Source organism: Zosterops lateralis (assembly GCF_965231275.1).
Source record: "Zosterops lateralis genome assembly, chromosome: 26".
NCBI classification, from domain to species: domain Eukaryota; kingdom Metazoa; phylum Chordata; class Aves; order Passeriformes; family Zosteropidae; genus Zosterops; species Zosterops lateralis.
Genome location: NC_139786.1, coordinates 2,313,969 through 2,372,657, shown reverse-complemented (window position 1 = coordinate 2,372,657; position 58,689 = coordinate 2,313,969). Strand labels below are relative to the sequence as shown.

Below are 58,689 nucleotides of genomic sequence, written 5' to 3'. Positions count from 1 at the left end.
TTCCAAGGATGGAAGTTCTAGTCTGTTTTCCCCATCAGCTGTAAAATATTTTGAAGGAATCCTTCAGGCAGATGCTGACACCCAAACAGGTGTTACTGCCTTGAACTGCAGGACTTCCAGAGAAAAACCATCCACGTGCTTCAGGTCAGCTCTTCCAGCCACCATTCCCCACATCCCATGGCTTTTGCCAAAAGAGAGGACACAGAGATCACATCTGACTCCAGCAGACTGTAGGAGTCAAGTTAATGATTCACCTCTCTCACTGTGTAACATTTTAAAAACCCCATAAGCAAAGGGGAGGCTGTTTCCAGGTGGGAAGAGGAGGCAGAGAGCACAGTTCTGGAAGGCCATCCATCTTCTCCACATGAAGTGGAGAAAACTCAAAAAAACTAAGCTAAAACCAACCATTTTCAACCAAAACCACTCCCCAATAGATGTGAGGATCACATCTTCCATATTTCCAATATCTCATGGGTTGCACAAAGGCTTCAGACTCATTGAACCAAGTTTGATTCTCTCCCTGACTGTAACTGGGACCATTCAATGCGTCCCCTTTTGTGTTTTCTTGCAGGTGGGGTACAGAGCAGCCCCAGGACTCCTGTATTCAGTAGCTAAAAGGCCAAGGGATGCTAATCACTCTTAGTTTAAAATATCAAATGCTAATTTTGCAGAAATAAGCCTTGGAGTCACCTGAGAGGAAGAGGGACCTTTAGAATAACTAATGGAAACATTTTAAAACAAATACCTGCTGAGTCTGCAGCACCAAGCACTGACCTGAAGGCCTTGAGAAAGAGTGAAGCTCACTTTTATGGCTAAATTTAGGATAAAGTCAAGAAGAAAAAAACAATTGATGACAGCAAACTTTACTATTTTTGTTTGTAGTGATGGAGAACCTCTTTTACACATTACTTGTGTCAGGTTCTGATTGCAGGGTCTGGAAGAAGCACAACAGCTTTTCTCCAGTTACACCAGTGAAAAGCCCAAGTTCTGCTCTGGAAAGCAGCACAGTCCTTTCTCTCAATTGTCCAAGTTCTCCTGAAAACACACCAAACCCTCCTGTGAATGTGTTTTTGTGAAACAATCCAAGGCAGGTTTAAAGGCAGGAAGAGAAGGATGCAGAGAGCAGGATGAGTGACCCAAGAGCCACTGCAACCTTCTCCCAGGCTGACTGCATCCCTTCCCCTGGGGAAACACCAACTGGGGGCTGTAAAACTGCTTTTTTATGGCCCATCAGTCATTATCATGATTCTCACTCACGGGGCAAGCTGAGCTCCTGAGTTGAGGAATTAAACCCTGAGACAGGGAAGCAGAAGTTTGGTGCTGACTCCAGTAGGACTTTGTTGAGCAAAGCCATGCGCTCCTGGGCAAGGTTTAGTTCCAAATTAAATAATTTCTGTTAAGATCAGCTGAAATAAATATTTAGAAGGTATTGGAGTCTGCTGACCTGCTCATTGTTCAAGAAAAGGGTCTGGATAAAAGAAAACTCTTAAGTCCCTTCCCAGACAGAGCCCAATCTTGGTGTGGCACAGCAGAGTGAACAATGGATTCCCAACAAGCTCTCTGCTATTTTTCCCTGAAAACTGCACAACGCCAAAGCTCCAGAGCAGCTCTCCCCGAGGACAGGAACACAACACAATGTGGGAACTGTTAACAGGAGCCCTGCTACAGCTGACTGACCATCTGCCTGTGAGTTCACCTGCAGGTTCAACCTTCACAGTAATTTGGCTTTTGAGACTGAGATTAATTATTGCCCAGTTGCTCCTTAAAGCTTTGCTTCAAGGAAGGTCAGGGAGAAAAGCCCTGCTGGACACAGAGGCAGGAGCTGGGCTGCAGAGCTGCCCTGATCAGGTCACTCCATCCACAGCCCTGAGGGTTGAAGGAACAAGAAACTCCAGAAATCAGCCAAGAATGATTCATGTTTTTATTAGGAAAAGCAGAAGTCTGTTTAACAGTGACAGGATTTCAGTCAAGTGCATGGAAGACACAGTGCCATTTGAGGGTACAATCAAGTCATTCAAAGAAATCAAAAATGACAAAGAATCTGGCAGAATAGGGTTAAAAGAAGCTTGTGCTCCTCAGAGAGTACCCTAAAGCCCTGTTAGGTCAACCTCAGTGTGTATCTCACCCTCCATCAAAGAGCTTGGTAACACCACAGGGAGCTGGGGGGACTTTAGAGAGGGCAATTCTCACCTCAGGAACACATTTCAATTAAAACCCCCTGTCTGTCTCTTGGAACAAGCTGGTTCCAGTGAGCAGGATGTACCTGCCCACTCTCCTCTGGCACAGCAGGGCTCTGTTCATCCCCCAGTGAAGCTACTACTGAAATCACACAGTAAATTAAAACAAATGTAAAGGGGGCCAAGAATGAAATATTCTCTCCTCACTGCATTGTTCCTCTTAATGTGAGATAAGTGGCAGAGTCCTGGTGCCTCTGTGCGTTTGCTTTTTTTGTGCGTGTGTTTTTGTTTAAATTACTTATAATTCTCAGGAAAAAAACCCTCTCCAAATCACAGCCCTGAATTCTGCTCAGTTCTGGTTTTATCAGTGATGTTTGTGCCTCATTACAACCACCACGGATGTGCCACCAGCCCTGTGAGTCACACCAGAGTGACCCTGTCCTTCCCCCAGCCCAGGGGGAGGGCAGACCCTTCACCCTGCCCTGTTCCCCACACCACCCAGGCTCTCCAGGTAAACTGGAAACTGCAGTTTAAAACTACCAAACCAGCACTGAGTATGGCAAAAGAAGCCAGAGAAATCAACTTTTCCTGTGGCCTGAGCATGCATCCTGCTGGGAGCAAGGACCAGTCAAGACTCCAGCCCAGCCACTGCCTCCAGGACTGTCCTCAAGGCTGAGATGAAACACTGCAGTGCCTCTGGCTTTGCTTCATTTTGCTTCACTGAAACCTGCAGCTCTGAATCTGCTGCCTCAAGCAGGAGCTCTGTGAGGAAGAGGCAGCCTGAGTCATCCTGGGCACTGAGATAAGCTTTCCAGGGCTGGGCTCCAGCCTTGCTCATGGCAATGGTCTGGATGTGCACGACACGAAGGGCTGTCTGGATGGTGTCTGCATGGACAGGCCCACCCCAGGGCAGGGAGAGCTGGCAGCTCGTGTCCAGGCTCAGCCAGGTCTTCTCAAACTCTTCTGCAGTCAGGGAAACATCAGGAATCAAGCTCAGGCTGCCTGCATCAGGATCAGCCTTGAGGAGTTCTTTATTCCCTTCAGACAGGGGAGTATCAGGATGAACCTCGAGGACTTCCTTATTCCCTTCAGACACCAGAGACTCTGAAATGAAAGCACGAACACCTGAGATGCAGCTCCAGCTCCACAAAGCCCATCTGATGGAGCAGAGGAAGGCTGGAACCTCAGTGCCACCAGCAGCATTCCCTGGGCTGGTGAATGACCAGCCACAGACTGACCACAAGGTGACCAGAACACCGAATTCCCAAAGCACTCTGACCTTCTTGCAAACACACCCACAGGAGACCATCCTGGCTGCCCAGAGAGGCTGTGGCTGCCCCTGGATCCCTGGAAGTGTCCCAGGCCAGGCTAGACAGGGCTTGGAGCAGTGGGACAGTGGAATATCCCTGCCCACAGCAGGGTGTGGAACGAGAGGAATTTCAAGGCTCCTTCCAACCCAAACCATTCTGGCATTCTGTGATCTGCTGGCAAGGGGAGAGTGGCTCTCAAAGGAAGGTGAGGCAGGTTTGTTTACCTGTGTCTCTGTTCCTGGAGTCAGCACAAGGAGAGCAGGAGTAAGAGGCTTCCACAGGCTGCTGGGCAGTGGCGAGTGCCCAGCGCTCTCTGCCATAAACTGTGGCCAGAGTGTTGAAGTCCGAAGCCCAGGCATTGACAGGCTGCTTGCTCTGGTCCCCCAGGAGCCCCAGGGAGGGGTCAGACTTGGGGCTGCACAGGACCCTCTTCACCTCCTCCACCCCAGACTGCAGGAGGCGATAGTAGAAGAGTCCCCGGTCCCGCACGGCCATGTCCTGCTCCTCCTCTGGGAACCACAGAGATGGAATTCATGGAGAGTTCTATCTGCCACAATTCCCCAGAGAACTAACACTTCGTTGTTAAAAATAGACTTTCAGGGATACCATGCAGGCCTGCTACAGGCAGAGAGCAAAAGGATAAGGGGGAATGGTTTTAAACTAACAGAAGGCAGGGTCAGATGGGATATTGGGAAGGAATTGTTCCCTGGGAGGGTGAGCAGGCCCTGGCACAGGCTGCTCAGAGAAGCTGAGGCTGCCCCTGGATCCCTGGAAGTGTCCAAGGCCAGGCTGGACAGGGAAGGTGTCCCTGCTCAGGACAGAGGGTGCAACAGGATGATCTTTAAGATCCCTTCCCACCCAAACCATTCTGATTCCACCACTCTGTAACTCACCAGCCAGCCAGGGGCCAGGCAGCAGGAACATGGAACTGCCTGACCCTGGCAGAGCAGACCCCTCAGAGCCTGTGAGGACCCAGGGCACCCACCTATGCAGAAGTAGAGCAGCCTGCCCAGCATGTCCTGGCACTCGGCGGGCCGGGCCAGGAACAGCCGCACCAGCGCCGTCAGCAGCTCCATCTTCACCGCCGGGAACGTCTCCGACTTCACACTGTCCACAAAGTCCTCCAAGACATAGGGAGCGTTTGGGATCTTCTCCCCATGCATGCCCAGGAGCCAGACCAGTGCTTGTTTGCCCTGAAGGAACCACAGGAACACCAGCAAACAGCTGCTGTGAGTTGGTGTGAAATAAGCGTGTCGAGAGAACAAATCTGAGCTTTTCTGATTTTTGCTCTCAAGGCAAAGGGGAGCTGAAAGGTCCTTGTCCAGCTGTCCCCAAGCACTGCCCCCTCACCTCGCTGTCCTGGATGATGTCCTCACAGCCAGGCAGTGCCTGGCACACGGCATCTGTGCACTGGGGACACAGCCAGGCCAGGTCCCGGAAAGCACGGACCACAGCTGCAAGGAAAACAAGTTATCAGTGTCCCCCAAGAGTTATAAAAACCACTAGGGGGAAAAAAAATATAATTTCAAACCCCCTCATTCAATGGGCTTTGCAAATCTCAGCCAGGAGGGTCAGTGCCCTGCCTGTGACTGTGATTTGAGGCACCCTCCTTCCCAATCCCATGACGCTGCATTTGTCAGAGCAAAGCTGCACCAGGTCTAAAATAAAGCAGTGAGACTTCAGATTGTTCCTCTGCTGGAGAACAGCCTCTCTTGTGGCCACTGCCAGCCTCTAAAAAGCCTCTGACTCACAATGCTTCAGACACACGAGGTTAGAATGACAAATTAAAAGCTGACCCCGATTCAAAACGAGGCTTGTGAACTTTAGGTCAAAACTTTAAAGGTTTTGCTGCCCACTCAGAAACACCAACAGCTCCTGAGATGAAATTCAGCAGCTGAGTGCAAGTGTGTAGTTTTCAAATCTGAGAGCAAGATCAGTTAAAAGAGAACAGCAGGAGTGATGTGAAGGTGGATCTGAAGGCAGAAGAGAATAAAGGAAGCTTGGGTACAACTGAATCAGACTATTACGTGAGGAACAGAAATCACAGAGATTTAAAAGATCTATTAATCATCTTGGCTCTCAAACAGACAGTGAAATGTCTCTGCTGAGCCCCTCACTCCCTGAGTCAGCGTGTGGCAGCCAGAAAGAAGCATGAACACAGCCACAACCATCTTCCCCTTTCCCACAGAGAGCAGTTCCTGCAGAAGAAACACACTTTATATCCCTCAATCCACCTGGAAAACTTCCAGCTGAAGGTGCCAATTAAACTGGAAGCCAAGTGCCTTTGAGGGGGTTGAGTTTGGGATCAGAGCCCCAGCAAGGGCAGCTCCTGAGAGCACAAACCAGGCAGCAGCCTGCAATGGTTACCTGAGGTGATGTGTTCCTGCTGGAGCCCCAGAAGCTCTGTCAGAATCCCCACACACTGCTCTGTGTATGTCCTGGCAATATTGGCTGCAAGGATGCCAAAAAGACATAAAAATCAACCTTCTGTCAGAGTGAAACAGGAATTGTGAGCGCAGCTACTCATCACAAACTCATTTTAAAGAAACAGTCTCCCTCCTTGCCTTTCTGACTACCATTTCTGAAAGTGTGGCCAAATTAGCTTGTTCTCCACACCAGGGACATGTTCCTTTTTTTGAGGCCGTGCCTCAGAAGATTTCTGAACTTTCCCTAAATGTAATACATTAAAAAAAAGCACTTTGTCATCCCCAACTTTCTCCTTATGAATACTGTAGTAACTCAACTATTTTTAGAGCTCACAAAACCAAAACTATCACCTTAACTCTGCCCCCATCACAACTCAAAGAACAAGTAGGTATTAGAGCTCCTCCACCCCCTGCACAGCTTCACTGAACACTTTAAGGCTCATTAGGAAGATGAAATTACACATTTTCTTTAGAACATCTCCTCACAGCATGAGATTCAAGGACTTTCTGCACAGCCTGAAGCAGCTCCATGCCAGGACTTCTGAAATAATCAGTGCTGCAGAAACACTCTGACACAAACCACTCCTGGGCAGGCTGGTGGTGTCTGCACTGCTGCAGCACAGAGCAGTGATTTGGTGCACTCTTTAGAAGAGAAAAGCCCCCCTGAAAGCTCCAGGGCTGCCCCAAGCCAAGGCACATCTCTCACCTATAGCAAAGATCGCTCCCTGCGCCAGCTCCACTGACACGTCAGTGCAGTAACCCTTCAGCTCCTCCAGCACCTGCTGCACGTTCTCATCGTTCACCAGCTCACACAGCACCTCCATCTTCTGGCATTTGATGTAGTGAGGCTCCGAGTAGGAGCAGAAAAACTTTTTGTAGTGGCTGCTGAAGTGGCCGGGCAGGCTCCGGAGGATCTGGCGCACGTGGCAGAGCGCGGTGAAGCAGAGCTCCCGGCTCTCTGAGGTGCAGGCAGACAGCAGTGGGCCCTTCACCCGTACCAGCACATCTGCCTGCACATCTGGGTAGTCCCTGGCCAGCACCAGGAACAGCTTGGTGGCTGCCATCACCACGCTGGGGCTGCTGCTCTTGAGGTAGGCGTCGAGCAGGTTGAGGATGTCGAAGAGCTCGTCCTCGCTGCGCGGTTTGTAGCGCAGCAGGAAGGTGAGCACCTCGCTCTGCCCCCACTGATCCAGGTCAGGCATCCTGCCAGGAGCACAGGGGACACAGTCAGGGAGGGCAGGAACAGCTGTGTAGAGCAGAGGGCTCAGCCTCCAACCCTCTGTTGGCCTCTGTCCCACCCAAGTGGGTGCCACGGTTTTATCACAAGAGAACTGCCCAGTTATTAACTCAGTGTCAGTCATTTGCTGGTGTTTACACCAGGCAGCAACACTGACCAGAGCCCTGGGCAGAGCAATACCCCTCTTGTCCTAGATCATGTAGAATTACCTGCAGAAAAACTGATTTCTTCAAGCATCACAGTTATATATCTTTCAGTGGATCTTAAAGAACAGATCCTGAACGTACCTGAACACTAGAACATACCTGTCCCACAGATATATCATGTGTATTATCACTAAAAAAACCCCAGAAGTCTCATCACATTAACCTATAATTACAAACCAAACCACCAGCTGAGGCAAAGACTCCCTGGAAGAGCAGGGCATCCCAGATTTCTCTTAAGATCTTAGCCTGAAGTGGTTTAGTTTATCTTAGGATGGCCACCTCCATCTCTGGGTACCTGACAAGAGGTCAGAGAAGGTTATATCCCCCCAGAAACTGCCTTTCTGCATAGAAAACATGAGAACAAGGCAAGCTTCCAGCATCATCATAACACCAAAGAAAACAAACCTGTTGAGGAGATGATGGGCAATGGGTTTGTTGATGACAACACCTCCCTCCTTCTTCAAGATTTCTTCCAAGGCCCTCAGGCAGTTGACAACCACAATGGGGTCCTGGTCACGAAGCAAACTGTAGAGCTCGTTCACCAGAGCACCATCTGCAAAGCACAGAGGCATCAAGATCTGTTGGCAAACTGCAGTTTAATCACTGTATGTGACATAAAAAAAAGACATGTCTTGAACTGGGAGCAGGGATTGACAAAACCTCAAGCTCTACAGGAACACCTGCCCTTGGTACAGCTTTCCCCTGAGGGTCTGTGTGGGTCACAGTGGCTGATCAGAGACTGAGGATGGAACAGAATCATTGAATCACTGAGTCATAGAATGTTAGGGTGTGGAACGGACTTTAAAGCTCATCCAGTGCCACCCCTGCCATGGCAGGGACACCTCCCACATCCCAGGCTGCTCCAAGCCCCAATGTCCAGCCTGGCCTTGGACAATTCCAGGGATCCAGGGGCAGCCACAGCTGCTCTGGGCACCCTGTGCCAGGGCCTGCCCACCCTCCCAGGAAAGAATTCCTTCCTAATATCCTAAATCTGCTCTCTTTCAGTTTGAAGCCATTCCCCCTTGTCCTGTCACTCCATGCCCTTCTCCAAAATCCCTCTCCAGCTCTTGCAGGCTCCCTCCAGGTACTGGAAAGCCACAATCAGATCTCTGGTGAGCCTTCTCTTCTCCAGGCTCAACAATCCAAATTTTCTCAGTCTTTCATTAATTACCCTCTGCTTTCTCGCTCTTTCTGCCCTGCAGCCACAACAACACTGGGGCAGGGCAGGGACCCTGGGACAGCCCTAAAGCCTGAACGGGCACCACCAACACAGCCCCAGGGCCACCAGTCCCAGCCCCTGGGCCATCACCCAGAGCCACCAGTCCCATCTCCAGGGCCACCAGTCCCATCTCCAGGGCCACCAGCCCCAGTCCCAGGGCCAGCAGTCCCAACCCCAGGGGTCACCACCCCCAGCCTCAGGGCCACCAGCCCCAAGGCCATCACCCCCAGTCCCAGCCCCAGGGCCACCAGTTCCAGCCCCAGGGCCACCAGTCCCAGCCCCAGGACCACCAGTCCCAGCCCCAGGGCCACCAGCCCCAGCTCCACCAGGCACTCACCCACTTCGCAGTCCCCCTGCAGCTTCACCATCTTGGCACAGCCCAGCACGGCCGCCCTGCGCACGTAGGACGCTTTATCCCGCAGCCCGTTGACCAGGGGCTGCTGCAGGTACTCCTGTATCCCGGGCATCCTGCGGGAGGGTAGCGGGCCGTCAGCGGGGCCCGGCGGGCACGGACAGCTCCTGGCCCGGCCCCGGCCCCGGTCCCGGCGCACCTGAGGCCGCACATGGTGCGCAGGGCGAGCCCCCGCACGGCCGGGCTGGGGTGGGCGCAGTCCTTGCGCAGGGAATTGACGGCGAGCAGCGCCAGCTGCGGCTGCCGCGGGGCCTGGGCGCGCACGTAGAACGACACCAGCTTCTTCTGCACCACGTCCGGCACCGCGCCCGCCTTCACCATCTCCGGGAACAGCCCCGACACGTCGGCGCCCTGCGCCATCAGCCTGAGGGGCGGCCACGGGGCTCAGCGGGGCCTGGCGAGGCCTCACAGCCCCTCACAGCCCCTCACGGCCCCTCATGGCCCCTCACGGCCCGCCCGGCGTACCGGATCACCCGCAGCACGGCCCCGCGGTACCGCGCCGGGTCCGCCTGGATGTGAGGGTTGGACAGAGCCCGGCGGAGCTCCCGCTGCGCCTCCTCGCCGCCCAGGTACGGCATGGTGACCCCGCGCCGCTCCCGATCCTCAGCGCCGCTCCCGGTGCCACTGCGAGTCCTGGGGCCCGGTGCCGGCCGCAGGCCCCAGTGCCCGTCCCGGATCCCAGGATGCAATCCCGGTCCTAGACCCCAATCCCAGGTGCCAGCCCTTATCCCAGATCCCAATCTCAGGGCCCGATCCCAGTCCCCAGCCCCTATCCCAGACCCCAATCCCAAATCCCGCCCCTAATCCAGACCTGGCCCCACCGCCCCCCTCATGTGACCCCGCCCATGTGATGTGGCCCCGCCCCTGGCACTGCCCCGGCCCCGCCCCCGCGCCCCCCCTGCGCGTGCGCGGCGCTTCCCGCCAAAACCGGCGTGAGGGGAGCGCGGGGTCTCCGCCCGCCATGAGCGGGACGGTGCTGCCCGGGACCCCCATCGCCGTGGATTTCTGGAGCCTGCGGAAAGCGGCCGGCGCTCGCCTCTTCTTCCTGTCACACATGCACTCGGACCACACGGTGGGGCTGTCCAGCACCTGGAGCCGCCCGCTGTATTGCTCCCCGCTCACCGCCCGCCTCCTGCATCACCGCCTGCAGGTAGGTGTGTCCCGCCCGCCCCGGCCCTCATCGACTGGGCATCCCTAGCTGCCACACCCTGCCGTGCCCAGCCCTCACACCTCGGCCCCTGCAGGTGCCGATGTGCTGGATCCGGCCGCTGGAGGTGGGGCAGAGCCATGTCGTGGATGAGGTGACGGTGACGCTGATCGACTCCAACCACTGCCCTGGCTCCGTTATGTTCCTCTTTGAGGGCGCCTTCGGCACCATCCTCTACACAGGTACAGATTCCCACAATCACAGAATCACAATATGGGTCAGGCTGGAAGGGACAGCACTGGGTCACCCTGTCCCAACTCCTTGCTCGAGCAGGGTTGTCCCAGAGCACATGACACAGAATTGTGTCCAGATGGTTCTGACTCAGTAAGGGCAACACCACACACTCCCTGGGCACTGCCCTCCCTGTCCTTGCAGGAGATTTCCGCTACACCAGCGCCATGCAGGGCGAGCCGGCGCTGCGGGGCCGCCGCATCGACCGCCTGTACCTGGACAACACCCACTGCCAGCCCCATCGAGCCCTGCCCTCGCGGGCTCTGGCCACCCGCCAGGCCGCCCGCCTCATCCATGCCCACCCTCAGCACCACGTGGTCATTGGTGAGTGCAGTGCCACCCTCCCTCCTGCTCTGTGTCCCCCCTGCCTGTCCCTGAGCCGCTGCTCTCCCTTTGACAGGTGTGTACACCCTGGGCAAGGAGACGCTGCTGGTGGAGCTGGCGCTGGAGTTCAGCACGTGGGTGGTGGTGAGCCCCCGGCGCCTGGAGCAGATGCGGCTGCTGGAGCTGCCGGACGTGTTCACGGCCGAGGAGGGCGCGGGCTGGATCCGCGCCGTGGACGTCGCCGAGATCCGCCGGGACACGCTGGTGGCCTGGAACGAGCTGCACCCCACCATCGCCATCATCCCCACGGGCAGGCCCATGAAGGTCACTCACCCCAGCATCCACCTCGTCCCCTACTCGGATCACTCGTCCTTTGCAGAGCTGCGTGAGTTTGTGAAGTGGTTGAGACCCTGCTCCATCATTCCCATTGTGAAGGGTGGCATGTGCCAGGTTTACTTCCAGGAATACCTGAGCTCTGCTCCCCAGGTAATTCCTGACCTCAAAGGCTCAAAGCCCGTGCAAGAGTCTGGACAGCAGCAAAGGCAAAGGAGGGGGCAGAAACACACAAGTCTCTGGAAAAGAGTCCTGCGGTGTTCTGTGCCCCAAGGGGTCGTTTATGAGTCTCCAGAGAAAAATACTAAGAAACTTGAAACACTTACAGATGTCAATGTTCCTCAGCACTACTGTGAGCCAGCTCTCTGCTCTAAAGAAGGCTGCACTTGTCACAGGAATGAGAAGGAAGAGCTGAGTGGGGAACAGGTGGGAACAATACCTGTTTCCAGTGAGCACCTTGCAACTGGGTTTGCACAGCAGTATTTACTCACTCCCTTAAATGTCCTGAAGCAGAATTCCTCACAGACGTTTGATCAGGCAGTTGAAGACTTTTTTCGGAAGGGAAACACGCCCTGAAAAATTGTGTGACATTGGTGGTGCTAATGCAGCAGGTAGCAGTGTTTCCTTCTGCTCCATGCTCAGGTTTCCCATTAGGAGAGAGGAGCTGTGCTCTGGGGCTCTCCTTTACCTCTTTATAGAGGACAAAGAGGAAACTGGAACCAGTTTGTAGATTGTATTTCTTAAAAACTTATTTATTTTTTATCTCTACATCTGCTGTGTCCCCACACTATGCTGGGCACTGTGGTCCCACTGTCCTGTGTGCCTTGTGTCCACCTTTTGCAGTGACTTTCCTGTCCCCTGTTGGAAAAGTCACTGAGAGGTTGATTCAAGCAGAGCTGCAGAGGGTGTGAGCTGTCTGCAGCTGAGTAATTGATGGCTGGAATGTGATGGAAGGAGCAAGGGGGGGAATCTGAGAGCTTCAAAGATTCTCCTTTCTGTAAGTCTGTGATACCTCACTGACTATGAGCAGTTCATTCCAAAGTGAATTACAAGTGTTCTGCATTAAGGTGCTTTTTAAAAAATGCTGCTGAAAGAAATCTAGAAAATGAAGTGCCTTAAAGTCCAATAATCTGTTTTCTATCTGTTAATCTACTAATAATTCCAGCTTTTGCATCCAGCCAGCCAACTGCAGCTGGATGTAGTCCTGCTCTCCTGAAAGTGCCATCTCAGTGCTAATTGTCAGTGCTTTTTCAGGTTTGTGGCTAGGAAAAGTAGGAATTGTCTGGGTTCTGGAGTTGCAGGCTTTGCAAAGTGGGTCACTAAATCCTCTGCAGTCTCTTCACTCAGCCTTGCACCTCTGAGTTCTGTTTGATTGCAAAACACTCCTGCTAAGTGCCAGTGCTCTGCCTTCCCATTCTGCTTGCTCTTGTCCTGCAGAGGCAAATGGAATGGGAGATAATGAAACATCTGCTTGGGGGTGTGAAGTGATCAGCCTGAGCAGCATTGTTTGGAAAGATCGTGACTGAACAGCAGAACTGGCTCTGTTAGTTAGAGGTTGGGCACTTTCCCACTCTGGCACAGCTGGGAAATGTCTGTGTGTGACAAACCATTGGGTGCCACTGCAGCTGACTGTGCCAAACAGCCCTGCCAGCATTTCAGATTGGCCCCTCATATGGTCAGGGGAGCTGGAGTGGAAATGGTCACTGGACACTGTCCTGGAACAACAAACCAGTTTGTTCCTCAGCTCTCTTGATCCTCCTTTTGTTACTGTCCAGGCAAAATGTTTCAGAATTTTCTGAACATAGTGTCCTACAGGGCCTTTCCAAGCAGCAGTGAGATGGGTTGGATTCTCTGAATTGAGCCAGAGAAGGAAGTTTGCTCTTGGAGTAGAGCCAGGCCTTGTGAAAAGCAAAGGTGCCCCTGGATGCAGCAGTCACAAACAGGGCTGTCCAGAACAGGGAGGGTGTTGACAGCCAGAGTGGGGATATTTGGAAAGATGTTTGTTTGGCAAACGTGAATCCTGACTGCCAAGGCTGTGCTTTCCCAGGCATGGCAATATTTATCCCTGTTACATAAGGAGTGCCTGTCCCTGGCTCTGCCTGCCAGCTGCCTTGGGGACACTGGAAGTGACAGAGCAGTGTCCTGTGAGCTGCACACAGGGCAGCTTGAGCCTCCTGCTGCTTGGAGTTTTCTGTGTGGGTTATTTCCTAATCAAAACTCAGCTTGCAGAGCTCTGTCAGGTGGGTGTGAGTGAGGCACCTGCACGTTTTGTAACATGGAAATGACAGTGCTGTACTCGTAGTGTGCTGGCTGCTGCTGCTGCTGCCTGGGAGATGCAGGCTGTTATTTCAATATTGTTGAAATTCAAGTGACTCATTTGACAGGCAGGGGAGTGAAGCACTGCCTGAACTCCCAATTCCACGTCCTGCTTTGAGCATTTGAGCAGCCTCTCCACTGCTGGGGAGGGAATGCTCACCTTCTGAGTCACTGCTCCACTTGGGCTTGTTGCAAATGACCTGGGAGATCTGATGTTCTTGTGGCATCCAGCCTTCCCTCTTTTATTCTTATCAAGTATTAATTAAAGTAAATGGAGAACCTCCTGGTCAGGCTCTGGGCAAAAAGGAGTTGTAAATGGTAATTTTTTGATTCTTTACAGAGGTAAATCTGAGCTTTAATCATATACAAACAAGTGAACATTGCAGACTTCAGAGTCTGGGGATCTGCATCCTGTTTCTGTGTGCTCAGTTAAAGCTGCAGAATAAAATGCTGGCTTCACTTTCTGGAGCTGAAAAGGTAATTCCTGCTACTTGAGGGGGGAATTATCCACCATGCAGAGCCAAGGAAACCTAAAATCTCTCTGTGCCTTTAAAAGGCAATGGGAGCAGGAGAGACTTGACCAACAGGTGGTTTGTTGGAGACCTTTGCCTCAGCACAGCAGGTGCACGAGGCATTTTAATGCCAAACATTTCTTCCCTGTTAGGTGTTTAAACACCTTTTGTGTGCTATCCTAAAATGCTGGAAAATAAAACGTGGCCTTGTGGGGAAAACTGGAATTGCTGCCTGTTGGGGCTTCTGGGCCTCCTTCAACTTCCCCTGAAGATGGGTTTAGTGGTGGACCTGGCAGTGCTGGCCTAATGGTTGGACTCTGTGATCTTAAATGAATTTTCCAACCTAAAAGATTCCATGAAATCTCCTGGCAGGAAATATTTGGCCTCTTACAGGCCTCGTTCTCCCTCACACTTTTCTCCATAATTTCCCTATTTTCTTGCTCCCCCAGCCTGGCTCAGCTGAGAGCTGGAGTGTCAGGGAGAGCAGCTCTGAGCCTGTTGCTCCCAGCTCACCTGCACTGCTGCCCACAGGTGTGTTTTGCTCACAACAGTGACAGGGAGAAGCTGCAGCCCAGTACTGGCCTCACTGTAAGGGATCTGGGGGCCACACACTTGGAAACTTCAGTTATCCTGGCAGGGAACAGAACGTGCTTCGAGCAAAGTCCTCCCAAATCTACACACACAGAGCATGCTCCAGCTGCTTATCTCTGCTCCACAGTTGGGAACCAGCCCCAGTGGAGTGAAACAGCTCAGCCAAGGCCTTGCAGAGGAACAAGGAACGAGCTGAGTTCCCTTTGGCAAGTTTTCAGTGCTGTTTAACCAAGCTGTGATCAAATGGTGGCTTGTTGTGAGGGCAGGTTCTGGAGCAGAGCTGCCCAGGGAGGGTCAGTCACTGCTCTATGAACAGCTCAGTTGGCTCAAACTTCTCAAAAGAGTAGGAAAGCATGAAGGAGTGCCCTGTTTATGCTGTGGAGAGGGGAAAATTCTTCTCTAGGTTGTTGTCAAGAGGCTGAGGTAAAACTTGCCTGGCTCCTGTGCTCCACATGAACAAGTGTGTAATGTCACCTTGCAGGGAACACCCCAAAGTGCTGCTGGGTTGGGTTTCTGACTCTGCTTCCCCAATTACAAGGCCAAAGCACTTCCAACAACTCCTCTCTTCTCTGCTGCAGAGTTGTTCCTGCAGCACAGGGGCTTCTTTCCTAGATTAAATAAAGTGCAATGATGAAAGCTTTCCTTCACCAGGAAATTAATGAGTTTACATATTACCTCTACAGTGTGTTGTCACTTTTGGGGTTATTCCAAAGACTAAAATATCTGTGCTTTTTTATGGAGTCCTAAAAGGTACTAGAAGGTGTTGAAAATGTAGAGTCACCTTGATAATCATGTGAGGTGCTGCCTTCAGGTGAGCTCCTGTGGATGTTTGGTGTGTGTTTGTGATTCCTTCTGCTGAATTTGAGCTCTTTTGCCACAGCCACTGCTGTGCTGGAGTTTTTCTGGCCGTGGCTTTGCCCTTGGCCAAAGCCCAGCCTGAGGCACAAGCAGCCATGGGTTGTGCAACAAAACCTTTGGGCCAGACCTTGACCAGGAGCCTCTTGGCTCTGGCTGGGGGAGGCTGGGACTTCCTCAGCAGGTGCTGGGGAAGGTGAGAATCACGTTCCACTCTGTCTTAGAGGTCACTGAGCCTGCAGAGAATCGTGCCAAGAGCACTGGGTCCTCCATGCAGGACTGGGACCTCCCTGTCTCAGAGGGGGCAGAGCTCCTGAACAGTGTTTTGCTGGAGGGGGTTCAGGCTTGTTGTGCTGCTGTTTGTGTAAACGGGAAGCTGTGAGAGTTTCTGAGGTTTGCATAGAATCACGGAATGGTTTAGGTTGGAAGGGACCTTAAAGATCAGCAAGTTCCAGATCCTGCCATGGACAGGGACAACTTCCACTACAGCAGGTTGCTCCAAGCTCTGCCCAACCTGGCCTTAAACACTTCCAGGAATGGGGCAGCCACAGCTTCTCCATGGATCTGTGCAAAGGCCTTACCACCCTCTGAATAAAGAATTTTTTCCCAATATTTAATCTAAACCTACTCTCAAGTCTGAATTTTGCTAAGAGTATTTGTAACTGTTATTTTTAAATGTTGTAAACTTTTGCAAGAAAGCCAATAAACGTTTCTGTAACATTGACTTTGAAAAAGGCAGAACTGAAACACTGTGGAGTTCTTGAGTGGGTTATGGTGACCTGACTGGACTAAATCCCTTCTTGGACACGTTTGACCTTGTCCCACCTCCCTGTGCCAGCAGGGCCATCGCACATGGCACGGGATTGTGTCCAGATGGGTCTGGAATATCTCCAATTAGGGAGACTCCACACCTTTTCTGGGCACTTTATTCTCTCACAGGAAAGAAACTTCCTCATGTTCAGGTGGAACTTCCTGAGCATCAGTTCCTGCCTGTTCCTCTGGTGTTATTGCTGGACCCCCAGAGCTGGGCCTTGCTCTGACACCCCAAGTGTGGCTCTGCTGAGCTGCCCGGCCCCGCTATCGGTGCTGTCCTGTTACCCCTGCCCTTAGAGGAGCAACACCTTGTGACGTGGTGTGGGCCCTCACAGAGGACAGCAGCAGCAGCAGGGTCAAACATGGAAGGCTCTTTATTATCTGACTCCAATCTACTTATATACATTTTGTACAGAGGGCCAAGATTGGCCCAAGGAGGTCACAACCTCCTGACTCCATTGGTCACTGTGACCATCAGTCAAGTTCTCTCTCAGAGAACAAGAACGCAAAACATACAGATAAATTCTACGAATACAATATTGTTTACATGAAGCAGCGCGAGAAAGCTGCTGCAAAGACTCAAACACTTGAAAGCAAGAAATGCAGAGGTGACACTATCCCGTTGAGTTCCTGGGGTCGGTGGTCAGTGCTGCCCCTTTGGGTTCCCTGGCCCGGCCCCACTATCGGTGCTGCCCTGTTGGGTTCCCCGGCCCGGTCCGGCCCGGTGGCCGGTTCTGCTCCGTTGGGTTGCCCGGCCCGGCCCCGGTATCGGTGCTGCCCCATCGGGCTCTTTGGCCCCGCCCCTCTGTGTCCCGGCCCCGCCCCCGGTCCCGGCCCCGCCCCGGCTCTTCCTGCGGCGGCCCCGCCCCGCGGTCACGTGCGCGCTCGGCCGCTCGGGGCTCGGCTGGCTGGGCCTGTGCGGGGCTCGGGGCCCGGAGCGGCGGCGGGAGCGCGGCGGGGCCGGGGGCGCTCGGGCCCGGGGCGGCGGCGGCGGCGGGACGGGGCGGGGGGAGCCCGGCCGGGCCGTGAGGGCGCGGCGGAGCCTGGCGGCAGCGGCGGAGCGGCCTGGGGGCTCCCCCCGGCGAGCGCGGGCCGAGCGGGCCGGGCCGGCGGCCGTGGCGGGGCTATGATGAGCCCGCTGCGGGGCTCCGCACCCCCGCGTGTCCCCCAGGCAGGTCCGGCCCGCGGCTGAGAACCCCCCACCGGCGGTGAGTGCGGGCGGCGGGGCCCGGCGGGGCGGGCAGGCCCGGGCCCGCCCTTTCCCCCGCGCTGGGGCCGGGGAGGGCCGGGGAGGGCCCGGGGCGGCGGCGGGGAGGGCCCGGGCTCCGGTAACGGCCCGGCGGGGTCTGGGCCCGGCGTTCCGGGCCGCGCGGCGGGCGCTGCCCCGCGGGGAGGTCGGGCCTGCCGGGCTTGGCTTTCCCACCGACTCTTGTTTTTACAGAGCTCAGGAAACAGGCCTGGGGACGGGATCGTAATTTTAGCAGGTCTCCCTGCGCTCCCCCGATCCTCAGTATTGTTTTCTTCGGTACTGGGTTGTTTTTTTTTATTATTAGCCTGGAGACAAGGCGGCTCGGGAGTGACCTTATCGCTCTCTGCAAGTCCCCGGGAGGAGGGTGTAGCCAGGTGGGGGTCGGGCTCCTCTCCCGGGTGACGAACGGCAGGACGAGGGCACAGAGCGATTCCCTGCGCCAGGGGGGGTCAGGTTGGACAATGGGAGGAATTTCTTCACTGGTTACACATCGCAACGGGCTGCTCGGGGAGGTGCTGGAGTCACCGTCGCTGGAGGTGTTTGAGCAACTGGACGTGGCACTGAGTGCTCCGGTCTGGGTGAAATGTGGTGTTTGGTCACAGGGTTGGACTCGATGATCTCAGAGGTCCTTTCCAACCTAATTGACTCTGATTTCTGCCATATTCTGGGACTCCTCTAGCCCTCAGAGAGCTGGATAAAGAGCCCTGTGCTTCTCAAATGCAGTAACCCCCCTGCACAGCCTCGCTTGGTGATGCCCTTATGAGCAGCAGTTACAGAGGTTCCCTTCCTCGGTGCTGGGGCACCATAGAAAAACACTCTTCATCCTGAGTTTTGTGCAGATACAGGATCTTATCCATCAGAACCTGCTGGCCCTGATGAGTTCTCTTCTCCCTCCCCAGGTATGGCCTCACAGCTGCAGGTGTTCTCCCCTCCGTCAGTATCCTCGAGTGCCTTCTGCAGTGCCAAGAAACTGAAAGTGGAGCCGTCTGTCTGGGATGTTTCAGGACAGAGCAGTAGTGACAAGTATTATACCCACAGCAAAAACCTCCCAGCAGCAGCAGCAGCAGCAGCTCAAGGGCAAGCCAGCTCCTCTCATCAGGTAGCCAATTTCAGCATCCCTGCCTACGACCAGAACCTCCTTCTCCCCGCTCCCTCCGTCGAGCACATCGTGGTGACCGCGGCCGACAGCACCGGCAGCAGCGCCACCGCCTCCTTCCAGAGCAGCCAGACCCTCACCCACAGGAGCAACGTTTCTTTGCTGGAACCATACCAAAAATGTGGATTAAAAAGGAAAAGTGAAGAGGTCGACAGCAACGGTAGCGTGCAGATCATTGAGGAACATCCACCTCTCATGCTGCAAAACAGACCTGCGGTGGGTGCGGCGGCCACGACCACCACGGTCACCACAAAGAGCAGCAGCTCCAGTGGGGAGGGGGATTATCAGCTGGTCCAGCATGAGATCCTGTGCTCTATGACCAACAGCTACGAGGTCTTGGAATTCCTGGGGCGGGGGACGTTCGGGCAGGTGGCCAAGTGTTGGAAACGTAGCACGAAGGAGATTGTAGCCATCAAAATCCTGAAGAACCACCCTTCCTACGCCAGGCAGGGCCAGATCGAGGTGAGCATCCTGTCTCGCCTGAGCAGTGAGAATGCTGATGAGTACAACTTCGTCCGCTCCTACGAGTGCTTTCAACACAAGAATCATACATGCCTTGTCTTTGAGATGCTGGAACAGAACTTATATGATTTCCTAAAGCAAAACAAGTTCAGTCCGTTGCCCCTGAAGTACATCCGGCCCATCCTGCAGCAGGTGGCTACTGCCTTGATGAAGCTGAAGAGTTTGGGTCTGATCCACGCAGATTTGAAGCCAGAGAACATCATGTTGGTGGATCCTGCACGGCAGCCCTACAGGGTGAAGGTGATAGACTTTGGGTCAGCCAGCCACGTGTCCAAGGCCGTGTGCTCCACGTACCTGCAGTCACGGTATTACAGGTAAGCACTGCCCCTGCTCACTGCTCAGGCTGATCCTGCTGCAGGCACTGAGCTCTTCTGTCCAACCCCAGCTGAGAGGCAGCAGGAAACCATCAGCTCTGCGTGTTTCCTGGAGATTTCTTCTGAAAATTGGATGTAAATAAATAAGAGTGTTTGCCTTGCAAGGGTGGCTTAATCTGCAGCCCAGCACCTTCCTTCCCGTCCCCAGATCAGTGCACTGAGTTGGTTTTGCCCTGTCCACTGGCTTGTGACACTGTGTGAAGTGGCAAATTGGAGAAGCAGTGTGGGAGTGTTCAGTAGTGCATTTGGGGTTGTCTGCCATGATCTGAAACCTTGGGCATTTAGAAGAGAGGGAAATCAAATCTCTATTTGCTTTTGTTTCTTCTGATTCTTCATCTTTGTCTGAGGAGCATATGACTTCCTGTGTCAACCCTGGCTAAGTCATGCTTTCATGAGACCTGCAGCTCTTTTAGAGCAGTGATGAGAAAGACCTTCCCTTAGAGATGTCTTTTACCCTACTCCTGCCCCAGAATTAAAAATAAATTATGGGCAGAAAACGTTAAAACTCAGAGACTCTGCATAAAGCAAGCTGTGCTGTTTCTTTCAACTATTCCTCCAGCTTGGCACACTCTGTTAAGTGTGTATTTGAATTTAAGTAGCAGCAGACTTCAATAAATGGATGCAGAAAGAAGTTGTGGCTTCAAAGGGCTGTGAAGAGTCTGTGCTGTGTTGTCAGGGTTGCTTTGGGTGGAATGTGAGCTCACTTGACGCAAAAGTCAGAACTAGTATCTAGTCCTTCCAGCTGGGACCAGACAGCACTGAGACACTCCACCCCACCCTGTGTCTCTGCCCTGTTTGATGTCTTCCCTGGCTGCTCACTTCAGTTTTAAAGCCTGGCTTATTGTAGGTTTGCTCTGTTCATCCCTCATGCTCCCTGTGTGCTTGCTCCCTTTGTTTTTGTGTTGTTTTTCTTTTTAACTCTGAAACCCAGTACCAGCTTTCCATGACATTCCTTTCATGTGATACAGACTTTTCTTAATCCATTGCTCATGATCTTTGCTCAGCTTGTTGGCACCAATCTTTCCAATTCTAAACTATTGATTGGTATTTTTTTTTTTTTTGTAGCCTCGTTGTCGCCTGTGCCCCACGGCTCTGTAAAAATCCTCACTCTTTAAAATGCATCATCAGTTTTGTTATTATTGCATGGAAAGAGGTGACCACTGGTCAAGAATTTGCTCTATCTGGCTTGCCACACATGTCAGCAAAGGAGTTTGGGGAGGCCCACGGTGCTCTCCAGTTTCTGGTATCTTAGAAAACAGATTTAGCTGAGGAAAAGCAGGGAGGGGTGATAAGAATCTTCCAGGGGCTGCAGGGAGGGAAATTCCTGCTCCATCTGTGTGTGGGGCACTGCCCTCCCAGCCCCTTCCAGCCCCCTGGGGTGACTGACTCTGCCAGAAAGGCAAATAACCTGGGATTAGGTGGCGTTGGACTGTCTGCTTGGCTGGAGTGAAGAATGCTGTGATGTGGAAATCTAGTATTTAGTGATGTGTAATTAGTCTAATGGTGATGATTACTAAAATCCATAATCTAGGAATTTACAGAGATGGCGCAGCAACCAGCTTGTTGTGGGAGAACTGGATTGCTCTGCCCATATTGACATTAAATTAGTGCTCAGATGAGTTCCAAGTTAAATTTTTTTTCAATGCTGTGTTTAATGAAAGAGCGTAGACCAATTCTTCATGTGGTTCTCTGTCAGCCATTAAAAATAAACTTCCCTGTGCTCACATTTTAGCTTTTAATCCCTGTTACTGACACCTAGGCTGCTAGAGACCTCTAAACCAGCCACACTTGGATGCTGTAAGATGGATTTCTGATTTATATACCCTTAAGGAAAAAAAAATAATCTTCTTTTATTAATTGCTGGAGGTCATCCTGTCCAGCAGCTCAACTTGCCCAGGGTTTGGGTGTCCTGCTGGCAGTGACACCTTGCTCCTTGTACATTTTGGGATGTCACACTGGGTTTGTCAGGGCTGAGGTGGGATCCCTTTTTCACACACTGCTGCTGCCTCTGCTGCCTGACTGCCCTCAGGAGGGGAAATTCTACTGCTCACACTTTAAAGAGTGAGTAAAAGTGCCCATGAAGAATTGTTTGGCTCTGAAGCCCATCATGGAGTAGGAGCAGATCAGCTCTTTGCAGTGAACAGTTTTTGTGGCAGTTCTAGGGATGTTTTTGCAGTAATTCCTCACCTGAAAACAAGAGTACCATCCTCAGGTGAGGTCGCTTTTGTTCTTGGGGAGGATGAACAATGGAAGGAAACAGCATAAATAAAAAATCCCTGGAATACTGATCTCCCTGCTGTGCAGAGTGGGGTTTACTCATGCCCTGTGTTTTATGTGAGTGCAGCCATCCTGGGAGTCTTGCTCAGCTCCCTGCCCTCTGGTGCTGCCTGGGGCCCAGTGTGGAGCCCAGACTGTAGGACTGGACAATTTGGGCCATGAGAAGGTGGCCCTGAGCACTGGGGGAGCTGCAGAGTGCAGGAGTATCCATTTCTCACCTCTGCTTTGGGCTCCATGACCTACTTCTGTCCCAGCCCTGCTGGCCTGGGGAGCAGCAGCTCCTGCTGCCAAATCCAGCTCTGCTAATCCTGCTCTGAGCTGGCCCTGCTGCTCCCTGCATTGCTGCACTTGCACAGGCTCTGTGTTCCCACCATCCCAAAGCACAGGTGTAAACAGGGGGTGTTTGGAAATGCTGGGAGGGAAATCTTGCAGTTTTCTCTTCTGAGAGTGCCTGAGTGTGTTTGTCAGCTTTGGGAGGCAGTGCTTGGCAAGCATCTGTGCAAAGAGTGTTGTTGATTTTATTTCAAAGAGCTTAAGATGGTAAAATCACTTTAATCTCTGGCAGAGCAGCTATGGAAGTGACCTCTGCCTGCTGTCCTGGTTCAGCTCACATCTCATAAGGCTGCTAATTGCACTGGTGTAAAAGGAGATGAGAGAAATTCTGATTTCCCAGTCCTGTCCTGAAATCAGAATGAAATCAGGTGGCTCATGAGAAGTTTATTTGTTTTTGTCACAGGGAATAAAATACAAGACTTCAACTTGCTGTCATCATGATATTGATATTTAGGAATATGTCAGTTTATTCCATCCTGGAGTGAAAAACCAACAAACTGCCACAAATCTCTATTTCCACTGGAATTGGTGGGGAGGGTTTAACACACTAGAGGAGGATTAGCATGCTCTGCATATTCCACAAACCATCTATATTTTAGTTTGTTTGCCAGTCCAAATGCAGCATTCCTTATATGACAGGTCTGGGTCCTTTCTGAATTGGAAATTCCTGCATCAGGAAAATCAGAAGGGGCAGCACAGTTTGCTGATGGTGTCTCATAAAGTAATGGCAAGGGGAGTTCCTGTGTAAATGTATAAATTGTATTTTTTTCTACTTGTGAAGAGAGAGATTCCTCTGGTTTGCACCTCTTAGCCTGTAGAAAGTTGTATCCATTCTGTATATTTCCTTAAAATATAAATGTTAGCAAGACAGTCAGCATTCAAATATCAGCTACTGCTCGTATTTGCATAATCATTTTATTTTTTCACGTCTGAGAAACCTTTCCAAAGTCAACAACAGCCAGGGACAGCCAAACAGGAGGGTAGGAACAGATCAGTGTTGAGTAGAGAGTGTCATTATGTCTTAGCTTGAACCATCTATTATCCTGATTACTGAAGGTGTATCATGGCTCTGCTTTTGGGGGCTCAGACTTATTAAAATCTGGATAATAAAGAGTAAGGGTGACCCTCACTGCAACAGGATTCAGCTGTTTATCTTTTTTTATAGAACCCCAGACTGGTTTGGATTGGAAGAGAGCTTGAAACTCCTATCCCAGGTTGCTCCAAGCTCAATCCAACCTGGCCTTTCCTGATTTTGTGCTTTCTCAGGTGCTCAGTGCCTTTATTTTGGGGAGGGACACCTGTGTGGACACCTAAAACAAAAGGTGTATCTGTGTCTCTGCAGCACAAAGGGTGATTAATTGTGGAGTCACTTCTTGCCACAGTCAAACAGTTGGGAGGTTGAGCAGTCCAGGAGGATGAGTGTCAAATTTACTGACACCTGTACATTATATAAGCCCTGCTTTTTAGAGTTCTGTAGAGGGATCAGAGCTGGTTTCAGAGCCTTTTTTAACACCTGAAATATCCACAGTGTAACACCAGAAATGCCACCCAAGCCCTGGGGCATGACCAGGAAATGGGTACCTGCAGTTCAGGGCTTTTCTGTCTTCCTTTGCCCTCGTTGTTAGTTATGCATGATGAAGGTCAAGGCTTTCTTATTTCCTGTACTTTCCAGAGTAAATTCTCACAGCAGCTCACGTGGGGTTTGCAGCACCTGGGCCTTTTCGGCTCTATGCAAATGTAGGACCAGAATTTCTCCTGCCAGAACAGCCTGAGTTTGTTTCAGAACTCTGTGTAGGTGAAAAGCTGTACTAAAACATCCTTCTGTGTTATGAGTCAGCTCCAGACACAAATCTCCCTGAAATTCCAACCTGTTAGAGAACCAAACCCTGCTTGGAGTGTGAGTTTTTTTATCACCTCCCCATAAAGGCTGGGCCAGACAGGTACATTTTGCATTAGGTGTGGTTGAGTGCACAGAAACCTGAAACACAACCTCCAGCTGGGCTCTCTGCGTCCATTTTAGACTCGAAACTCTCTGAGCAAACCCTGCATGAAAACCTGCTGATAGAAACCCAGCACAGCTCTCTGAGGAGCTCCTTTTCCTGGCTCTGCAGGTGCTCTTCTTTACCTCCTGCAGCTTCTTACCTGGGCTCTCAAAGACCTTCTCCTAGGAAAGTCTCTATTTGCCAGAGCTTTTCTTCCCAGTTTTTTTAGGATAGGCTGGACTAGATGATCCTGAAGGTTCTCTCCACAATTCTGTGATGCTGTGTGCTGTCTCAGGGACACCTCACACACTGTCAAGTGTAATTAAACTGATTACTCAAGAAGTAATTTTATGCAGCTGTGATAAAAAGGCCTCCTAGGAGCTGGGGGGGCACCGTGGCGATAAAAGAATCCACTTAAGTGGATAAAAAGGTCGGGATCCATTAGGCCACCCAAGGAAACAACTTCTGCTTTAAAGTGAATAATTTATATTCACACAGATTTACTTATGCATGGAGGGCTTTACCCTTTACAGGAAAGAAATGCAACTTCCAGAGTAAAAAGCTTTGACTTTGGCCTTTTCTTTCCCTTTTTTCCTCACCAGAGCTCCTGAGATCATCCTGGGTTTGCCGTTCTGTGAAGCCATTGACATGTGGTCCCTGGGCTGTGTCATTGCTGAGCTGTTTCTGGGCTGGCCTCTGTATCCAGGAGCATCTGAGTACGACCAGGTGAGAGCACGGGGGGGGATGTGAGATCCTCACATGAAACCACAATTTTCTATGTTTAAACCCCCTGTATCCTGCATCAGCTTTCATCAGTGCACATTGCTGCTGTCTGAGCTCATTTTCTCTCTGTGATATTCCCATTGTCTCTGGGCAGGGAGCACGGAGTTCTGTGTGTTTTCACTCGAGCTGAGTCTATCCTGTCCAAAAAAAAAGTGGCCAATTTGTAGTTAACCCCTGATTTCCAAACCCAAAAGCTGTTGAAACACCTTCCTGCCAAAGCAGAAGTGAGGGGTGTGTGTGTCCTGGTGTGAAACACCCTCTGTAATTTCACCATGAGGGCAGTTTTTCCATGTGGGGACAGAGCAAACCTATCATTCCTGCCCTCTTAATACCTACAGCAACCTTCAGTTTTTATGCAAAGTGTGTCTTTGGAATCCAAGGGCAAAACTCTGAGAGGCATCTTGAACTAATTAGTCCTTTCTGTGGATACTTGGCATTATTACCTGGCCTAGTCAGTGCCTATAAAAGGACAAAAAGTCTATGAGAGGGGATTTTTTTTTTCAGAGTAGCTTTTCCACTGGGGTTTTTGTGGTGGGATCTTGTTACAGTGCTCGGTATGGTTTTCCTTATGTGATAAAATACATGAAAATTACTAAGTTTGAAAACTTGTCATGTATCTTCCCAGCACTGTAAATTTTCCAAAGGAAACACGGTGGTACCTTAACGAGAATAATGAGTTAAAGTAGCTGAGGTAGGGCCTGGTGGTTTCCTTGTACTCTGAGTTTTGTGTCATTCTGAGAACCTTATCTGCTCATGTAGGTGGCTGGGGAGGAGCTGCTTTTTCCATTGCTTAATGACAGGATTTTGCAGCTCTCTGTGAGGTGTAACTTCACAGGGTTCATTTTGATGTCTGAATTTCCCTTGAAGACTGGGGAATGACTTGGCTTTCATGTTTTCTGAGATTCTGCAGCAGCAAGTGAAAGTTGAGGTGGAACTTGTGAGAGGACACCTCTCCAGGAATGAGTTCATGGGCTGGGATGGGATTTACAGCGAGTTTTTTTTTAGACACCCTTTGGCTATAAAACAAAAGTTATTTCCTGTAAAAATAGGAGTGTTACCTGAACTATTGTGTAGATACAAGAAATGTTCACATGCAGGACTTGGATCCACCTTGGATTATTTGAAAAGGGAGCTCAGAAATTCATGTTGTCACAAGCTGTAACAGGGCCCTGTTTTGGCACAGTGACATAGCAGGAGTTTGGCAAATAAGAAATCTTTAATTGATGGTTTGATCAAGGCATAGTTAGCTTAACACTGTGGAGTTTTTAATAAATTCGTTATTTTCTTTTTATTTGTTACCTCTTTACCAGTGTCTTATCAAGACCATCACAAGGATTCAGGTGCATCTTCCAAAATTCTCAGCCAAATTTTTTTTAACATGTAAAAATAAGTATATTAAATGTATTTGGGGATATTTGGTCTTGGTTTCTTGGTCAGTGAGAGTTTTGCCATGGCATTATTCTGAAATTGAGTGGCTGGTGTATTGTGTAGGCAGGCACAGCAATGGTGTTGGATAATTATGCCTTTAATTATTTATACATACATGGTAAATTCTGCAGTATTTTCGCCTCAAAATATGTGTTTCTTACACTGTTTAATGTTTTAAAAGCCTACAGTCTGCTTACATATACAATAGCAAAGAATATTTCCATAAAATAACAAAGATGCATTTCAAACCTAAAATTTTTGCTTGATTGCAAAAGTAGCTTTATAAATACTTGAGATGGTCCCTTTAATTTTGCATTTTTCTTTACAGGTAATTTCCCATTAGCTGTGAACAAACCTGGCTGTTAATTACCCCACTAGCTGTGAATTCTTTATGGTGGGAGTTCTCACTCTTGTCATTTTCTTTCCTAGATTCGTTACATTTCCCAAACTCAAGGCCTTCCAGCGGAGTATCTTCTCAGTGCAGGAACGAAAACAAGCAGGTTTTTTAACAGAGATCCAAATCTGGGATACCCACTGTGGAGGCTCAAGGTTTGTCTGTCTCTTCCATCCCCAATTCTCTTTTTTTTTGTTGATAGAAATTCCCCACCCAGTTTTGGCAGTGCTGTGAAAAAACACTGTGAGTGAGGATTGGCTTTGAAACGTGGCTGGTTTGGGGTCTGGGATTGCAGGAGCTGCGCAGAGCTGCTCTGCCAAAAAAAAAAAAATAAAAATAAAGCAGCAGTTCATGATAGCACCAGCAAAGAGTGGGTGTTCCATCATTGAGAATGATGGGTGCTTATTATGGGCTGCTCATTCTCAGGGAAGTGTGTCATCTTGTTGTCATCTCCTGACAATCCAACCAGTAAAATAGGGAGGATTTCATGATGGGTTTGTTAGTTTTACAGGAATCTGGTTATGAGTTGGCAGAGGACAGGAAAGAATGGGATTGAGGCCTGATTTGCCTTTAAAGCTGAGCAGCAGAAAGAAGGGAATTTTGCCTTTCTTCTTTCTAGAAGAGGGATTTAAAATATTTATAGCCTTTCCTAAATCAGAAACCTTCAGTTCTTTTGGCTAATGCACCACCCAAGGGAGCCTTGAAATGAAATCACCCTGTTGTTAATTCAGCTTTGCAATGAATGATCTTTCCAGCTGAGGGAATGGGCTCCCAGGGCTCTTTGGGTTTGACCTGCTGGTGTTTGGTGTGTCTGAAAGCAGCAAATGATCATCTACCTCTGCAAATTTCTTGCTGCTTTTTCCTTATCAATACACAGTATTTCAATTTATACTAATGTTTTCTTTTATAGACCCCAGAAGAACACGAGTTGGAAACAGGAATAAAATCAAAAGAAGCTCGGAAATATATATTCAACTGTTTGGATGATATGGCGCAGGTGTGTGGGGATCCTGGGACACAGATAACTCATTAATTTTTCACATTTAATTTAGTAACTTTAAGTTTTGGGAGGAATCTCTAAAAATGAGGAGCAGCCAGTCCTTTTCTACTGGCAGTTCAGAGCACTGATGGAGGTTTACCATATTTGACTTTGGAAATAGTGACAAGAACTACAGATCATTTTTATTTGCATTCTCTCTTTAGAGGTAAAATGAAGGAATATCTGAGTGGTTTTAATATCACGAGGCCTTAAATCTTAAATGTCTTAAAAATCTTAAATATCTTAATATCTTAAAAATCTTAAATATCTTAATATCTTAAAAATCTTAAATATGTTAATATCTTAAAAATCTTAAATATCTTAATATCTTTAAAAATCTTAAATTTTCTATTGCTTTTGTAGCTATAATCCGGTTATCATAATGTTACCATCAGGTTACATTTGTGCAGAGAAGGTGGAATCACTCTGGCTTGCCAGCCCTTTATAGATTCCCCCAAAATTTGGGGGCATTTTGCCTTTGAGTAGAGAATGAAACCTGGTTGGTCCCTTTGAATAAACCCAACTCCCTGTTGAGAAGAGAATTCCTCATGGAAGTTTGAATGAGCAGGGGAGAGGCAGTTTGTTAGCACTGTGATACCTGAAATTAGCCTGGCTAAGAGACAGAAATGCTTAATAAATATTTCTGTGTGATGGGAAGTTAATTGAATTGTTAGGCAGCAATTAATTTGCTGCTTGTGTGAACTGCTCCCACTTGATTTTCCAGGTGAATATGTCTACAGACTTAGAAGGGACCGACATGTTGGCAGAGAAGGCTGACCGAAGGGAATACATTGATTTGTTGAAGAAAATGTTGACAATTGATGCAGATAAGAGAATTACTCCACTGAAGACTTTGAACCATTCGTTTGTTACAATGGCACATCTGCTGGACTTCCCCCACAGTAACCAGTAAGCTCCTTTGGATGGGTTGTTTTGTTTCAGGATTTGCTGGAATCACAGGGGCAGCACTTCCCCAGCTTTCTGTCAGTGCTGTTTTCTGCAGTTCCTGGCTGATCTGAAAATAGCAATGGTATGTGTAAGGAATGGAATGTTCATAAGCTTCCTTTTCATGTTTTAGGACGTTCTTTGTTGATTTAAAAGAACCTAAAGCTAAAGGACGTGAACAAAGTTGGGAATCTGTCACATCCGTGTCCTGTTTTCACAAATCTGATGTTTTCCTTCTGTCATTCTGTTCCAGTGTGAAATCTTGCTTTCAGAACATGGAGATCTGCAAGAGAAGAGTGAACATGTATGATACAGTGAATCAGATCAAGAGCCCTTTCACCACTCACGTTGCTCCTAACACAAGCACAAACCTGACAATGAGCTTTAACAACCAGCTCAACACAGTACACAACCAGGTACAGCATCTTTCACCTATTTTATCCTAATAAAAAACACGGAGTAGGCTGATTTGGTGCCTTCAGGCCAAAATTCAAACTACTCTCCAAAATTCATAGTCTTGTCTCAAAGTCTAATTTTCCAAAACTCAGGCCAAGGAGCCTCTTTACTTCATGTATTGAAAATTTGTCAGTTTAACAACATAAGTAAATTGGGTACAATTCACATTTTTCATTCTGTGTTGTCTTAAACCTTTTACCTCAAAACATTCTCCAGGTGCTTTCCTCCTGGTTTAATATTGATGGTTCCTGTTGTTTGCTTTATAACAAAGAGAGATAAGATTACAAGAGATAAATTTTTTTTTTTTTTTTTTTTTTTTTTCTAGGCCAGTGTGTTGGCTTCCAATTCCACAGCTGCTGCTACTCTTTCCCTGGCCAACTCTGATGTCTCCCTGCTCAACTACCAGTCTGCCCTGTACCCATCCTCTGCAGCCCCAGTGGCAGGAGTGGCTCAGCAGAGCGTTTCCTTGCAGCCTGGAACCACCCAGATCTGCACACAGACAGACCCCTTCCAGCAAACCTTCATTGTTTGTCCCCCTGCTTTCCAAAGTAAGCCCAGAACCTTTGGTGTGATGCTGTGGTTTCAGTCAGTTAAGGCTGTAGAAGTTGCGATTCACACTAAAGTGAGAAAACCTTGACTTTGAGCAGAGCTCTCTGTGGGTGTCACACAAGGCTCTTGCATCAGATGGAAGTGCAGAACCAGGTCAGACATGTGCAGGCAGCTTGATTCCCTTCCAGGCCCTGCTGGAACAAGGTGACAGGATCTTGCCTGCCTGGCTTGCAGCCTCCAGCTGGTTGCTCGACCAGTTTTTCCCCCCAAACTGAACACAGCAGCATTCCACAGAAAGCAGGGACCAGAGGAGCCAGACCTGCCTGAAAATCAGTGTGTTTGTTATCTCAAGAGCAAATATCTGGTGTTTGAGCCTCAGTTCACAGCCCTGATGCAGGTTTTTGCTGCCAGCAGATTGTCACAGGCTGTGGGTCAGTGAGCTTAGCACAGACAGCTCTGTTCATGCCTCTGCTCGTCCTCAGGGTTCTGTAGTTATGCTGATACCTGGATTGTTTTAGTCTGGAGGGTTATTTGTGATATGGGAACTGATGGTGTAAGGCTTGGACTTTAAACTTGTCTCAGGCAGCTTGGAATTAGGTGTCTGTGTTACTGTTCCTGCAAACCAGATTCCACAGAGCCAGGCTGTCCATCATGGCCCTGCAGGATCCCAGGGTGCAGAAATATTTACTTCAGCTGGTGTTTTACTAGGATTTTGTCAAAGCTTTTCTATCCCTTAATCCGACCCTATCCTCTGCCCTTACCTAGCAGGAATTTGATTTTTGGAAACAAATGAAAGGATAATAAAGCAGCTTAGTGATCTGTGTCTTGTCCTCCACAGCTGGACTTCAGGCAACTACAAAGCATTCTGGGTTCCCAGTCAGGATGGAAAATGCTGTCCCAATTGTGCCACAAGCACCTGCAGCACAACCACTGCAGATCCAGTCTGGAGTTCTCACACAGGTAAAAAAAACATCCCAAGCCCCTCATAGGCTCAACTGCAAATTCACCATCCAGGAGATCCTGCCTGAATGCAGGGGTTTCTCAGGACACTCTGAAAGATGAAATGCAGCTCACTTCTAAGACAATATTTTCGTGTTTTGTTTTGTTTTTTTTTTTCTGAAATATTTAAGTCTGAGCTATTTTATGTCGTGTGCCTCCCTGGTTTTAGGAGTTTGATTTAATAATGGGAATAAATATGTGGTTTTCAGCTGCTGAAAACAGACTGTATTTTTCAGGCATGGACACTGCCTTACAGGCAGTGCTGGTCATTTTTGCCTACACTGTAAAACCTGGCAGGAGAAATCATTGCTGTGAGAAGTGAGATCCCAGTTAAACAGAGGTGACAACACAGATAACTCATGCTAAAATTTCATGTTTAAATCAACAAAATTATTTCTGAATCTTTTCAGCTAGTTACATTCTTAGTGTGAATTAATGTGTAGCAATGACATATCTGTTTCTGCAGTTTGCAGTTTAAGCAACATGCAATACCAAAATTCACAAATCATTCTAAAAATGCTGGTTTAAATATTAGTAATGTGTCATAAATTAAAACCATTTTAATTTCCAAAAAGTAATCCTTTAGTATACAGTAAGTGCTTGGTGATTCATGAGTTCTTCACTGAAAATTTGTAGTTGCCTTTATAGTTAAGTGCATTTTAATTTATTTGCATAGTTTTAGTTTCTGCTGACATTAACACAAACTCTGTTAGTTTTACTCTTCAGGCAGTATATTGCACTTACTGACCTTCCTGTAGGGGAGTAATTTTTAGATTGTTCAGTCCAAATATTTAGGTGGCATTCTGTGATTGCTGGTTTCTTTAGCATTAATGACAGAGGTCACAGTATACAAAAAGCAGAATCCCCTTGAAGGCAATTAGTGACAGAGGTTACAATATACAGAAAGCAGAATCCACTGAATCCAAGAGTGCAAATTGTACACCAAGAATTTTAATTAGACATTTGATGGATTAATACATGTCTGGGTGGTTTAATCACAGATAACTTTGCTCTTCCACGACACCAAAGACCTGCTGTGCCTTCCATGAAATCCCATAGTTTACCTTTCCTCACGAGTTCCATGTGTGGATTTGGAGGTTCTCAGGGAGCTGCCTGGGGTGCACTCTGTACCATGGCTAGTGCAGCGTGGCTGTCACTTACCCTCTGGGACCCAGTAAAGTGCCAGTAGCCGAACTCACTTTGATTTTTGAACCGTGTCATCAGAGAGAAATCCCATCCCCAAATTTTTCCCCAGCTCATTTTGACTTTCGAACTGTGTCATCGGAGAGCTCCTCCCGTCCCCAGATTTTTTTCCCCAATTTGTTTTGACTTTCGAACTGTGTCACTGGACTGGAGATTCCCAGTTCCTGGTGCTCTCCTCAGGGCCATGAAGGTTCCTGTGGAGGAGCTGCAGGGTCTGGGTGTTGGTGTCGGTGTCGGTGCGTCCCTTCCCGCGCGCCTGGCCCTGCCCGCCCAACGCACTGACCTGCACTGACCTGCCTCAGCTCGTGTGTTTCACTCACTGCCTGATCTACATTTCAGGGAAGCTGTACACCACTAATGGTAGCAACTCTTCATCCTCAAGTAGCCACCATCACGCCGCAGTATGCGGTGCCCTTTACCCTGAACTGCGCAGCCGGCCGGCCGGCGCTGGTCGAACAGACGGCTGCAGTACTGGTAATTGCCTCCCTTGATTGTGTTCACTAACTGAGTTTTTTGTTTTAACTTAGACTTGCAGAGGGCATGGAAGCATGTGCCATCTTGTGGCTGTGTTCTTGCTACATCTTAATGTCTTGTTGTTTTCCTCCCCAACATTGCTGAAGCACTGTCTGACTCTGACGTTTAGTGTGGCTCTGTAAAGAATCCAGATCCATTGACTATTACCTTTGCTAGCCTAGTATTGAAAGCTCTTCTAAACTAGACCCTAGAAGAGTTATAATCATTCTTGTTCTTTGCTTACTCTCCTATCTTTGCCTTTTGATTGTGGAATACAAAGGAATCAGTCTTTAGCTTGACTCTGCTACAGGTACCTGGATGGCCAGAATTTGACCTACTTGGCAAGTTAGCTCCATATTTTGTTTGCAACACGTGTAAAGCTGCTTTGTATGGAGAAATGTTTCAGATCATTAAGCACAGGCTAAAATCCCTAATGACAGCAAATCCTTTAATGTATTGCTCTAGCAGTTGATTTCTCTTAACCTCTGTTGAACATTGACAATAATTTTCTGGCCTTTTGTTATTTATAGCCAATCGCACGTAGCTTGCTTCATCCAGATAAAGATTGTGTTCCTCACAGATACTTTCAGTTGATATGTATTTCTTGGTTGAAATTAAAGGTGAGCTCTAGTATCCAAAATGGCAATAGCTAGCTTTTAGGTCATTTGGAACAATTTTTAAAAAAGGATTGGGGAAGGGAATGAACACACCTTTAAAGAAGTGTATGTTTGCAAAATTGTCCTCTTCTGTATTCTGGCACCTGCATCAGAACAACTGTGCAAGTGCCACAAAGAAGTCATTGTAAAACTCCAGAATCAGATCAGTGAAGCTTATGAAAACATTGCAGTGCACTGAAGTGCTGGTATCCTCACATGTCCTTCAAAGCACATTCCATTGTGTGAACCATGTTGTTTCTTGTGGCTTTAAAGTGGTAGTTTGAATGTCGTTTTCTTCCGAGAGGGAGGCCTCTGCTGAAGTGGAATTTGCTCAAGTCATACCTGTCCTGAAATTTAAACCCACTCATTTGAGTTCTTGGAGAACCAAGTGAGCTGCTCCCTGGTTCTGGGGATGGGAAGGCAGGAGAGTGGGGTTCTCCTGGTCACAGCTCTGAGCTAAACAGACCCAGGGGTGCTTCTTCTTTCCTCCTGTCGAATTTCGATTGCTGAAAGGCTGCAATCTGGGCTCTAAAAACAGCAAGGGGTGACTGTAGCAGAGCTTGGGACACAAGTGAGTTGTTAGCAGCGTTCTCCAAAGCCTAATTGGCCTTTGATTCAACAGGCAAATTCTGTTCTGCTGTGTGTGTGCAGTGGACTTGAGGTTCAACTCCCCTGTACAGCAGTGGAGATCAGAGCCGGCTGTCTCCAGACTCCAAGCCTGCGTTCTGAGTTTCTCTGGAGGACCTGACTAGTTCTGTTTGGATTCTGGGAGCCTTTGGCGTGAATTTGCTCACCTTTAGTGCTTCCAACACTTCTCCCTTGCTGCTTCCCCTGAGTTTGCATTAGCCATTTGCTAAGCTTTGCATATTTTTGTCCTTCCTCTGTCAAAACAGTTCGTCGCTTGGAAGGCCCGATTTCTGCCTCTCATTGGGAATTTATATCTTGCTGTATTAAACTCTCTGCTTTGTCTTGTGCAGGTGTTGGCTTTTGGAAAGACGCATGGTGTGACTTTTAACATATTTCTCTTTTTATTTTTTTTATTTTTTTTCAATGTTATTGTTATTTATTATTATTATTATTATTCCGCTTATGTTGGCAGAGGTTTTAGCAGCTCTCTGCTTTGAAGGCTTCTTGTTCGGAACTGGTGTTTGTACTAAGTGGATCTGTTACTTGCAGAGATATTGAATTTAAACCAGCAGGTTTTGCAGTTTAAGCTGCAGGAGAGAAAGCTATATATTATCAAAATCATGGAAATATTGCGCTGTCAAATTTATTTGGACAGGAGCAGTGATAATATTAACGAATTGAACCTGCCTTCATGTAACTAAATTATCTCTCAGTGTGGCTTTTCTTAAATGCTTCAGTTGAGGTGGCTGAATTTCCACAATAATGACACCATCTCAGCTCTCTCAGTGTGAGCCCTGAAAGGCAGGAAAGGAGAAAGGATCAGATTGGTTTAATACTTTGGGACTCCTCAGCCCAACAGTGGTGTAAGTTTACATTCAAAAATGGTCCCAAGCAGTGCTGCTGCACCTGGCAGTGCAATACCTGGCTGCATGTGCAGCGTGATATAAACACTGTTTTCTCCAGGTGACAGCAGTGATAAAAGAGATGAGCAAAATGTTGGGGAAGCTCATTCCTCTGGTTTTCACGTTGATGAGCCGTATCTCTGCAAGCTAACAACCCACCCCAGTGCATTTATTGCTTGGACAAATCTCTGCCTGCCCCTGCAGGAACTGAAGCCTAGTGAGCCTGGTGTCTGTGTTTGTTGTTTTGCAGCAGGCCTGGCCGGGGGGAACCCAGCAGATCCTGCTCCCTTCCACCTGGCAGCAGCTCCCAGGGGTTGCTTTGCACAACTCTGTCCAGCCAGCAGCCGTGATCCCAGAGACCATCGGCAGCAGCCAGCAGTTGGCTGACTGGAGGTAAGGATCGCAGGGGCTCCATCTCCCTGCCAAGTGGGAATACATCCATCCCACTGCCCACAATGTCTCCCTGCCCTTCAGGGGCTCGCTGCAGCTCTTGGTTTTTGCACTGTAGTCACAGGATTTGGGTTTTCTGCTTTTTTCTCTGCTCCAGGAATGCACATTCCCATGGAAATCAGTACAGCACTCTCATGCAACAGCCATCTCTGCTGACCAACCACGTGACATTGGCCACAGCACAGCCTCTGAATGTTGGGGTTGCTCATGTTGTGAGGCAGCAGCAGAGCAGCAATGTGCCAGCAAAGAAGAACAAGCAGCCAGCACCGAGCACAGCCAAGTAAGGATTGCATTGCTTCCTTTCCCAGTCCTAGAAAAGCCATGAGTTTGTTTGTGGAGATTGCCTTTATGGTGTGAAAAACTCATCTTCTGATCACAGAGGCACTGAGGGTGTAACTTTATTGTGCTACAACTGCAATTTAAAGATGTCTTGGAAAAAGCCTTTGTGCTGTAGAGGGTGTAACTTTATTGTGCTACAACTGCAATTTAAAGATGTCTTGGAAAAAGCCTTTGTGCTGTAGTCACTGATTTAAATTTCAGTGAGTGCAAGGACATGGTTTACCAAGTACTTTACTCTCCTGATCAGTGGGGTTTTACCCTCCTGGGGTGTTGGTGCCATCACAATGCAAGTGACAGAATTGTTGAATGAGGAGTGGCAGTTTCTGGCAGTGTTCAGGTGGTTTAGTCCCATTCAGAGCATCCCTAAGTGCCTTTGGCTGTGTCTGTGGCACTTTGCTGTCTGAGTGTCTGAGGTTCTGTTTATTTATGTATATTTATGCTTGTATGTTCCTAATGCTGATTGTCCGAGCTTCTGACCTGGAGCTGAATCCTGCTGTGCTTTTCTTGCAGGCCCAGCTCATCCCTGGAGCCCGTGCCCACCCAAGTGTACTCTCTGATTGGGAGCAGCCCCCTGCGCTCCACCTCGTCCTCCTCCAACGTGCTGGTCCCTGTGCAGGAGCAGCACCAGCCCATCGTGATCCCCGACACTCCCAGCCCTCCTGTCAGTGTCATCACCATCCGCAGCGACACTGATGAGGAGGAGGACAGCAAATACAAACCTGCCAGGTGGGATCTTCATTTAGCTCAGCTCACACATCAGGGAGGGTGGGGAATGCCGTGTGTGAGTCCAAAGAGCTGCATAAGACAGAATATTCCCCATCACATCTTTGTGTTGTTGTGCCTGTAGTTAATCTTGAGTTTTGTCTGACAAGGAGGGAGGGTGTGAGATCCCAGAGGGAGATCTTTAATCTGCTGGGCAAAGCTAGAATGTTTCCCATTTGCATTTTGTCTTTTTTTTCCTCTGCAGTTTGGGTATGAAGCAGAGATCCAACGTCATCAGCTACGTCACCGTTAACGACTCCCCTGACTCTGACTCGTCGCTGAGCAGCCCCTATGCCCCAGACCCCCTGTCCTCGCTCAGGAGCACTGGGGGGGCCCTGGAGCTGCCCAGCAGAGCTGCTGCTGACAGCTCCAGCTCCCGCACCATCATCGTCCCTCCCCTGAAAATGCAGCTCAATGACTGTGTTGTGGCCACTCAGGCTTCAGGTGGGTATCTCAGTGTGCTCTGCCCAGGCTCAGGTGTTCTCCTGTCCCTGTGACAATTCATCCTCATAGCTCTGGGCTTCCCACAATGGGTCTTTCTCAGCTTTAGTTTCACAGCTACTGTTCTGAAAGCTTTGGTCTGTTTTCATAGCCATTGATAAATTTAATTTTCATTTATTTACATTTGGCTAATAAGATCCGTAAACATTCCTGATGGTTTCTTAGTCACATTTGAAATCATAATTAAAGTCTCTGTGACAGAAACAGTCACTTTATTGCCCAGAGCTGGTTACCACCAGCATGGGAAGGGGAGGAGTGGACTAAGCTTGTACCATCTTCCAGGCATCCTGAGCAGCACCAGTAAGACCAAGCCAGTGGCCTCAGTGAGCGGGCAATCATCAGGATGCTGCATCACACCCACGGGGTACCGCTCCCACCGCGTGGTCACCAACGGCGTACAGCCCCTCAACCTCAGCCAGGTGAGCCTGTCTGCCTCTGCTGGCCTCAGGGAGGCTTCAGGACTGCTTTAGAAACCTGTGGGGCAGGGAGAAAGGCTGGCTTGCAAGAGGATCGATAATTCTTCGGAGCTGATTCTGTCCTGGGGTGGTGGAGTGTAGGACAGAATCTTACTGACTCTGTGGGGTGTACAGGGAGATTTCTCGAGGCAAAGGATTTGTTCCTGTACCAGAGAGTAGAAGGAAGTGTGGTTGTGTCCATAGTCCCTCTTTGTGCTCCTTGTCAGACCTGACTTACAGCAGGTCCTTCTTGCCACTCAGGAGGGTGAAAACAAGTGGCAATTGAATTAGAGAAAGTTTGAATGCACAGTATGAAGAAATTCTTTAGTTCTTTACCTTTCTCTAGGCCTCACAGTTCCAACCAGTAGATTATGTGTGGACTTTCTCTCTCAAGCTAAAGGTTGACACCTGACAACTTTGAATGTTTCAGTTCAAAGATTGGTTTAGCTTCATTTTGCATCAGGACTTTTGATCTCTGGGTCACAGTGCAGCAGCCTCTCAGAGGAGAGGGAGTGTTGTTACCCCTGCAGTTCCCTTCTGGCATGGGCACCAGACAGGAGTGTTAAAATGGAGCAGCCCTGCTGCCACCCTCTCCATGTGGCAGAGGAGTAGATGTGTGAGGAGCTCTGGGGCTGGATCAGATCTGGGACCTGCCTGCACTTATCCAGCTGTGGTACCCCTGATTGTAGAGGAAAAGTGTCACCTTTGTCCCTGTGGAAGTGCAGTCACCTTCTCAGATCTGCAGGTGTGTCAGGGGGATGGAGTTGTCCATCAGGAAGTCTCCATGACCACTAAACCTCATTTCCCCCCTCCCCTTGCAGAACCAGCAGACCACAGTGCTGGCCTCGCAGGAGAGAAGCGGCAACGCCGTCCCACGCCGGCAGCAAGCTTACGTGGCCCCTCTCACATCAACGATTTCTCAGGCTCCCTACACCTTCCAGCACAGCAGCCCAGTGCATCCCCACCTGGCAGCAGCAGCCACGGCCAGTGCCCACCTGTCCAGCCAGCCCCACATGTACACTTACGCCCCCAGCACTGCGGCCACGCTGGGCTCCACCACGTCCATCGCCCACCTGTTCTCCCCGCAGGGCTCATCGCGCCACACCACCTACGCTGCCCACCCCAGCACCCTGGTGCACCAGGTCCCTGTCAGCGTGGGGCCCAGCCTGCTGACGTCTGCCAACGTCCCCCCAGCCCAGTACCAACACCAGTTCGCTCCCCAGTCCTATATTGGTGCTTCCAGAGGATCTGCTATTTACACTGGATACCCGCTGAGCCCCACCAAGATCAACCAGTACTCCTACTTGTAGTTGCCGGTGAAGCGCTGTCCTGCGACGGGCCCGAGAGGTTGGAGGAGGATTTCAGGTGAACCTCTGCCTGGGAAATGACTGCCTGGTTTGTTGTTTCTCCCTGATCTGGTTGTAATGTTGTTCCCAAATGTCTCTGGTGAGTTCAGTCATTAACTGAGCAGCATGCTTTGTTACCAGTACGAGGGTCACTAATTAAGTTTTTTAAATTTTACTTACTTTTTATAGATGCTTTTAAAAAGAAAAAATTCATGGTCACTTTTATTTAAAATTGTTCTGTTGTTGCTAATCAAAAGGGGTGTCAAATCAGTGTCTCAGATCCTGATGTCTTTTTTAACTTGTGTAACTTAAACAAAAAGATCTGCAGATTCTATTTTAGCAGCTTGCACAAATCCACGTTGCCACTAAAAATGTAGTGCATGTTTATCTCATTACGTTGCTGGGGCAGTTTTAAAATCAGATTTACTATTTTAACATCTGTTCTCTAATTCACTTTGTCTTTAACAAATTGCTGGTTCTGCAAAAGCCATTACATCTCCATATATGTTTCTGTCAAAGGTGTTTTGTTTACTCCTCTGCTTTGTTTAAGGACTGGTAGAGGCAACTGCCTTATGCCAGCAACACGATACATTCAGGAGTCCTGTAAACCCTGGAGTCTGCTTTGTTTTCTAGAAAATTCTCCATGACCCAGCTGAATTTTTTTTGTTGTGTTCGTTGCAGAATTCTTCTAAGTGGTTCAAACTGTATTCAGGATCTCACTGTGTGACAGAGCTCAGCAGATCTGTCAGGGTGTTGTTGTTGTTGTTGTTGTTGTTGTCTCCAGTTGAGAGTGAATAATGCAGCATTGCTCTAAAATTTGGTTTCTGCAGCTTCTTAGATGCTGGCCCTATACTGGAGCTGGATTCCTTCGCAGAAGCACAGGGCTTTGCTTTGTTCTGTTTTTATTAATATTTTTTTTTTTTTTTTTGCCTCACGTGATTCATTTTAGGAGGGAGATGAATTTGAAATACAATGAAACATCACTGTATTGATGTGTACAGCTTTTTATACTCCTGTGAGCGTATCCTCCTGGATATGTCAGCAGCTACTCTAAAGCGCTCTTAATAAGACTTGTAAACAGTACGTGCATGTAGGAATTGCAACAATAAAAAAAAAGGAAAGAAAAAAAAAAGAAAAAAAAACGAGACAAAAAAAGAGAAAGAAAAAGAAAAAAAGGAAAAAAAAAATATCCAGATTTTAAAGTTTATTACTGAATTTAAAACTATTTTAGAAGTTTTGTATTGGTGGTGTTTTAATATTTTACAGAAAATGAAATATGTACATATTGATTAGAAAAATATAACAAGCAAAACTTCCTGCTAACCCCAAATGTTCTGTCTTTGTAATCAAAATGTGTAGTGATTATACTTGAACTCTGTACTTAGTGTTTGTCTAATTCTTAAACGTTCCTGGGGATGGAAGTGTTGTATCCTTTGTATTTAAACCAAAATGAATTGATTCATGTTGGAATGTATGTGATATAATGCAATGGTTAGAGCTCATCACTGTAGCACTGAGAGAGGAGTTAGAGCTTCACGAGAGGAAAGGATACCTTGGATTTGTTTTGCACAGGTATGTGTGATGAAGAGTTGTTTGGTGTGTCCCCTTATTGTAGTGCCTTAAATGATGATGTAGTGTGACTAGAGTTTACAGTGAGCTTGCCTTACGAGGGACCAGCAAGCCCCCGTCGAATTGAAGCAATTCACCCACCCAGCTTTTCCCCAGCCAGAGCAGCAGGATGGTGCAGAGCCCTCTCCCTGTCACCGCTCTCATCCCAGCTCCGTTCTTGTTCCCAGTGAAGCGATGTTCCCCCCTTTGAAGCTTTCCCTTGAAAAATGGCACATGTACTGTTAGTGTCTGTCAGTGCATTTCGAATAAGGTTAGTGCTGGGAATGCATTGGAATGTTTAGTCTAATATTGCAAGAAGTGATTAAAATACGTGCAATCACTTTTATTAGGTTTTAGTGTAGCGTTACCTTCCCCCCCACAGGAATAGCAGACGTGTCGTGTAAAATATTGCTAGCTTGGTGATAGAATATTTATACCAAAGAGAGCCTGCTGTAAAGCACATAATACCATTAAAAAGTTTTATAATGCTACTGCTAATGTGGAGTTGTTGGGAAGGTCTGTCAGCTGTAGCCCTAGTTTAGTGTTCAGAGGAAATAACTCACTTTGGATAATCAGTGCAGGTTTTGGACTACACTTTGTTTCCTTGGGTCCCTTGTACTAGGAATTATTTCTCATCTAACACATGAAGTATCTTGTCCAAAAAAAAAGGATGATATAAACTGGTTCCAGCGGTCGCGTTACTGCAGCAATAAAAGGTTTGGTAACCTTGAACCCCCAGTTTATGTTCCGTCCCGGCGGGAAGGAGGCCAGTCCTGACCTGGCTGTGGCAAGAAATGCCCAAACCCACGTTCCTGCTAAAAGGAAACCTGGACTGGCCTCGAGGTGGGAGGACTAGGGAGGGATGGAGGGCTGTGGAACTGGACGGTAGCATTAGCCCACGTTGATGTTCAGTGTGTTTGTAGTCGGAGCACTTCCGTGAGCGTGCGGAAAAAAACCAACCTTGCTGTGCCACATCGTTGCTGCAAACGATGCTGTTTGTTGCTGTAGGCACTTTTTCTTGCTTTTTTTTTGACATTGCTTGTGTTCAGTACTTGCCTTGAGATACCTCTTGGGTACAGAGTTGTGCCTTTCCACCAAAAGGCAAACCGAGCTCCAACTCCCTGTTTCACAAATAGGACTTCATGGAAAACACTTCACTAACAGGAAAAAAAAAAAAAAAAAAAGAGAGAAAAAAGACCTCTAGCAAAATCTGCCGATAATTTTGAGAACTTGCCCACTTTCCCCTAAAAAAAGCAGCTTGAAATGTCCATTTAAAGGCCTTGTAACACAATTAATCCCAATGAAATGTATTCCCAAAGCACGGTGTCATGTCCTCCACTGCCCGAGTTCCCAGCAGTGTTTGGAACAGGGAGGATGAGATGGAAATGATGGAGGTAAAATCAAACGTGCTCCATTTGGAACAAGCTGTCAAACAATACCCCAAAATTCCTCTGTGATAACACAGCAAACCCCACCCCAGCAGGGCCGGGGCCTCCCAGTCTGGCCCCAGTATATGATGCCCAATTTTAGGTGTGTTGTGTTCTGCTCTAAGGAGATACATCCCTTCTTCCCTTGCATCTCCAGCCTCAAATTGGGTTCAAGAATTGACTCTCCTCATTGTCAGAGCCTGCTACACATTTTTTGGAGAGAAATCTGCTATCTCTGGATAGGAATTTGGCATCCTTTAATTTTCTTTACAACTAGTTTGGGATTCACCTTTGGAATATTTGCTAGCCGTGGTCCCAGCTAGGTTTGTCTGTGTGATTCTTGAGCTGTTCAATCAGTTTTCTCTTACCTGACCTGTATTTGCAGCTGTGATAAGCCCCTGCAGAGGCAACTCCTGAGGCTTTTCCTGCTTAGCACCTAATTGATGGGATGCAGTAATTTACCTCTGACTCAGCAATTTCTTTTAGTACATGAAAAAACTAAATTGCTTCTAAATGACAGGATTGGCACAGCCCTGCTTTCTTTTTTTATTAATTTTATTTAAACTTCTGAATGGTGCCCGCATGTCCACATGGTTGTTTGTTGCTAAACTTTATATAATGTGTGATTTCAGATTCAGCTTGAACTATATCTATCTCACTACATGTAGCAGTACATTATATGTAATGTTAGTATTTCTGCTTGAATCCTTGATATTGCAATGGAATTCCTACTTTATTAAATGTATTTGATATGCTAGTTACTGTGTAAAATTTAACTTTCTTTTATGGTTGTGCTCTTCCTTTTTACAAGCCGCTAGATACAGGTAGTTTCTGACAATTACTGATCTATGTTTGTATTGCTGATGTACTTAGGGGGTATGTAAAAATCATTTTAACAAAAGAAATAGATATTTAAAAATTTAATACTAACTATATGGGAGAAGGGTCCATTGTGAAAACATAGTTTATCTTTGGATTCAATGTTTGTCTTTGGTTTTACAAAGTAGCTTGTATTTTAAGTATTTTCTACATAATATGGTAAAAATGTAGAACAATTGCAATGCATCAATAAAAAGGGTTAATTTTCTGTACTCTATTCCTTTGGTCACTTGGTCTGTTAAGGAGGGTGGGAGAGGGGTTTGGGGGTATCCAGAGTGCGGTGTCTGTGGTGTGGGATGCAGAGCCAGGGTGTGGATGTGGGATGCGCATTGGGAATGCACATTGGGGATGCAGGAGGCACGTTTGGGATGCACATTCGGGATGCACATTCAGGATGCACATTTTGGGATTCACATTGGGGAGGCCCATTGGGGATGTACATTGGGGATGCACTTTTTGGGATGCACATTTGGGATGCACATTCGTATCGGCGATTGAAGGAGAGACAGGGAGACTGACCATGATCAGAATCCGATTTTACTCAGGTTTTCCAAGAACTTATACACCATTTCAGTAAGGTTAATAATTTCTACTACAATAATTAGGTTAAAAGATCATACAAACAACTCATACATTTTTCAACATATCCATGTAGGGGGTTGATTGAATCTTCTCTTAAGCAGATTTCTAATTCCATCTTCTCATTTGCTCAAAGTTTTGTTTGTTCTTTCCAAGGCAACCTAGTCCCAGACTAGATACGCTGATTAAGTCTGTCTTACTCTCGTGAATCCCCACACATTGGGGATGCACGTTCGGGATGCACATTGGGGATGCACATTGGGGATGCACATTGGGGATGCCCATTGGGGATGCACATTGGGGATGCACATTTGGGATGCACATTGGGGATGCACATTTGGGATGCACATTGGGGATGCACATTGGGGATGCACATTGGGGATGCCCATTGGGGATGCACATTGGGGATGCACATTGGGGATGCACATTGGGGATGCCCATTGGGGATGCACATTGGGGATGCACATTGGGGATGCACATTGGGGATGCACGTTTGGGATGCAGCTGCACTAGGTGGCACACTCGCTCCGCCGCAGCACCGCGGGCCCGGCTCCGATCGCTCCCTGCCCTCGGCCGATGCCTGCAGAGCTCCCCGGCTCGGCCGCATCCAGGGCACGGAGCTGCGGTGTCCGTCTGTCCGTCTGTCCGTCCGCCCATCACGGCACCCCTGGGGCTGTGGTAGCTGCCAAAGCTTGGGCCACCTCGGGCCAGCGAGTGTCCCCGGGCTGGGGACAGTCCCCAGAGTGCCCTGAGACAGCCCTGACACCGAGGGCTCTGCCCAGGGGGATCCAGGGACCCGGCACGGGGGGACAGGCAGGGGCTGCGGGGCCACGGCCGGGACATGGGGGGACACGGGCTATGGGGGGACACGGGTTCAGAGGGGACAGGGGCTATGGGGGGGACACAGACTCAGGGGAACGGGCTTGGAAGGGACACAGGTTCAGAGGAGACAGGGGCTATGGGGGACAGGGGCTATGGGGGTTCACAGGCTCAGGGGGGGACATGGGCTTAGTGGGGGACGTGGGTTCAGAGGGGACACGGCCTCAGGGGGGGACACGGGCTTAGCGAGGGACGTGGGTTCAGAGGGGACACAGGTTTGGGGCCGGTGCCCGTGATGCTGGTCTGGCTTCGCCTCCGCCACACCTGGACATGGCTCAGGTTGGGCATTGGCCTTGGGCACCTCTGCGGACAAGGGCTGTCCCCACACCACGGCTCATGAGGACGTGTCCTCTCTCTCGGGGCTCCTGTGGCGCTCTCTACACCCCAAACTCCTCCCCACAGCCCATCCCCAGTCTCCTGCCCCATCCCCCGGCTGGGGGGCACCGCGCTGGGTGGGCTCTGCTGGGGCACGAAGGGGTTAAATCGCCCGGGGGCTGTTCTGCGGGGAAGGAGCAGTGCCCTCCCCTCCCCTCGCACATCTGGATGCAATAAGGGCCAGAGCATTCCTGAGCACTGAGCTGGAGCTGCTCTCGCTGTGGCCATGGGGCCCTGGCGCTGCCTGTTGCTGCTGCCGCTGCTCGCCCCGGCCCTGCCCGCACAGCAGCAGCAGTTCATGGAGTATGTGGAGCGCCGCATCACCCTCCTGGAGGTACAGCCCGGGGGGATTCGGGCTCCCCACCCTTCCCCATGGGGGCCGGCGGGGCTGGGAGCGGGGCTGGGTGAGGAGGAGCGGGGATGGGGATGGAGGAGGGTGTGCGGTGCCCTGAGAGCCCCTGCCGGGGTCCTGCAGAGCCCAGCATGGGGGTACACGGGGCAAGAGGGGCGTGGGAGCGCTGGGGGGTCGTGGGAGCAGAGCTGGGAGGGCCATGGGGGCACCACAGGATTGGGAACATCACAGGATTGGGAACATGATGGGAGCAGGGGCATTGCGGGGCTGGGAGAATCATGGGGACACCACAGGATTGAGAACATCATGGGAAAGAAAGGGTATTGTGGGTCTGAGAGGGCCATAGGGACACCACAGGAATGGAAACATCATGAGAGCAGGGGTGTCGTGGGTCTGGATGAGCCATAGGGACACCACAGGATTGGGGACATCATGGGACCAGGGGTATCGTGGGTCTGGGAGAACCACAGGGACACCACAGGATTGGGAACATCATGGGAAAGAAAGGGTATTGTGGGTCTGGGAGAGCCATGGGGACACCACAGGAATGGAAACATCATGAGAGCAGGGGTGTCGTGGGTCTGGTTGAGCCATAGGGACACCACAGGATTGGGAACATCACAGGAGCAGGGGCATGGTGGGGCTGGGAGATCAATGGGGACACCACAGGAATGGGAACATCATGGGAAAGAAAGGGTATTGTGGGTCTGGATGAGCCATGGGGACACCACAGGAATGGGAACATCACGGGTCTGGGAACATCATGGGGAAGCAGGGGCATTGCAGGGCTGGGAGCTTCACCGGGTCATCACAGGAAGGAGGGCATCAAGGATCTGGGAGCATCGTGGGAGAGTGGGGGGCACTGTGAGTTCAGGAACACCTTGGGTGCATCCTGGGGTGTCACAGGAGAGCAGGGCCTGGCGGATCTGGGGGCAGCATTGGAATGGGGGAATTGTGGGTCTGGGGCTATTATCATGGAAGAGTAGGAACACTGTGGGTCTGGGAATATCAAGGGAGCATTGCAGGAACGGGAACATTGCAGAAGCAGCCCGGGAGCACCACAGGGGCAGGAACAGGGTGGGATGTGACCCAGGGACACGAGCCCTGTGTGGCTCTGGGGGGTCCCACAGCCCGGGCAGGCCAGGACAGCTGCTACTGGTGGGGCTGTGACATTTGGAGACCTCAGTGTCCCCTTGGCCACCCCAGGAGAGGATCTCACAGTGGCACGACCAGAGCAGCCGCTACTCCACGGAGCTGAGGGATTTCAAGAACCAGGTTCTGGGGATGCTGGAGGCGGCCGAGAAGGAGCGGGAGGCGATGCGCGCCGAGGCCGAGAGCGCGGCCGTGCGCGTGGAGCGCCTGGAGAGGGAGGTGGATTACCTGGAGACACAGAACCCCGCCCCGCCCTGCGTGGAGGTGGATGAGACGCTGATGGACAAGCAGGTGGCCACAGCCAAGCAGAGGAAGAATGAGAAGTACACCAAGCTCACGGGTGAGGAGGGGCTGCTGTGGATCCCTAGGGGATGGTTCTGTCTGGGTGTCACCTCGACCCTGCCCAGCCCAGGTGTCCCCCAGGCATCCAGTGAGGCATCTCAGGTGTCTCTGGCACAAGCTCCTGCATCCCCCCCGTCCTGGGAGCTGCACTCAAGGCCCAGGGTGGAGCCTGGTGTGTCTCCAAAGCCTCTGGGGCAGTGCTGGGGTGAGGGTGGCTTTCCTGCCCATGGCATGGGTGCGCTAGGGGACTTCTCAGTGCCACCAGGGACGCACTTAAACCCCTTCAGCGAGTTTCCATGGCAGCTGTCTGAGGGCTGGGGTGGAGGATAGAGCGAGAACCCAGCATGGGGCAGCATCAGTCCCGCTGCAGGACCGGGCTGTTCCCAGGCTCTTACCACAGCAGTGACACCTTATCTCCTCTCCAGACTGCAGCGACACCATCGCCAGCGTCAGGGCCATGAAGATCCTGAAGCGTTTTGGCAGCTCCTCGGGGCTCTGGACCAAGGACGCCGCGGGGAACTCGGAGAAGATCTACGTGTTCGACGGCACCGCCAACGACACCGTCTACGTCTTCCCCCGCATGAGGGAGTTCACCCTCTTCTCCGCCACCCGCAAGGCCGCCCGCATCAAGCTGCCCTACCCCTGGGTGGGCACCGGCCACCTGGTCTACGACGGCCACCTCTACTACATCCGCCAGCAGGGCCCCTCCTTCCAGGTGATCAAGTTCAACCTGGCCAACAAGACGGTGGTGGACAGCTCGGTGTTCCCGGCCGAGGAGCAGATCCCCGTCTTCGGCCTCTCGCCCTCCACCTACATCGAGGTGTCGGCGGACGAGGAAGGCCTCTGGGCCATCTACGCCACCAAGGAGGACGAGAAGAACATGTGCCTGGCCAAGCTGGACCCCGCCTCGCTGGACATCGAGCAGATGTGGGACACGCCGTGCCCGCGGGAGAACGCCGAGGGCGCCTTCGTGGTGTGCGGGGCGCTGCACGTGGTGTACAACACGCGCCTGCCCAGCCGCGCCCGCGTGCAATGCGTCTTCGATGTCAGCGGCACCCTGGCCCCCGAGGATGCCTCCCTGGTCTATTTCCCCAAGCGTTACGGCTCCCACTCCAGCCTCAAGTACAGCCCCCGGGAGAGGCAGGTCTATGCCTGGGATGATGGTTACCAAATTATTTACCGCATGGAGATGAAGAAGAAGATGGAGGTTTGATGGTTTGGTCCAGCCCAACCCAGCTCAGCCCACAGGTTTTGCCCCTTCTCCCAGCACTGTGAAATGAGGAAATGTTGGATTCCCATCCCCAGCCATCCCTCCCCTGCCTGGGAGCGCCCGGCAGAGTTCTGGACTAATTTAATGAGGTTTTTTTCTTGTCTGATATAATGAATAAACACCACGCAGAGAAGTGCGGCCCCACCTGCCTGGGGGAGCGTGGGGTGCTGGGCAGGGCTGTCAGAGCCCTGAGCTCCACCTTGGCCCTGAGACCCCCCCAAAAGACACTTCCCAAGGGTGGGGTGTCCTTGCAGGGCTCAGAGCAGGGAGCACAGACTTTGGGGGGGTACCTGGGCAAGGGGTTTGGGGCTCAGGGCAGGGGTTTGTGTTGGGAGCTTTGGGTGAGGGTTTTGGAAGGGTTTGAGGCAGAGACAGAAGACGAGGCTTTGGGCGAGCTGCTGGTCAGGGCCAGCTCGTTTTACATGTACAAAACTGTGAGCAAACAGCAAAATCCCTTAATCTGGGAGGACAAGAGGAGATTTCCCTCCCCTGCCGGGGCGGTGCTCCAGCCAGCAGGGCCCAGATGTTGCTGATTTACTGAGTTTCTTTCTAATGAAGCTCAGGCCACTTCCCCCTGCAGCCACAGAATCTCTGCCTTATGTAAGGCCCCAGTTTGCCCCATCCTCTTCCCTTCCCTCTTCCTCTGGAACTGAGTCCCTGCACAGAGCAGCCCCAGAGGGGATGGGGCAGGACAGGGCAGGTGCTGGCAGCCCTGAGGGGGCTGGGGACAGCCCCACCTTGTCCCCACACCGTGTTCCTCTTGTGCTCTCCCTCACCCCTCACTCCTGCAGGGAGCAGGATTTGTCCCTTTTCTGTCCCTGGGCCCCCCAGAAACCCAGGATTGCTGTGGTTTTTTTCTGTCACAACATCCTGAGGGCACAGAGGGAGGATCAGGGGGTGTTTTGGCCCCTTTTTCCCATCAGAGGTCACTTCTGGGGACAAGCACTGAAGCCATGGGCCAGGCTGGCTGGGTGAGAGCTGCATCCTGCTGCTGCCAGTGCCAGGCTGACTTTGGGATGAGGGACCAGGAGCTGCCTGGACACCCCAGGGAGGTGCCAGCCCCATGGGGAGCACCATATCCAGGGGTCCTGCCACCTCAGGTCACCCTTCTGCCATCCAAAAAAGCCCATCCAGCATCCCCCTGTGCCCAGCTCGAGCCAAACTGTTCTGCAACACGGAGGGCACTTGGTATTTGCCTCGAGTTCTTTGGTATTAAAATCAAAATTGTTGCGTAAGAAAAAAATCTTCAAATACACCCTTTGAATGACTGTAATTGGCTGGTGCTGAAAGTTCAACACACAGTGCAAGTCAAGCAGAGAAATTATCCAAGTGTGAAGGACTCTGTGAACTGTCAAGTTAATTTATGGCCCTTTTCAAGATCAATAAGGGCAGTAACAGAAATATAATTTTCAGAAATCTCACAGTAGTAAATAATTACACCGATGATTTCTCCGGCTTGAATTAAAATTGATGGGGCAGCAATGATCCTGCACCAAGAAACCACCTCGTGGAATGGAACAAAAGCAGACCTACACTTTCCTGTGATACCTGGAGCCTCCTTTCCTCCAGGTGAGCACTCCCAGCTCCCCCAGCCTGGCTCCAGAGGGGCTCCTCGGTGTCCTCCCTGTGCTGAGCACCCTGGTCAGAGAAATTATCTCCCTAAACCAGGTCAGTCAGAGCCCCACAAGCTCCTCTGGGATTTGTTTTGTACAAACACTTTGGAAATGAGGAGTAAAAATGAATGAAATCACTGCAGTGCCCGATGGGCTGCTGGAGCACAGCACTTATCTCACACTCCACATCTTCAAAGTACTTCAGGAAATATCAACTAATTAATCCTTGGAATAACTCCCGTAAAGCAGAACAGCCTGATCTCCCTCTGCTGACAAACAGCGAGACAAAAGCTCAAGTGTTTGATCCTGGGGGTGGCTCAGCTCTGAGCTGGAGGCACTTTGGGACACAGGGAGGGGACCAGGAGCCTCCATGCTCTGAGTGCTCCCAGCTCATGGAACCAGGGAAGGTCCTGAGCTGGAAGGGATCATCCAGTCCAGCTCCTGGCTCTGCACAGACACCCCAAAATCCCACCCTGGGCATCCCTGGAGTGGTGTCCAAACTCTCCTGGAGTCTCCGTGCCCATTCCCTGGGGAGCCTGGGCAGTGCCCAGCACCCTCTGGGGGAAAATCCTTTCCCAAAATCCACCCTAAACACACCCCTGGCACAGCTCCAGCCCTTCCCTGGGTCCTGTCCATGTCACAGAGAGAAGAAATTGTCCCCAAGCTGCCTCCAGGGTGAGGCCTCATCATTCTCATCCTGCCAGAGCTGAGTCCCTGCCACCCTCCAGTGCCAGAGGGGAGGAGAGCCCTGCCTGGGTGACTCCACAGGAGGGAGGAGCAGCAGGTCTGCAGGTTCCTCTTTGCCATGGGATGGACACCCCCAGCCCCACCAGAACTCATCATCTCCTGCCAGGGTTATCAATTCCTTTCTTTTCCCCCTTGTTTAAGTATTTATCGGCCCCATGAGGAGAAAGCAAAGTTTGTGCCACAGCTGGGGGAGTTGTCAGAGCCCTCGGTGCCCTCAGGGGTGTTGATTGTCCCCACCAGCCCCCCTGGCACTGCCCAGGCCCAGCCAGGAGCTCCAGTGGGGTCAACAGCACCTCCAGCCCTGCCCATGGGACCCAGGGGTCCCTGGTGGGATTTCCAGGGACTCCAGAAGGATGCAGGGGCTTCCAGGGACCCCAGAAGGATGCAGGGACCATGGCAGGATGCAGGCAGCCCTTGTGGGATCCAAATGGGCTGCAGGGACCCCAGCAAGATCCAGAGACCCTGGCAGGGCTGCCCCAGGTCCCTCTGTCCCATGTGAAAGTGGATTTTTGTGGCTGCCCCCAGTTGTCCTCCCCTCCCAGCCACTCCTGCTGCACTGATATATTTTCAGGAGGATTCAGCCTTGACTCCAGGTGACCAGAGCAGAGATTCCCTGGTCCTGTGCAGGTTACCTGGGGCTGTCAGGGGCAGCCAGACCCTGCTCCCCACAGGGACAAACCTTCATTTCCTCATTCCCCTGCCCAGGGTCCTGCTCAGCCCCCAGTGTGTTGGAAAAACCCTTTTTCTGACCCAGAGATGGGACTCTGAGAGGCCTTTCAAAGACTTTTATTCCATTTTCAGATGTTTCAGATGTTACAATTCACACCATCCAAATCAGAAGCCAAACTATTTCCTAATTACAATACATTATAAGCATTTTGTGACCTAATTATTATACATTATTAGCTTTTGCCACACAATGCTGCTAATGCTTCTAAGCCAATCATCTATTAAAACACCCTACGTGGGTCTGGCTATAATACATCTCTCATAGTTCTATTTCTCAAAAATCTGTCATTTATTTGCAAGGTCATCATTTGAAACTCATTTCCAGTTCCATTTCTCTCTCAGCAATGTCTGTCCTTCTGTCTGTTGGCCTTCCCAAGTCATTGTATTTTATCTCAGAGTTAAAATGCACAAGAAATGTGAGTATTATTATCAAGCTTTGAGAATCCTCTCCAAATCCATTTCCCACACCAGCTCTGGGGCCAGGGTTGTTCCTGTCCCCCCTCTTGGGGCTGCAGCAGGAGGTGCCCCCACATCTCACCCTCATCCTCCCTAAAATAAAAATATGCTAATGGGGACTGGAGAGTCTGCAGCTCCTTCTGCTTTAATTGCCAAATACTTTATCTTTTTAAAGAGGAGCCTCTCTAAGTAATAATCCCTTTCATGTCTGCTCCTCTTGAAAAATACTCCTCTTTGCGAGGCAATCTGGCCCAGTAAATTGAGGAGTTGTGTTATCAGCGGGGAAAGAGAAACTGAGATCTTTGGGCTAATTTTTCCTCCTTTGTCTCATCCTCAAGGATATTGACTTTATTCCCCTCCCTGACTCTTTTCCAGCTCACAGGAGCTATTGATGAGGTGAAATGGCTCTGTATGTCTTATTAGAAATACAGGAGCTAAAATTAAAACCAGGCGACTTAAACAAGTGCATTATGAAGCTCCCATTGTATCGAAACAGGAAGAAAGGGGGGGATAATTCTCAATTTAATACTTTCTTAATGGCTGGTTGGCAACTCTAATCACTGGCTTTTAACTCCAAACGGGTTCTCCTGCCCACGGAACATCTGGTTGAGGTGTAACTCATCACACACACGGGTGGGGAGGCAGCAAAAAAATCTCCCCCAGGGGTTCCTGGGGCTTGGGGGAGTTTGAGGAGGGACAGAGGCAGCAGCTCTTTGGCATTTCCTGATGGAAGTGGGGAATAAGCAAAATCAGATTCACCCCAAAATCTTCTTGACAGGGAAATCACTGCCCTGAGAGTGATGTGAGATGGCTCACAGGGGTTTGGGATGGTGCTCCAGCCCAGCTCTGCTGTTCCTGATTTTTGCACCTGCAGAGCACTTGGTGGCTTTGGGGACAGAAGGGCCTCAGGGCTGTGGGTGCAGGGACAGGTGGAGTCCTCCCAGGTTTGTGAGGTTTTAATAATGACCAAAAATAACAAACATTATCAAACAAAAGAAATATAAGTCAAAGAAAAGGTAGAGAGCACTTACACTGCTGAGGCAGTCCAAAAAACCAATGGAGCAGTTCTGTGCAGTCTTTAAGCACTGAATGGTCCAGGTGGGATTTGTGGCACTTTCCCCAATGAAATTGGCAACAGGTTTTGAGGTCCAGGTGTCCAACCTGTCCAACCCATCTGTGGGATCACCCACAAGTGCTCCCTCACCTCAATGAGTGTTCCCATACAAGAGAAGGTTTAACACTCACCCCTTGCTGCTCTAATCGGGTAAAGGACCCAGAAACTTCAAAGTTCTTTTCCCAATAACTGGGAGGTGCCAAGCAGAGACACAAGTTGGACACTTGGACCTCAAAAACCTGTTTTTTTATCAATAGCAGGGTCTCCTTTACACATTCACTGGATGTTATCCCAACCAAACTGGCAGTTTAAGCAATTACTACATCAACTACTACCATTATGCCTAATTTTCTTTACTAACAGCAGAAATAAAAAACCTTATATCCTTACCACAAAGTTATTAATCATGCAGCACTCATCTTGTGAAAAAACAACTTTATAATATGCATTTATAACATCTGGATCCCCGCTGCCCCAGCCAGCTTGGGGATGCCCAGGCTCCTCTCATCCTTTCCCAGTGTTGTCTCCTTCCTCCTTCTTTCCCCCTGGAAAGGAGGAATGAAAATAAAGCCTTCAAACTGAGAGCTCACAGCCCTGTCAGAAGAGCAGTGGCTTGTGACACACCAAGTTTCAATATTTTCTGGGCAGTTTCATTTGCTAAGAGATTTCCCTGCTCTTTTGGTTCTTTGATCAAGATGGATTATTTTCCCCTGAGCTGCTCCCATTTGTGGTGATGTGTCTCCATCCCACCCAGGAAGGATTTTGCTGACAGGAGGGAGACCCACACCTCTCCCCATCCCGGGGATTTCACACATCCTGCACTCTACATGATTTCACCGGGATTTTCTTCAGGGTGTTATTATTACTAATGCTGTTATATCAAAGTTGTTTCCTGAGGACAGAAAAATACCAGCTCAGCTATTCAGCTAAGCAGTTCTTTAATTTCTTGCCTCTCCAAAATCAGCTCCCCGGTGCCTTTTTGGAACAGATCTGGATTTTCTGCTTTAATTCTTCTTCCTGGAGCAAAAAAGTGCTGAGGGGTGAAGTGACTCCCCCTGGGAAAGGAGGGTTGGGGTCTCTTTCCCAGTGCTGCAGCTCAGGGATGGTGAGTCAGCTCCAAAAAATATCAGGCAGAGATTTTTTTTATCTCTTTGCCTCTGAATCCCTCATCTCTAGGTGAGGGGCAGCAGCAAATTTGGGGTTCCCAACCCTCCTGATTTGCACCTGCTGATTGGTGCAGGCAGGGCAGGGGAGGCTGGAGTGGCACAAGGATGGAGAATTTGGAGGGGCTGGAGCGGCTCCCCCTCCCCAGCAGAGCAGCCCTGGCTCTGCCCCTGCTCCTGTGTCCTCCTGCTGCAGGTGGCCAAGGACCTGGAGGGAGATATAACCATGGAAACTGGGATTATCCCGGGAAATTGCTGCCTTTACTGCAGAGACAGGGTCAAAACAAACAGAAATTATCAATTTTTTTTTTCTTTCTTTCTAATAAAATGCAGGAGCGTGTTGTTGACTGGCTAATTGCTCAGCTGGATGGGTTTCTCCTGAATTGCCTCCCTGACCCTTGGAAATGAAAACGGTGCAAAGATTAGCACTGCCATGGGTTTGCTCAGGGGAGGAAAAATGAAAGGACTGGAACTGGATAATCTTTAATGTCCCTCCCAACTCAAACCATTCCATGGTTCTGATTCCCTTTTAACCTGAAATTGCTCCAAGTCTTGTCACCTGGGGGATTCTTGGCACCACACAGGCCATGGAGCCACACTCAGCTTTGTGAGCAGGAAACTGCAGCTCTCAGCTTGGCTCTGAATTGTCAATTCTCCCCTGAGAGCAGGTTTGCAGGAAATCAGAGCTTTAAATGAGAATTATTCCTCTCCAACTGAGCCCCCTCCAATATCAGCGTCAGGTGCCACCTCCTCCCGCTCCCGACCAGGGCTTGCCTGGGAAATTGAAATGTTCAGCTTGTTAGAGAATAAATGAAGAAAGAAATATAATTTAATCAAGAGACATCAGTACCAATAAAACCCCGTGAAATTCTGCACAGCTGGGGTGTAGTGCCCTCATCCCCTCGGATGCTCAGCTGCGTGCTGGCAAAGCAGGCAGCTCTGAGCCTGCTCTTCCAATTCCCCTCTTCACTCCAAGAGCCACTTCCAGAGGCTTGCAGGGACACGCGGGTTTAGGAAATAATAATTTTAATTGCATCATCAGCTCCATTCCCGCTGCCAGGAGCTTTTGTTTTGGGAATGGCAGCACCAGCAGCATCCAAGAGAAGCCCAGGGCAGCACAGGCCTCACGAGTGGCATTGATGAGGTTGGAAAGTTGGTCCTTCCAAGTTTGTCTTCCTGGCCAGCTCTGCTCTTCAGATACCACAAAATCAAATTATTCCTTTGGGTCCAGATTTCAGCAGAGACGTGACCTTGCTTGGAACAAGGAGGGGACTCACTGGGTGGTATGGAAGGTGTTTATTCAGGGTGTCAGAGAGTGAGTGAGGATTTTGGCTCTTACCTCCTTAAGTTCAGGGGCGTTACTGATGGAAATGAGGGGGAGTGATTTAGGGACAGGGGGGGTTGACATGGCCATTTTGGGGCAAAAGGGGTGTGGGGATACCTGAAGCCTTGGCTGAGCCACCTGGGTACTCAAGCATGGGGATGTGTCAATAAATAAGATATAATAAGGATGCAACACACTGGGACAGGGTTATTAAAGAGATCCAATGGAGAGAGTCAGGCCTATTATGTGGGTTAATGACAGTGATAAGGGGAAGGCTGGTGGGGGTAGGAATGAACCATTACAGGAACTTAATAACAAAAATCATACAGAACTTTAGAAAACCCAAAATCCACACTGCAACAGGGAAGGTCCTGATCCAGGACAGCACCATCCCTTGTGTCTGCAGAACCCAACAGAGCTGGGTCTGGTACCTGGTCACCACAGGAGTTCCCAATGAGCATCCTGAGGAGGAGAATCCCCCAATGCTCCTGGGGTGGGATCCTGAGGAAGGAGGGGAGAATTCCCTCAGCACCCAAGGGGAATGGGGAGCATCCCTGTGTGAGCAGAGCAGCCCCAAGGAGCAATTCCAGGTCATTCGAGGGTCATTTGAGGGTCATTAAGCAGAGCTGAGGTCCTGCAACAGGCAGGAAGGTGCTCCTGCTCTCTATAACCATCATGTCCCAGAAAAACCACATTAAGTCATCTCCAGGAGGTGGGACCCGTGCCTGGAAAGGCTCCCAGTGCAGCAGAGGAGCTCCAGGGGGGGTTCAGCTTGCCCAGGACGGGTCCTGTGTCACCAGTGTCCCCACTGGGCTGGGGCAGGGCAGGACATGGACACAGAATCACAGAATTCTGTGGTTGGAATAGGTTGGAAGAGACCTTCATTGAGTCCAACCCAGACCTGACACCTCAACCAGATCATGGCATCGAGTGTCAAATACAGTCTTTTTTAAACACATCCAGGGGTGGTGACTCCACTAGACCATTCCAATATTTAATCACTCTTTCCGTGAAAAACTTCTTCCTAATATCCAACTTATACTTTCCTTGACGCAGTTTAAGACACTCAGTGGGGCAATCCCAGAGGGGTGGGCACGGTGGTCTCCAGGAAATCAACAGAGCAATGAGCAAAATCCTCCCTCGTTTCTCTCAGACATCCCAGAGAGGAGCCAGCGAAGCGACTTAATTAAAAAATTACGGCTCCTCCACTCTGTCCCCGCCGCCAGCCACAAACCCTCAACCACGGCAATTTGAAATGGAGAGGGATGTGCAGCTGCTAATGGGAGATTAGGACAAATCTTCCACTTTGGAAGCAATTAACGAGGCAGAAGAGTGTTTGCATATGTGGATTGCATGGCTGGGTCGTGCTCCCTCATCCTCTGCTGGATCTGGGCTGTTTCCCTGCCCAATTTGGGGCTGCCCCAGATCCCAATTCCTGTGGGATGCCCAGGGGGGTCCAGCATTGGGGTCACCACTGAACCACTCTTGACTGTAGGAGCATCCTTGGATGAGAACTGCTCTATCACCATATCATCCTGTATTCTAAACTCTAAAGAGACTTTTCTTATCTGTTTTTTCCCTGATTCTTGGCAGGGTGGAGAGGGGCTGCACCCTTGGGTCCTTTTGTTTTCTGTCCTTCAACCCATCTCCAGCTCATCCCCGTCTTCCTGCCTGCCATGATCACATCTCAAAGCTGCCCTTCATTTCTATTTCGCTCACAGCTTTTACATCTCCAGTATTTCTTACCAGACAATCATATCCACAAGCCCTTCCTGTCCCATCTTTCCCAACATCTGACAGCTCCTCCAGCCCTGGGAAATGGGATCTGGCACATCTGGCACATCTGGCAGCACAGCCAGAAAGAAGAACACGGTCGGGATTTGGGCTGGTTTTGTCCCCTGATCACATTTCCCTGTTATTTCGGCTGCTCTGGGTTTTGATGGTGGCTGTTCCCACGGCAACCAAACAGGCTCTGCATTTGTCCTGCCCCATCCAGGTACTTCATTAGCTTTAACAAACTGCATTTTTTAATAGAAGCCTGTATCGGATTTTTTGAAATGTATGCGCTTTAAATATCATGTTTTTAATTAAAAATGACATGGGAATGTAAAATATATAATTATGTTTGCATGACTAATGTACTGTCTTAAATATATATATATATAAAAGAGCTGTAAAATATAATTACAAATTATCTTTGGGAAAAATCCAGGAAAAAAAATACATTTCTTGTACATTTAAGTAGCCTTGCTGCCCAAGGCTGGCTGCAGGGTTTGGGAGGCAGGCAGAGCTCCTGGGATGCCTCTGGCTCTTGGACAGAAATCCAGAATATCCAAACCTGTGCATCTGCAAAGAGGAGACAAATTCCACTTCTCCCAGGCTCACCTGCAGCTCTGGCTTCTTGTCAAAGTGGATTTTGGAGTGATGCTCACCCCAGGAAAGGAGCAAACTGCATCACCTCTGGTTGCCAAATGAATCACGGAGTCCCAGGATGGTTTGGGTTGGAAGGGACCTTAAAGCTCGTCCAGTTTCAACCCTGACACCTCCCACTGTCCCAGGCTGCTCCACATTCCAGCCTGGCCTTGGACACTTCAGGGATCCAGGGGCAGCCACAGCTTCTCTGGGCAGTCTGTGCCAGGGCCTCCCCACTCTCCCAGCCAAAAATTCCTTCCTAAAATCTAAACTAAACCCACTCCCCTTTAGTTTAAAGCCATTCCCCCTCGCCCTAAATCCAGCTGGCATCTCTTGCACCGTGCAGAGACACAAACCCAGCTCTGCTGGGATTCCCAGTGCTGGGAGGAGCATCCAGCCCCCTGTGCCCCCTGGGTTTGTTCATCCAGAGCTGAGACTCCCTGGAAATGACAGGCAGGGTTTGCAACCCCAGGGAGAACATCTTTGGGAGCAGAGATGAGATCCCTGACCCAGCATTTAAATAACTGCTGGATAATCTCAATGGCAGCAAGAACAATGAGGGCCTCGGGGGAGAAAACCTCTGGCAAAATGAGATGGAGAAGTCTGGGGCTGCCTAATTAGGGACACGATTAGGAGGGCAAATAACAGAAGTAGTAAAAGTGAAGAACAAGCAGAGGACTGAGATCAGGATCTCGAGGATCAGGGCTGTAATTTTCTCCAATGAGCTATATATAATTTTCTGTCTAATTTATTATCTTGCAAGCAAAGATAAAATTATCTGGACTGACATTGCTTGAACTAAAGGCTGGAGGAGGACTGGGATGTGTTTGGGGCTGAGCCCATTGGCTGAATGCTCTTTACAGGCTAATCAAGAATTATGTGTAAATAAAAGGTTTTGTGAAGAAATAAAGCAAAATTGAAATCAAAGCACACAGAGAGCTGGGCCCAGGGAGGGGCCTCTGTGCCCACAAACTCATCTCTGTCCCCACTGAGTCACCCTGAGCTGGGTTTGCCATCCAGAGCCCCAGAACCTCCATCTGTGAGTCCTTGTCTCCAGCTCCTGCCATCCAGGTGGGGTTTGCCCCTCTTGTTTCCAAAAACTTCCAGTGCAAGAAGAAATTCCCATCCATGGGGACAGCCTTGCTGTGGCAGATGTGACACACTCCCCTCCACATTGATTTCTCAGCTGCTATTTTTTCCCCCTAAGATAATTAAAGACCACGTTTGTTTATTTCTTTTAAATCCTTATAAAGCCTCAATTGTTTTCTTCCTCACTGGCTTTTTTTTTTGTTGTTGTGTGTGATTTGCCAACCTGTGAGTAGTATTCTGTAATTAGCAATTGAAGGCAACGTTTGGAGACTAAATATAAATTGTTATGACAAGATTCTTCCCTTTGCCAAACAAATGTGTTACTGATGTATGAAAAGGAAAAAATCCATCACACAATAATGCGATCTGTGGGAAGGCAGTGTTGGAGAATATCACCCTGGTTGGATTTTGGGAAGGAATTCCTCTCTGGGAGGAATTGCACAGGGTGCCCAGAGAAGCTGTGGCTGCCCCTGGATCTTTGGAAGTGTCCAAGGCCAGGCTGGACAGGGTTTGGAGCAGCCTGGGGTAGTGGAAGGTGTCCTGCCATGACAGGGGATGGAACAAGATGGATTTTAATGTCCCTTCCAACCCAAACCATTCTGGGATTCCATATCTGGAACTCACTCCCCACTGGATGTTTTCCACAATTTTTTTTTTTTCAGATACAACTTATTTTGTTCCCGAGTTGGTGGGAAGGAGCAGGGCTGGGACAGTTCCCAGCCCTCTGATCCCTTGCAATGAGCTGGACCCGTGGGATTTCCCTTCCCCTG

At 49.7% G+C, this 58,689-nt stretch overlaps 4 protein-coding genes across 7 annotated transcripts; 3 read left to right on the top strand and 1 right to left on the bottom strand.

Moving 5' to 3' along the window:
• Window positions 1-1,898: 1,898 nt before the first annotated feature.
• AP4B1 (adaptor related protein complex 4 subunit beta 1) lies at window positions 1,899-9,799 on the bottom strand. Its single transcript, XM_083878529.1, has 10 exons — window positions 9,453-9,799; window positions 9,127-9,351; window positions 8,913-9,043; window positions 7,762-7,909; window positions 6,620-7,116; window positions 5,855-5,938; window positions 4,838-4,941; window positions 4,473-4,680; window positions 3,712-3,996; window positions 1,899-3,281 (listed from the first exon to the last, which is right to left on the bottom strand). Exons 1-10 carry the CDS (start codon window positions 9,563-9,565, stop codon window positions 2,806-2,808), a joined length of 2,271 nt encoding a protein of 756 aa, XP_083734655.1. The 5' UTR covers window positions 9,566-9,799; the 3' UTR covers window positions 1,899-2,805.
• Window positions 9,800-9,948: 149 nt separating this feature from the next.
• On the top strand, window positions 9,949-15,936 carry DCLRE1B (DNA cross-link repair 1B; the record flags this gene model as incomplete). The annotated part of the gene is made up of 4 exons (XM_083878530.1): window positions 9,949-10,137; window positions 10,232-10,376; window positions 10,570-10,749; window positions 10,826-15,936. 4 exons carry the CDS (start codon window positions 9,949-9,951, stop codon window positions 11,656-11,658), a joined length of 1,347 nt encoding a protein of 448 aa, XP_083734656.1. The 3' UTR covers window positions 11,659-15,936.
• A 1,347-nt stretch (window positions 15,937-17,283) lies between these two features.
• Window positions 17,284-42,540, top strand: HIPK1 (homeodomain interacting protein kinase 1). Of its 4 annotated transcripts, none has more exons than XM_083878516.1 (16): window positions 17,284-17,377; window positions 18,318-19,410; window positions 24,665-24,788; window positions 26,703-26,822; window positions 27,578-27,664; window positions 28,431-28,615; window positions 28,905-29,067; window positions 29,433-29,655; window positions 30,495-30,616; window positions 32,198-32,332; window positions 34,810-34,949; window positions 35,104-35,286; window positions 35,856-36,071; window positions 36,313-36,551; window positions 36,891-37,027; window positions 37,885-42,540. In XM_083878516.1, exons 2-16 carry the CDS (start codon window positions 18,320-18,322, stop codon window positions 38,371-38,373), a joined length of 3,654 nt encoding a protein of 1,217 aa, XP_083734642.1. In that variant the 5' UTR covers window positions 17,284-17,377; window positions 18,318-18,319; the 3' UTR covers window positions 38,374-42,540. The 4 variants fall into 4 exon arrangements, with proteins under 4 accessions (XP_083734642.1, XP_083734641.1, XP_083734644.1 ...); XM_083878515.1 differs by having other exon boundaries at window positions 34,807-34,949; XM_083878518.1 differs by lacking the exon at window positions 32,198-32,332.
• Window positions 42,541-44,360: 1,820 nt separating this feature from the next.
• On the top strand, window positions 44,361-49,426 carry OLFML3 (olfactomedin like 3). Its single transcript, XM_083878669.1, has 3 exons — window positions 44,361-44,490; window positions 45,715-46,000; window positions 46,428-49,426. The coding sequence occupies exons 1-3, from the start codon at window positions 44,383-44,385 to the stop codon at window positions 47,213-47,215; spliced, it is 1,182 nt and encodes a 393-aa protein (XP_083734795.1). The 5' UTR covers window positions 44,361-44,382; the 3' UTR covers window positions 47,216-49,426.
• The last annotated feature ends 9,263 nt before the right edge of the window (window positions 49,427-58,689 follow it).

Excerpts from the sequence above, each read along its gene's own strand:
- OLFML3 (XM_083878669.1), top strand. The coding sequence starts at position 44,383 with ATGGGGCCCTGGCGCTGCCTGTTGCTGCTGCCGCTGCTCGCCCCGGCC. Across the intron at positions 44,491-45,714 it reads GCCGCATCACCCTCCTGGAG|GAGAGGATCTCACAGTGGCA; the intron begins GTACAGCCCGGG and ends TGGCCACCCCAG. Across the intron at positions 46,001-46,427 it reads GAAGTACACCAAGCTCACGG|ACTGCAGCGACACCATCGCC; the intron begins GTGAGGAGGGGC and ends TCTCCTCTCCAG.
- AP4B1 (XM_083878529.1), bottom strand. The coding sequence starts at position 9,565 with ATGCCGTACCTGGGCGGCGAGGAGGCGCAGCGGGAGCTCCGCCGGGCT. Across the intron at positions 9,044-9,126 it reads CGCACCATGTGCGGCCTCAG|GATGCCCGGGATACAGGAGT; the intron begins GTGCGCCGGGAC and ends ACCCTCCCGCAG. Across the intron at positions 7,910-8,912 it reads GCAGGGGGACTGCGAAGTGG|ATGGTGCTCTGGTGAACGAG; the intron begins GTGAGTGCCTGG and ends TGTGCTTTGCAG.
- HIPK1 (XM_083878515.1), top strand. The coding sequence starts at position 18,320 with ATGGCCTCACAGCTGCAGGTGTTCTCCCCTCCGTCAGTATCCTCGAGT. Across the intron at positions 34,950-35,103 it reads CAGCAGTTGGCTGACTGGAG|GAATGCACATTCCCATGGAA; the intron begins GTAAGGATCGCA and ends TCTCTGCTCCAG. Across the intron at positions 36,072-36,312 it reads AGCAAATACAAACCTGCCAG|TTTGGGTATGAAGCAGAGAT; the intron begins GTGGGATCTTCA and ends TTTCCTCTGCAG.